At 37.5% G+C, this 72,089-nt stretch overlaps 8 non-coding genes across 8 annotated transcripts; 4 read left to right on the top strand and 4 right to left on the bottom strand.

Moving 5' to 3' along the window:
• The first annotated feature begins 13,986 nt into the window (after positions 1-13,986).
• Positions 13,987-14,058, top strand: trnap-agg (transfer RNA proline (anticodon AGG)). Its single transcript has one exon. It is a non-coding gene; the product is annotated as a tRNA-Pro (tRNA).
• A 19,125-nt stretch (positions 14,059-33,183) lies between these two features.
• On the top strand, positions 33,184-33,255 carry trnap-agg (transfer RNA proline (anticodon AGG)). Its single transcript has one exon. It is a non-coding gene; the product is annotated as a tRNA-Pro (tRNA).
• A 4,521-nt stretch (positions 33,256-37,776) lies between these two features.
• Positions 37,777-37,849, bottom strand: trnav-cac (transfer RNA valine (anticodon CAC)). The gene has a single exon. It is a non-coding gene; the product is annotated as a tRNA-Val (tRNA).
• An 848-nt stretch (positions 37,850-38,697) lies between these two features.
• Positions 38,698-38,770, bottom strand: trnav-aac (transfer RNA valine (anticodon AAC)). Its single transcript has one exon. It is a non-coding gene; the product is annotated as a tRNA-Val (tRNA).
• Positions 38,771-39,024: 254 nt separating this feature from the next.
• Positions 39,025-39,097, bottom strand: trnav-cac (transfer RNA valine (anticodon CAC)). Its single transcript has one exon. It is a non-coding gene; the product is annotated as a tRNA-Val (tRNA).
• A 121-nt stretch (positions 39,098-39,218) lies between these two features.
• On the top strand, positions 39,219-39,290 carry trnag-ucc (transfer RNA glycine (anticodon UCC)). Its single transcript has one exon. It is a non-coding gene; the product is annotated as a tRNA-Gly (tRNA).
• A 667-nt stretch (positions 39,291-39,957) lies between these two features.
• trnav-aac (transfer RNA valine (anticodon AAC)) lies at positions 39,958-40,030 on the bottom strand. Its single transcript has one exon. It is a non-coding gene; the product is annotated as a tRNA-Val (tRNA).
• A 19,210-nt stretch (positions 40,031-59,240) lies between these two features.
• trnap-ugg (transfer RNA proline (anticodon UGG)) lies at positions 59,241-59,312 on the top strand. The gene has a single exon. It is a non-coding gene; the product is annotated as a tRNA-Pro (tRNA).
• Positions 59,313-72,089: the final 12,777 nt, after the last annotated feature.

Raw genomic sequence — 72,089 nt, 5'->3', positions numbered from 1 at the left:
TGACAGAGAGCATCACTACCAGAGATATTATGTGACGATGGCTGAGTGAGTTTTTGCACTGTGGAAAAAAAATATTTATTATTTACAGCTGGCTTTAGGGATGATAGTAGAGAAATAAGCTGACCTTGTGCTGTTTAGAGCAGTTCTGTACCTAAGCAGGTGCTCTGGTATGCTATGGTACGCTATAGAGTGTACAGTTAGGCTGATTTTCCTATATAGACTCTCAAGGTGTCACCCAATCACTCATTTTCTGAAGCTCAGGAGTGAACCAGGGAGAGGTGCAGGAAGATGGAACCAGATTTATCTTGGTGGGAACAGCTTGGGAAATGACAAGGTTATAGCTGCACAGAATCTCAGAGGGGCGAGAAAATTAAGCAGAGTCAAGAACAGAAAAAGCATAAATAGAGGGAGAGAAAGATATTAGATCAATCCCTTTGAGATTAGGATGATATCAAGGTTTTTTGTTTTGATTTTTGTAGTGGAATAGTGAAACTGAAATCAATAAGCTTGTGGTCAGAGATACCTGGTTTAGCCCAGGGGAACAGATCAGGTCAAGTGTGTGATCATGAAAGTGGGTGGGAAAGTTTACATGTTTCATTAGAATAAAGTTTTCCAGGACTGACATAAGTTCCCTGTTCATAGCACAATCCGTGTCTACATGGATACTGAAGTCATCAAGTCATATTACAGGTGAAGATGTTGTACAAGCAAGAGTAAGTAGTTCACTAAGGAGGTCGATAGATTAGCATTTTAAGAAGAGGTGTTGGACCAACCACCTTCAATGTCAGATAATGGAACTGTGAGGCAGCAATACTACCTGATGTCTTGGTCTGACAGTTCAACAATCCCTGAAAAGTAGAAATTAGGTGAATATTTGATATTCATTAATGGTATGATATTTGGTATTTATAATACCATGATATTTATAAATCTGTGTAGAACCAATAACCCATGGATATAAAAATAGATAGCTGTTGGCCCACAGTGATGACAGTTTTGTGTTGCATCACATAGGATCTCATCTGGGTCAGAAAATTTCAGAATTAATTTCATGTAGAGACAGGAGAGCAAACACCTCTCTCCCATCCTCATCACTACATTCAGGGAAATATTGATGGCGTCATGTGTAACTTTACTGCTGTTTAATATGAAATTGCACTCAGTGTCAGAGCAGAAGACTCTATGGAAGATAATGAAAATGACTGGAAACATCAACAGGTTTTATCTAACACTTTTAAGGATCTTTACCAGAAAATATACAGGTATGAAGCCAACAACTTTGTAGTTGATGCCTCCCACCCTTCTACCCTTTACACTTTACCGTATACATTTTAATACACTGAGGATACTATTCCATATTCCTTGATAACATATAAATAAAGAATAAAGTCTTGGTTCAATTCTTACCAATATTCTTTACAATATTCCAACACTCTTTTGTGGGAAACTTTTACATCTATCAATCACATTTAAACATGGTAGATAAATAAACCTTGTTTTGCCTGTCTGGCTGCTAGGGATGTAACTAAACATAAATACATTATTTGGATTAAACAGACACATCATGTGATGACAGAGAGCATCACTACCAGAGATATTATGTGATGATGGATGGGTGAGTTTGTGCACTGTGGCGAAAAGTGTTTAGGGTTTACAGCTGGCATTAGTGATGATGGTGGAGAAATAAGATGATCAGGTGCTGTATGGAGACGTTCTGTATCTAAGCGGGTGCTCTGTGTAAGCTAGAGCGCATACAGCTAAGCTGCTTTTCCTATATAGATGCACAAGGGGTCACCCAATCACTCAGGAGTGACGAGGTGAGGAAGAGGTGCAGGAAGAGGGAATATGTTCTTATATTAACCATTGTAGCAGACACAGAAAGATAATGGAGTTTGTTCGACTAATTAAGGATGACGTTCCCCAATCCTGCTGTTTTGGCCTTGGGTTTTGCCTTATAACTGCTCAGCACTGCCTGGAATTCACAGCTACAGAGCACACTGCCGACAACAGCACCCTTCACCTTCTTCTTACCTCTTTAAAAATAAAAGAGAACTTTTCTCACATCTGTGTTCATACATATATTGAGAAGAAGCCTTTATTTGTCATATATACATTACAGCACAGTGAAATTCTTTCTTCACACATCCAACTGAAATTGGGGTGAGTCATGATACAGCACTCCTGGAGCAGTGAGGGTTAAGAGCCTCGCTCAGGGACCCAACATGTGGCTTGAACCCCATTCTGCTGATAAACAAAGCAACAACACAAAGGAAAGAAACCAAAGTCAGAAGTGGGATCCAAACCTAGGCCTCCAGGGGAGGCTGCAACCTGACCGCAGCATCTTAGATCGCTCAGTCATCCTAACACATTAAACTGGAACAGATTATCAAGCTAAGAAGCTGAACTAAAATCAGTTAAACAATATCTAATCAGATTGACAGGTCCTCTGTTGAAGTGCAGGATTCTGTGTAGGTTTTGTAGAACCACAGAAACTAAACTACACTATTCCAATACTCAACTGTTTTATTTGTTAATACTGATAAATCAAGTGTTGTAGTCATTTAGATAACATTTAGATATTAGATGTTAGGAGAAATTGGACTGCTAATCTTTGTTGGTCAATCAACTGGTCAATAAACAATAATCATCAGCAAGAAATGGAATTTCCACCTGTTTTGTTTTGTAATTTTGGATTGGAATTTGAATTGTAGTGTTTCATAAATATTTCTGTTTTTACCTAGCCTACTAGAGGCAATATATATATATATATATATACATATACACTACTCACAAAAAGTGAAGGATATTCAGTTTCCGGGTGAAATTTCAGGATGCACCTAAAATGCACTATAACCTTTACAGGTGAACTTAATTTGACCTTCTCTACACTTTTGAATGCACATGTCCAACTGTTCAGTGTTTCAGTACTTTTTGCATAACTTGCTGTTCTCTAACAAGGTGCTTAACGGCAAAATTCACAACTGGTGTTTGATCCATGAATCGACCAATAAATTTTCTGGTTCAATTAGAATTGGTATTTAAACAGTCCTCTTCATCATGCTGTTCACATTTTGACATCATGAGACCAAGACCACACCTAACAATTGATCAACAGTACCTCGCCATTGTGAGGCTTCAAACAGGATGTTCTCAGAGGGAAGTGGCCACTGAGCTTAGAGTGTCACAGAGTGTCATCAGCAGGTTGCGACAGAGATACAGAGAGACTGGAAGAGTCACAGAAAGGCATAGAAGTGGACGTCCTTTTGCCACATCCCACATTGATGACCGCTTCATTGTGAACAGGGCCCTGCGGAACCGGATGATGAATGCCACTCAACTCCAGGCATATTTAAGGGAGGTGAGAGGCACCCAAGTGTCACGTCAGACCATTCGAAACCATTTACATCAGCGTGGTCTGAGTGCTAGACGACCTGCAAGGGTACCTGACCATACCACCAGGCACAGGCGTCATTGTCTTGCATGGGCCAGGGAGCATTTACGCTGGACGAGGGACCATTGGGCCTCAGTGCTGTTCTCTGATGAAAGTCGATTCACGTTGAGCAGAAATGATGGCTGCCAATGATGTTGGATACTTCAAGGAGAGCGCTATGCATCAGCCACTGTTGTGGTGGTGTTACAGTCTGGGCAGGTGTGTCTACTCAATACAGAACTGCCCTACATCTTGTGAATGGTACAGTGACAAGCCAATACTACCTGAATAACATCATTAATCCATTCATTGTGCCCCTGCATGAACAACACAGGCCTAATTTCATCTTCATGGACGACAATGCTCCAGCTCATCGAGGTCGCATCATTAGAGAACGGCTGCTGGAGGCTAGGGTTCCTCAAATGGAGTGGCCTGCACTTTCTCCAGACCTGAATCCCATAGAAAACCTATGGGATCAGCTGAATCGCCGTGTAGAGGCTCGTAACCCTGCACCCCAGAACCTCAATGACCTGAGGGCTGCCCTTCAAGAAGAGTGAAATGCCATGCCTCAGCAGACAATAAGTCGACTCGTGAACAGCATGAGACGTTGTTGTCAAGCTGTAATTGATGGTCAAGGGCACATGACAAATTATTGAGACACTGACATTTTTTGTTGTGGTATACCCACCTCGTCTGAACGCTGATGTTGATAAAAACATACAACGAGTGGATCTGATCATCTCCTCTGCTGCTGTATCAGACTCTGCACTATATTACTGTGCTCTGGCGCCCACAGTGACAGGAAATCCAGCTGCACTGTACAAAAACCTTCACACAGTTTTGTTATACTCAAGGTAGTTCTGCTGGTGACAATCCTTTACTCCTAAGTGAAATTTATAATTAAATTAGAAGTGCACTAAAGACAAGGCATGGCTCCACATTTATCACCTTGAACTGTATATATCATCTAACACCAATCACACAGACCAGCAACGAGGTAATGAGAAAAACCTCCAGAACTAAGGAATGAGTTTTCGGCTTCACAGGAAATAAGAATTAGACCTCACATGCTTTGTCGCTTCTGCTGTGATGGAGTATATCTGAAATCTAACACTGCAATGTGTGTGATTTAAAGTTTTGTTGCTTCATTTTATGTGTGTACTTTAATCTGTTTGTGTTAAAGCATTACACAGGAAACCTGCTCTCCACATAGCATTATCTCTACAGATGGTATAACCACTACAGAACAATTCCTGGTATTTTTACACAAGTGACTAGAACTGCCTTATTTATTAGTGCATCATTAGTTTTCTGATCTTTTGCACAGTGTTCAGTGTGAGAAACATCAATTCAATTCAATCTGAACTCTGAACACTGTTCCAAACACAGAGACCACAGATTATCAGATATGCTCTTGTCATGTAATGGAGTGCAAGCAGAGACTCTGGTAAAAAGTGTGGAGTAAAGACAGAATTATCTTTTAAATGTTTTGCATGGTTTAAAGTAATATAAGTTCTCAAAATAGACCTACACAAAGCAGAAAGAAAGAATAATAACATCAAATCACCAAACTGTTAGTGTACAATAAAATAAAACTGAATTCTTAAAAAAGTTTTTCGTGTGCTAATGAGACAGGAGGAGCGCAGAAAGTCACGTGACACTTCCGCATGTCCTAATTAGCATATCACAACAATGATGGATTCTTATAGAAGAAAAAAGTCAGTGAAAAAGAGTCTTTGTTACATGACAGTTGTCTTCAAGCTACTTTGTTTCTGCTCACTCCCAATTTAAACTCACATGACACTGCATAATTGTTCATTTACTGAAAGCTTAATGCAGGCTAATTTATTCCAAATCAGAGTAACTGGTATGCATTGCATGCTCTGGTGTCTGCAAACACGGGTAGCTGCAAACGAGACCATATCACACCAATGTTACGCTCCCTGCACTGGCTGCCAGTCTGATATCGAATTGATTACAAAATTCTGTTATTGGTCTATAAAGCTCTTAACAACTTAGCTCCAAGATATCTCTCCGATTTACTCACCACTTACAATCCTGCTCGGTCACTTAGATCCCAAGATGGTCATCTTTTGTGAATACCATGGTCTCGCCTGTAACGCAGGGGAGACAGAGCCTTCGCAGTAGCTGGTCCTAAGCTGTGGAACAGCCTGCCATCACCCATTAGAACTGCTTCCACGTTAGCTGAATTCAAATCGATGTTAAAAACGCATCTCTTTTCTTCTGCTGTTAATTGTTTGTAAATGTGTATGTGTTTTCCTGCTTTCATCCTTTTTATTTTTATTCCCTTTATTTTTGTACAGCACTTTGGCAAACTAAGGTTGAATTGAAATGTGCTTTAGAAATAAAATTGAATTGAAAATTGAATTAAATTGATGTATACAGATGTCGGCGCTTTGGTATTTAAATGCATGTGTTGTACTTCACAGAATCTCCACCAGGTGGCACATGGTACACCTCTGGCCTGAGCACATTATACAGTATAATCACTCAAAGTTTGCTATGTAGTCTTCATACTCTTGTTAAATACGCTTGTAATTTATCACGTTACATTAAAAAGTGTCCAGTAAATTTGTTAACTGCACATGTAATGTAGTGATTGTGAGAAAACATCCACAATACATTCTGAAAGACATAAACACAGTTTCTAAAGTATATATTTTAATACTTTAATACATATATAATAATATTTACATTTTAAATGAATATGTATAAATTTACCCGTGACTGTGTGAGTGTAAAGCTGCGAAGTATTTTATGTGCTTTGTAAATACTTAATTGCGCTGGTGTTGTCCTGCCATTTGCACATAACTTGTTTTTGTTCAACTTTAAAGATGCCTGTGCAAAGATAAAAATTAAAATGGAAAACCTCTTCAGATTAAAGTCATTATAATGCAAAATTTAACTGGTAGTTATTCCAAAAAAAAAGTCAAACTAAATATAATTGTGACAAAGTAGTAATATTTCACGAACAACGTTAACACTATGAGAATAACGTAAAAATCACGAGATTCGTAGCAATAAGGGATTAAATTCGCGATATTTTGAGAATAATGTCATTATTTACATTAACATGTTTAGAGTGATGAATAATATATTAGGCCTATTTGTGTGTAGTGAAATTAAGGTATTAATAAAACGACTTATGCATATGCATAAAAGTGCATAAAAATGAAACTTGACTCATTGCATGCACATCCATCTGTTTTAATAATAAGGTAGGTATAACTTATCTGCTTTGAACATTACTCCAAACACGTTGATGTATATGGCCTTATAAATAAAACATTACAACTTAATCCCTACAGTATATTGCATGAGTTTAATACTGTTGCATGAAGTCAAACACATTAAATGACGTGCTTGGAAACGGAATTTCTCTCAGAAGCAGATTAAAACAAGCAACAAAGAAAGTAAACGTGTGGAATTCATATTTAACATTTTCAGCTGTGAGTTTTCAATGTCACAACTTCATGGTTAAAAAGTTTAAAAAGTTAGTATGAAAGGTTAAAGTATTGTAAGTTATTGTGTCTTTTGAGACACAGCCCTGACCTCTAACTCCAAAAGATATGTTTAAGAGGTGAAGTCAGATGCACTGATTCTCACTCTAGTTACAGGTAATTCATTTTAATCAGTTTACCAAAAGTTTTAATTCTTACAATCATATTTAATGAGTTAATTAGTTGCATTAATTAATAACCATGTTTTTTTATTATTCATCCAGTCATTTCTTTATTTCTTAAGTCAATATTAATAAAACGTATAAACCAGTATAAATGAAGATTCTAAAACCACATCAAAGATCCTTCCTTTACCAACCTGTTATCAGAAAACCACAGACACAAACAATGTTTGTGGTAATTCTGTGGTATAAATCAATAAATAAAAAAGTAGTAAAGTATATATATATATATATAGTTACTTAAATGGTTTGAGGAAATCGATGGTCTTAAATGGTTTGAGTTGACAGAACACAAACTGATAAAGTTAGTCTTGATTAATTTGAGTTCAGTCAACTCAAACCATTTAAGGCAATCGGTTTCCTCAAACCATTTGTGTAGCTAAAAAGTTATTTGGACTTAATTACATCTGTTACCTGAACACAAACAGATTTAAAGACTAAGCAAAATCTAACTTTCCTTGGTTGCAGGAACCAAAAAAAAAAAAGTCAGCTTCTTGGGGTAGCTGATATGAAGGGCATAAAGCAGCCCAAAAAGCAGCATCAGAGCACTGACCCAGGATTTTGAAGACATCACCATGTCATCTTCAAGGACAATCAAGACATACAAACAAAAAAACAAAGAGGCAAAACAAAATTAATACCAGTGGTTCCCATTAGAATGAACTAAACCTTATAATTACAACATAACAAGCCTCTGCAAATAGTGCAGATCATGTTCATGACTTTGGAGTATGAGCTTTACATATGACAATGATATAAACATACAGAAAACAATGCACATCAAATTTAGATATTATATTTAGATAATGTGTTTAATGTGTGTGTTGAACCATGTTAATATTTTAGTAAAGTCTAAATCAAAGTAATTTTTGAAGCTTGAAAATACAGATTGCCTTTAATTGGACAGACAAAAGGAGAGAAAAAGATTTAAACGTACCTTTAACAAAAATCTAATGGAATTACACGAGGGTGAGTAAATGAATTATATAATCATCATTTGAGTAAACCTTTCCTTTAAGATTACTGAAATGATCAACTGTACAGCTACTCTAGCTGTATTTTTTTCGATGTCGACAAAAAGATGAAAATGTTTCAGAAAGTAGTCCTGATGAGCCTTACCGTGTGTGTCTTGAAAACATCTGACGAGTCTTCCTTCAAGTAAAGCGGCAGTCCAGCCAGGACAAGAGTTCCAATGACACTGATGTCATCCTGATCCTTAAAGACAAAACAAAAAATGACCATACTTTTAATTCCCAACTAAGCAACATTTTGAATTTATTAACATGATTAATGATGAGACAACATTCTAACACTGCAAACCTAGCTACAACATGTAACAGCACTAGTTATTACCTGGCACTTTCTTACTAATCCACATAACAGGCAAATTCCTTTAGGCAGTTTAATAACAGCACAAGCACATTTTAAGGATTAGTTCATCCACACACAAAAATTGTCATCATTCACTTACTTGCATGTTATTCTACACTACTTTGTGTAATTTATTTATTTTGTTTGTATAGACTACTGTTTTAGAATGCCTTCATGTTTTTGTCTTTTCTGGCAACTGAAAACATTCATCATTATTATATTTAACTGATTTTAATTATTGATAATGTTTTTAACCTGTACAGCCCTTGAGTATGTTCAATGGGAATTCCACTTACTTGTTCATGATAGTCTTTTAATATTTTAGCCATCTGGTTGCCAATGGTACCATCCTTCGATGCCTTAGCTCTGAAAAGTGTCAGGAGTTGTGGAGTGTGCTTGTCCAGGGAAATGTAAAAGGTTTGCTGCGAATTACAGGACTTGGTTACAGATGTATGTTATCTAGCTAGCGAACCTCGCTAATCATTTCATTTACACAATATCATATAGAGTGTAAAGCTTGCTGAACTCGGGTGAAGGTTTTAATAATTATTCCGTATAATATTTAGATAGATTTCGGATGATGGACTGGGACAGGAGGTTTTTGAGACTTTAATCAGTCACCGTGTACGGTGAATTTACACAAGCTAATGCTAATGCTAGATACTGCTAACTAATGCTAATATTTGTCTGTTTATTCTCAGCTTAACTAGTTTACAAACTCACAGGTTTATTAACGTTTCGGCGTTAAAAAGGAAATTTTTGTATTTTTATGTCTCCCTTTTTTTTAAATATCCTCTATTTCTGGGTGTGGGTGAAAAAAACACTGGTTTATCTACACTGTTAGCAAGCCTGGATAATTAACTTGGTAGCATCATTAAGATAAATATCGTAATGAGTAATGCAAACCTTTTAACCCGTAAACAAACCTTTCCTTTATTTTACTCAAGCTGTTTTTACTGTAAGGAACGTGACAGAATGTTAGATGTGTTATTATGAAACTGCGATGAGAAGAAGCACTTATGATGGGGCGGCGGGAGGAAATGTACAGTACATCATCTTTTTTGGAGAACAGGACATGTTTAGGCTTACATCCTGCTTCGTGTTAAGGTGTAAATTAAGTAGACATCTAGAACACCATAAGTGAATTACAGAGATGTTTTTGTTTTTTACGTTTTAACAGGATGCAGTTGGCGTACAGCTGGCCTCCGTGGCTCCGATTCGGTTCCTGAGGACTCCTTCTCATCGGGACTCCATCAAAGCAGAGCTCTCCGGGTCCTATGTAAGCTTATGAATGCCTGTGTAACATGACAGCTGTTTAAATCTGAAAGACTTTGATAATAGAGAACTCCATTAGGACTCCATTATGTAAAGTTAATTTCTTTTTGTAACTTTTCTGCTCTCTGCAGGCCTACCACTACAACCTCGTGGACGTGTTTTACGAGCTGCTTCTCTGCGGATACTTCACGAAGGGCTTAACGCCTCAGCCAGTAAGCGTCTTATCGGGAGATTTAAAAGCGATGCTTGAATGTAGTTTGAGAACAGGATCTATTTTATTTCATTTTGTTTTCCCATATTTTAAACCCTGGCATTAACGGAGCTTGTCGTCTCCCTTTCCTAAAGCTTCAGGGAGGACTCTCGGAGCGCCTGCTTGCGCTCATCAAGTGGGATGTAGACGTTCGGGAGCCTGGAGCAAAGATCTACTTCACAGTGCTTATTGTAAGTGTTCAAATATCTTCTGATGCCACGTTACACAAATGGTCAGCATTGTATCTCTAAGACAGTGACATTACACTGGATTTGTGTTTGTGTCATTTGTTGATAGGATCAGCTTACAGGCCTTTTTGTGGTACTGTTCTCTCAGCCCCTGGAGCTCTACACCGACCCGCCAGCTTTAGCCAGCACGGTTAGGCATCTCCTCGGGCAGCATGTCGAGAAGAAGATGGTGAAGACTTTGGAGAGGCTCTTGGCAATGTCCTTCCCTTACTTCTACACCTTCCCAGTACCCACCAACACAACACACACACACAAACACACAATTTATTGCACAAGTTCCCATTCCATACTTTGTTACAGTTCATATTTTGTCCCTACATTGCTCAAGCGCTCCACAGATGAGTATAAATTGATTTTGTAACATTTCAATTGTCACATTTTAAAATATCTCTCTTCTTTTTCCCCTTGACAGGTCTGCACAACGATCCCAGGACTTTAGGACCAGAATTGCACATTCTGCTTTATTGGTACAAACAATATCCTATAATTATATATCCTGTAATTTTTTTCCATTCATACATTTATTTATTCTTTCATGTGTTTATTATTCCTGGGTGTATAAATGTATGTTACTTTACCAAATGTGAACTAAGATCCAGAACAAAATGTGAGCACTCCAGACCATAATTCCATTGTATAGTTACAAGAAGTTAAAATGGATGAATAAGGAAAGTGTTAGTCAAATTTGCTTTCCTTTTATTGATCATAATGAAATTCATCAAGATTGAGTGAAAATGAAATGAAAATGGAAATTGTGTATTAACATTTGTATTTTCAGTTAAATGGATGTACAATGTCTGCCAAATTTTAAATGGATCAGCAAAAATCCATTCACAGTTGCATTTCCCAGGTCTTAAGTGTTACGACCCTGACCTGTGGAAACAGCACTTACTCTTCCCTGCACCACCTTCCATTCACAAACCTGTGCTCCACCTCAGTCCTGCCTCCACATATGGCTTTCATGGAAGAGGTGAGAGGAAGAAGCCCTTTCTCTCCAAAAAAACATGGCAGCATCTTAACAAATTCGGGAACAATATTTTTTTGGACTGATGGTTAATCATTATTCATAGTTTCATGTTTGGTGAAGGTCAAACAGAGTTTATCACAACAAACACCTCATACCAAGTGTCATGTTGGTGGAGGGGTGAGGATTCGGTTGTTTTGCAGCCACAGGCTCTAGAAAACTTTTAATCATTTGGACATTGATGATCTCCACTTTATATTAGAATATTCTTCAGACAAATGTAAGACTGTCCATGAGCTTATGTTGTGCTGAAACTGGGTCATATTAAAGGACAATAATCACAAGCACACCAGCAAATTTGTCTCTTTAAGGATGCTGAATCTGAGGACTTGTTTTTGTCTAGGTTAATGTCAGAAATACAGATAAAAAAGAAAAAGACCGGTTATTCTTGTGTTCTGATATGCTGAAATGCTGTAATGATTCCAAATGAATCTGTGAATTGAAACTGTGAACTATTCCCAGCGTGGTGAGCAATACTTTTGTTTTAAATATATTGATGGTTCTTGATGTAAATAATGTATATGTCTATTTAAATTCAGCTCCTGCAGATGGCAGTACATGACATGAAAATACTCTAGAACTGAACCTGATTGGACCTGGACACAACAGAACCATGTGGAGTGTTAAAGTAGCCATGAACATTAAACCTGAACAAAGCTTCAGCACAGATACATGGTGTGTGGAGTGCAGTCCGACTGAAACACTTGAATTACTGCAGAATCTTGAGCTTAATACAAGATGCTTATGTATTTGTGCACATGCTCTCAAACACCACCTTGTTAGGGGTTTTATATTGTTATAATTTTATGGGGAATTTTTTAAAATCCTATCAATCACTACAGTACCTCTGGTGTTTTGTTTAGACTTTAAGGGTGTACTATAAATCTGCTGAAGAATTTAATTTCACAATAAGAATTGTTTGTAATTGCAACAATATATTTTGTAGATTAGAAAAGGTTTAAGTTCATAGAAATAGGAAATACAGGAACTAAATATATGAATCTTTTGCTCATTAAATTCTTTTAGAACATGTGTGTGTATTTTACATAATGCTGCACATCCTGCACTCTGATTGGTTAAAACAGAGGGAATCTACAGTTGAGGCTTTGTACACAAGAAATGCTTAGATGCTTCACTGAAGACAGAGTAGAAGGAAACTTGACATTTACAATAACATAAAAAGGAAACTTTCAGAAGAACAGAGGAAATTAAAACATGATGGTTTTCTGTATGTTTCTGTTTTTTCCCATGTTCATAGGTAAGCTTATATTTTATATATCCCCATATATCATGTTTAAATGTTTTATAACTAGTAAAGAAATGTTTCCATGTGTGAGTGTTTTAGATTGTAAGCATGTACTGTATGTATACTGTATAATATAAAATGATAATATTCTGAAATAAATGTCCTCTTCAGGTGAGAGCACACAGGACAGCATTACTCCAACATCTTCTGCTGTCTATGGTAAAGAGGAGCAAGCAGTTACACTCTCCTGTGATTATAAATACACTGTTTCTATGAACAATCTACAGTGGTATCGACAATATTCCAATGCAGCACCAGAATTCCTCGTTCTATTGACGGAATCGGGAGGGAATCAGACAGGTGATACTCCTCATCCTCATTTGTCTGCTAAAGTTCATAAGAGTCTGAAGCGTGTGGATTTGGAGATCTCGCCTGCTTCAGTATCAGACTCTGCTCTGTACTACTGCGCCTTACAGCCCACAGTGACAGGAAAGTCAACTTCACTGTCCAAAAACCTACAGAGACCTCAAACATGAAAGTGTTAAAGAATCACAATAAGAAGAAAAGACTGGAAGCTATGCATAACATCAGCATTCTGATTATTGATCCAATAGAAATGTATGTATATAACCATATATGAATACTTTATTTGAATTGAATAGACAAAACATTCTAAGTGAATCCAAATACAGATAGAAAAGTTAGGTGTGTGTTTGAAGAAGCCACATGTTCACTCCCTCTGCAGTATTAAGTGCAGTTCTCATAAACAATAGTGGCAGGTTTGATGGTTTATTTACTTAATGACAGTGTAAAGATCACATGCTGGAATTTGATTATGTTCTAGGAATAAAAATGTGCATATTGTACAACTCTTTTGACAAGCAGCTGATCTGATTTATTTTTATTTTATGTTTGTTTGTTTGTTTATTTTACTGAGCATGCTATTTAATGTGTTCATCATGTGTGTCTTTGCAGGGTGTTTAATATATTTTTGAGAATTACAGGATACCTGAAAGTATGTATAACTAAGAATAAGAATTGTGGAAAATAAAAACACAGTTTCCATCACACAATCAGGAAATAAATAAGCTCTACTGAAATAGTGCCCCATAATCAATTCTTGAGGTAGATGAGCTACAACAGCTAAAGACCACATCGGGTTTCATTCCTGTTCACCAAGAACAGAAATCTAAGACTACAGTAACAACCCTGTAAATGATATATTTGGCCCAATGGCAAGAGCTGCTTACTTGGTTCACACTTAGCATCTGGATTCCAAAAAGGTTTGAATCCCACAGGAGCCTCGCTTTATTGTTAACTTGACTTTGTGTAACCGAGTTCCTTTTACTCGGACCCCAGTCCATATGAGCAAGAAGGTCATACAGTTACAGAGTACAGTGAACCTTCATTGGCGCACATCAAGGTAACAGGGACGACCTGGCTCGTTGGTCTAGAGGTATGATTCTCGCTTAGGGTGCGAGAGGTCCCGGGTTCAAATCCCGGACGAGCCCTGGTTTTTCATGGAATAGAGTGGTTGGGATAAAACTAATGGAAACTTGCCCTGCCGGCTTGGTTCTCGCTTGGAAGCTTGTTTCTCCAGAGGTCCAAGGAGGTTCAAATCCCACTGTAATTACCTCTGAAAATTAAAGCTCCAACCTGGAGCCTATCTCTGGAATACAGGGAGCGGGATGGAGAATGTCACACTTTGTGGAGACATGAACCTCTGAAATATTAATATAATAGGGTACAGAAAGACCTCAGAATATTGTCATTTTACTAACACCATTCATCATGTTCACTGTTATATTCATGTGTCTGTGGCTTTCATTAGGTAAGTTATCATTGATCTTTTCAGAAAGGAGGGTAAAAGGTAAATCCCTATGCCACCACGTCTGTCTGCTAAAGTTGATGATAAAACTAAACAAGTGGATCTGATCATCTCCTCTGCTGCTTTTAATGTTTGATAATATACAATTAGAAGGTAATTTATTCATAATTACACTCTCTGGTATCACCCAGATGAGGATGGGTTCACATTTGAGTCTTCCTCATATCGTCTCACAGAGTTTTTTCTTGCCGCTGTTGCCTCAGAGTTGCTCATTAGGGGTAAAGTTAATTTTCAACTTTGTAATTTCTATTCTGAATTTCTGTATTTCGGTAAAGCTGCATTGAGACAGTGTCTATTGTTAAAAGTGATATGAATGAAAATGAAGTGAACTGAATTTAATTACCTTTTGGGAACAGACACAGCAAATTTACTTATGAGAGATTGGATCCAGTTTCCTATGATTTTTATCATAGGAAATTATCATAATTATTTATAAATGTACAAATAATTAAAAAAACACACAAACAGATAAAGGCTTATAGTATGGTATAGATGATGAATCTTAAAATACAACACAGCCATATTAATGACTCTACACTACAGCAGCATCACTTCCTGGGTGTGTCCTTCTAGAGACGTGTAAAGTTCAGCACATACAGCACTATTATACAGAATCCTCACAGAGCTGTGTTCAGAAATGGATCAACTATACAACTTACTGTACATAGTGAGATACATACCACTGATTCTCACTCTAGTTACAGGTAATTTTCATCAGTTCATCAATTAATTAATGGAATTAACTAATATTCATAGAATTAATTCAATATTAATTAATTCATTAATTAATTTCGATATTTGTATTATATTTTTATTAATCATTTTTCAATACAACAGGCAGTTCTGCTGATAAAATTTGGCCGAAGGACAAAGATATCAACGTTGTGGGGAAGGAAACAGACCCTGTTACTCTGAGATGTTCATATGAATCAAGCAGTGGTAGCATTCTGCTTTACTGGTACAGACAATATCCTAACAGCGCACCACAGTTTTTACTGTATAAAGGTGCAAAGTCAGCAAGTTCAGTTCAGCACAACCCCTCTGGCTCTCGATTCAATACAGAAACATCCCCAGACTCTACTGAACTTACTATCAAACATCTGCAGATCTCAGATTCTGCACTCTATCACTGTGCTCTTACAGTAGTAGCACAGTGATACAGAGTCACTGAGAGACTGTACAAAAACCTATGAAATAATTCATTTGAAGTTCAACGTTTAATATCAAAGATACTTCCTTTAGCAACTTATCAGTTAACCACAGACACAAAAGACATTTGTGGTAACATATGCAGCTGAAGAAAGAGAATAAAATAAAGAGGCACTGTGTCACTTGTTGCTGGTGTGTACTGTTTAAAATTTAATTCATTGTACTTTGCTGCAGTTTTTCCCCATGATTAATTCGAATGAATTTTCATTCATGTATATGTACAAACACAAATTAGGATTTGTCATGTATTCTAAGAGGCACAATATTGTACAACTTGTTTGGGGATTCACAACATTCAGAAGTGTCTAATTTAAGAGGTGTAGTATAATCTAGGGAAGGAGAATAATATTTTCAAAGGTGTCCCAAAGTAACATTGTCAACCTTGCAGAAAATATCCCAATGGCATTTTCCCCATTGTTCTCTTAAAGGTTTTGTGGAGGACAGGGGAGTCAGGGAATCAAACCTGAGGTAAATTTTATGCAGTGTGCTTGATGATTATGATACTTATGTATTTTGATTTAAAAAAAGCCCTTGTCTGGTGCCTCCATTGTCTTGGACTTCCAAATGTCATCAAAATGCAGACAAAAGCCATAAATATCATTAAAATAAGTTCAGGTGCTCTAACTGGCAGACTGTTACAGATTTGCAGTTGCAGGTCACCATGTCAACATGACAGATGAAGAATATCAATATTGTATTTATACTACACACTTATACTGATCAATGTGTACTGTATCAGTGGCCGAGCAGAAGATACTGAATCAGAAGCAGTAGGTACTGATAAAGTCATTGAAAAGTAAGGAACAGGTGTGCAGCGGTGGGGCGGTAGGGTGCATACAACGTTAACAAAAACACATGGGAACATAATTAAACCCTGCCAGACCGCCCTCTGGTGTCCTGACAGGGAACTGTCCAGCAGTCCATGACAGTAAATGCAGTCAGTCTGCCTAAAGATGTCTAAAAACTGGTTATGCTGCGTTTCTCATTCAATAAATGTCACACTTTGTTCAGTTTAATTATGTCTGTGATGGACCTGTATTGCCAGAGAGAAGAGCTTACACACTCTGTACAGATGGCAGTAGATAAAGTTTTAAAATGTTTTACTGACCTAATCAGAAGATGGGAAATTTTGCCAACAGAACAAAATTCCCAGGCTGTAACACAAACATGTTAATATGACTAATTACAATATGTATTTTCATGTGTATCATTACATGAATTCCACAATGGGTTCATTCACTGATCTTCCTAAATAAAGGCTCCAGAATCATGGACACACTAGGCATAAGGAGGGAATACACCAGTGGTGGGTTATCAGTGTCAGCAAGGCCTTCTCTGCTGGCCTAAACAGCAGTGATCTGAATCACTGACTTGCATTTTAATATATTTAATATATTTTTCCATGAATGTGTATTAAATTATTCACAGTTGTCTATTCTCTAAACTTCATAGCTTTTCTCTTGGTTGTGCTGCTTCCAGTAGTGTATATTTATGATAAGAGTATTTATCCAATCATATTTCAGCCAGTGGCTGACATCATGTGTTGCCAGGGTGAAAGAAATCTGCCTTAAGGCCTTAAGAATAAATAGTGCAGGCGCCCATAGCTTAAAATAAATGGCAATGAAATGGTTAAATTAACCAATCAGATTTCGAGTTGGCGTCATTGGGTCCATCTAGCAGGCATACGATTATGTCAGCAATTTCCCGTCCTTTGATTGGATAATCAGAGAATATATACTTTGCTATTTAACGGTTGATTAGTATCTATTGCCGTGGCGTCATAATGATGGTATAGAGGAGGATTAATTCAGGAACGACACCAGTGAAGGCCTAGGTGTGAAATGCACAGCCCACCACTGGAATACACCATATCACAGGTGTGGAAAAAGTACTGAGAATGTACATGTACATGAAGCTTTGCACATTGTCACTATTTGTGTAAGTATTTTTATTTCTACTGAAACCAGTGCTACTTAATGAAAAGAAATTAATTTGTATTTAGTTAATGTTGACTATTTTCACGAAATGAACCAAGTTCCTGCCACTTAATATTGGCTTCCTTTCATTCCTTTCTGTTCTTTGGGCACATCCCCAAGAACACTGCTTGTTGATGTCTCCTTTCCAACAAAATGGAGTTAGTGAAATTATTACAATAGTCGTCAACTGAAAAGTTTATCATGAGCCCATAGAACAGGAAGATGTACATTTGCAGGGTACAATGAAATTGCATCAGTGCACAACTTCCCTGTCCAGGGCAATCTGGCTCATTTGACTAGAGTTATGATTCTCACTTTGGGTGTGAGAGATCCCAGATGAGCCCTTCCTATATTGTTAACATGTTACATGGAATAGACTGAGTGGGACAAAACTAATGGAAACTTGGAGTGCCGGCTGCTTGGTTCTCATTTGGAAGCTTGTTTCTTGAGAGGTCCAAGGAGGTGCAAATCCCATGGTGTATTTCACCAAATAACCTCTGAAAATCAAAGCTCCAACCTTGAGCCTATCCCAGGAATGCTGGGAGTAGGGTGGGTCCTTGGATTGAAGCCTCTTACAGGACACCATGCTAAAACACTCATTCACACCTAGGGGCAATCTAGATAAATCAGCTATTGGCATGTCTTGTGGCCATGGAGAGAGCCTCCAAAACTACACATAGTGAGTAATCTGTGGCTCAGAATCAAAGCAGGGATGCTGAAGCTATGTCAAGGTGCTACTTATCTACTTGACTAACTAGCTGCTGTAGCTCACTAGTGTGTATTATTTTATGCAAATTATAACAAAATATAGATGATTCAGAACTTAGCCAACTGCTTGCTATCGGGTTGTAGACGTAATCTGGTGACTTCACATGACTTCATCTCACAGCTAAACAGCACAGCAGGACCTTCATCAAACTGAACAAAAGAGACATGCTTTTACTTGGACCAAAGTCTGCAGTGAATTGTCGTATTGTATGCCTCTAAAATGTGCACATAATAAAAAATACCAGCATAAACATATGCCAAAAATGATTCACTATAAAAAAAAAAAATTAGAACGTGTCGCAAGTAAGCAAAGGTTCACTAGTGAATTAAAATTAATCTGAATATATGATTGAATGCAGTTACTATACTACAGAAACAATATGGAAACAATTAGTAAAGAGGTTCTCATTCTAGTGAACTGCTTAATATTATCACTAAATCTATCAAAATTTAGCCTTAACAGACTTAAACAAGCAATAAAATATATTATGAACATTCACTGCTTGTTGTTTAAACAATGGATTTAGCACATATAATGCCAGAACTGAAAAATATTATTACTAAGTAAAAGTGGGTGGAGCTAGATGTGGTAAGATACAGTTTAGAAAGTTTCACAGAGATCCTGCCATTTATACCTACTGCAAGAGAGACACAACAGTCATGTTACTCTTCTTTATTTTCATAGTTGTTAAAAACATCGGTAAGTCATTTATATTATACACAAACTTTAGATGAATGCTGGAAATGAGCTGATACCTAAACATGATTAATTAACTTACACAATGAAAGTAGAAATGTTTATGTTGTTGTAATGTTTTACAGCAGGTGCTGTTGACAGCAGCATTACACCAGAACAAACCATCATATCTTCAAGTGAAGGCAGCAACATCACACTGACCTGCACATATGATGATTCAGCTTACTATCTCCACTGGTATCGACAAAAACCTCAATCAGAACCAGAGTTTCTGCTGCTAATTCGTAAATCCTCAGATAGTGTCACTAAAGCTGAACATGACCCACGACTATCCACCAAAGTTCATAAAACGAACAAGAAAGTAGATCTGGAGATCTTTCCTGCTGCAGTATCAGACTCTGCACTGTACTACTGCACCATGGAGCCCACAGTGACACAAAACTCAAACAGACTGTACAAAAAGTCAAGCTGCATGTTTTTCTCAGCAGGGGGAGATGTTTACCTGTTTCATTCAAATACACTTTTCTTTCTTAATTCTCAGACTCTGGTGTTGATTTGCTTTGAATTTCAACAATGATCCTCTTACATATGTTGGTAATGCTTATTGGTTGAACAATCAGAGAAGAAATCCTTTAAAAATAAATGTTCATCTTTAATCAAAAAAATGAATTTGTTATTCCCCTGATGTAATAAAAATGTAACACAAAGTTCAATAACAATATGTATTTAAATAATTTAGGATGCTGATTTTTCATTTAACACTGAACTAAATACTTCACTCTTCATTATTTGGCAGATTATAAAATAGCACTTGAAATCACAAGTTCTAGTTGAAATGGAAATGGTTGCTCCACTCCAGACTCTCACTGTGCTGCCACATGTTCACTCAGTCTCCACAGCACTAAGGGCAGTTCTCATAGCCAGTGGTGGCAGCTTTTAGCCCACTGACTTTAGCTAGCTTAGTAAATGACAGTGTAAAGTTTACATGTTAGAAATACCCCAAAATGCTATACTATTACAGGAATAATGATAATAAATGCTAATTCTTTGATGAACAGTTATTTCTGTGTTTATTGTGCTTGAGATCTGACGTGTTCAACATATGTTTCTGTGCAGGTTTACTTTGGTCTTGAGTCTTGAATAATAAGAATGTCCTCTAGTTTGATTTCCCAGTGTGTTTTTGACATTGATTGAATACTTCAGCACTTAATTGCTGTGGGTTTTGGGAATATGTCTGTTACCCTCTGAGACCCTGCATCTGTGGAACCTGTAAAAGAAAGCAAGATTGTTTAGGAAACTTCTCAGTGAGATTTTTGTTTCAGGCCCCAAGTCACAGATGATCCTAATTATATTTGATAATAAATCTGTACTACTGTTAATAATTAGGGGTGAATCAATACTAATCTGTGAACTGCAAAGTGTTTTTGATGATGCCTAATGTTTTCACAGTGGCTTTATTAAGCAGATGGCTTTATCAATTATATTAAAATCAAATGGGTCATGACAAAGTAAAATAGACAAAGACAGAAAAGTGGCTGGTTTGTTCTTTACCTCAGTGAAATACCCTCCAAACTGTCCTATTTATAATCACAACAAACAAATAAGCACACAAACAATGCCCTAATGTGTGTATATTATTTTTTTCAACCACAATATATAGTAATTTAATGATGATTTAATGTTTATAGAATAGATTGATTGTTTTCATTATTAAAAATGATATGCTGTCAGTATTTGTTTACTGTGTGCTTAGGACAGGTTCCTCATTCAAGGTTGACTAGAACTCATTCATTAGTGCACTGATTTTTTCTACTGTTTTGTCATAGAATCATTTCATAAAAGTATTTTGGTTTCAAATATTATCTTGTGATTAATAATCAAGTATTTAAGTAAATTTAAGGTCATATTGTGTGTTTACTCCCCTGATAGGACATGATGTAGGACTTTCTTTATGACCAATTCAGTAGAGTTGAGTTTTATGACTGCTTTCAACATCCTTGTGGGAAAAAAAAAACAAGGCAATCTGTGGCAATCTCCATTAAAATATTCTTATTTTATTAATGAGAAAGAGAGATAGAGAGAGAGAGAGAGAGAGAGATAGAGAGAGAGAGAGATCCAAACTCATAATGTCAAAATATTGAGTATAGAACAGTTGTCATGAATATACATAAATACAAGTAGGTGGAGCTAGAGGTGGAGATGTACATCAAATAGTAACACTGACATTCATTTCTAAAGCTAGAGGTTTGAACTAAACACTCAGGAAAACAATGTTGTTCCTCTTCGTGGTGTTTTTCACTCTTGCTGATGTTGGTAAGTCATATACACTGCACACAAAATATTATTTTTACTAATTAAGAAGACACAATTTTCAATGTGAAATGTGTCATTTATGATTAAAATATCACAATATTGTTGTTGTTTTTATAGCAGAGGCTGCTGACAATAACATTAAACCAGAACAAACCAATGTATTTTCAATGGAAGGCAGCAACATCTCACTGTCCTGCACATATACTGGATCAGTTGAGAGTCTCCACTGGTATCGACAAAAACCTGGATCAATACCTGAGTTTCTGCTGCTAACTGATAAAAGCGGTAGTTATGTCACTGAGGCTCAACCACCTCATCCACGATTGTCCATAAAACCAGATAAAACGAGTAATAAAGTGTATCTGATCATCTCCTCTGCTGCTGTATCAGACTCTGCTCTATACTACTGTGCTCTGCAGCCCACAGTGACAGGAAATCCAGCTGCACTGTACAAAAACTTTCACACAGTTTTGTTATATTGAAAGAAGTTTTGCCAATGCTTTAGAGAAAGTTACACGCCCTTTTGGGGATTCTCTCTTTCTCTCTACTGATCAGGGTCATTGGTGATATGGAGTCTGTCCCACACATGAGGTAGGAAACACCCTGAATGAGATGTCAGTCCTTTGCAGAGCTCCATACACAAACCCTTTCACATACTTATTTACACATAGTGAATTTATTAGTAATTTTACTACTGTCATGTATTTTGGAGGTGATGCAAAACTGCACACAAACTGACAGTAACCTGAACTCATCATCAAACTGGGGATCCTGAAGCTGTGATGCAGCAACACTACCTGCTGTGTCACTGTGCTATCACACTGTTAAAATCCTTCTGCTTAAAGTGTTTTCTTGTAGTGTGGTGTTGTGTCAATGTTATAATAAAGAACAATTACTTATTTTAAGTATTATGTATTTTGACAGCCCAACTTTAACAAGCCATAAACATATTTCACCAAGCAATGTTTAAATCTTTTATTTCCTTTATAATCCTGCATAGGCTGTTGTCACTGAACCTTTCATACTACAAAATTGTAATTGCATGTGATAAGTTTATTGGTGTAATAGGGGTGTGTTCAGTACATGCTCACTCACAGATAATGTTCACACACTACACTATCTTTTACCTGCTGAAGTGTGTCTCTCCCTTAAATCCCTTTGTGTGTGTGTGTGAAAGAGAGAGAGAGAGAGAGAGACAGAGAGAGAGAAATTTTAAATTGCTAAATTATAAAACTATTTATTAGTGTGTTAAGGTTTTTCTCTTCAGTGAACAAAAGATGGCGCAGTCACTTATCTTATTGTGGGTCTAGAACTAGAGCACCACACAACCTGCTCACATTCTCTGAGATGATGGAAGCTACTTTTCACAGTAAACAATTGTGACATAGAGTTTACTTGTTATTCTACTAAATAGTTTATTTATATTCTTCTTTATAATGGGCAGTTTAGCAGATTAAATTGGGCTGACCGATGAAGATGCCAACATTGTCAGAAAAGGAACAGACTCTGTTATTCTAAAATGTTCATACGAGTCAAGCAGTGATTACACTGAGCTTTACTCTTCTTTTCCTTTTACCAACTTAAGAGCCATGCTTTTCTCACAAGATGGAGATATTTACACTTTTACATTCACATCATCATCATCCTTTCACATTAACCATCATTTAACCATCAAATGTAATATTTTAATGGACACAATATTAGAGGTTAACTAATTTTGTATTGTTTGTAGAATAAAGCCCAAACTGCACTTCACTAACAACTCCTCATACAGCTAGTTTGTTGTGTAACTGGTTATTATTGCATGGAACCAGTGGACACTGTGGATCAGAAACCCAGTAAACGCTCTGTTCTGGACATTCTTGTACCATTAAAGTTAGAATATTAATGTGACATTTGATTTATTTGGTTTATTCTAGATGGAATCTGAAAAATACATGCAAACAACATGACTGTCAAATGGATTAGTTTTAAATGTTATGTTTGCTTACTTTAGAAACTAGTTTGGAGTTAAATGGAACATTGGTTCCAGATGTAGATGCAGACACCACTAATTTAATGTGTAATTAAATAACTTTAATTACTTTATTTACTGTAAGAGGAATAACTAATAAACTAAGGTGCAGAAATAGACAAAAGATCAAAAAGAGAGCAAAAGGTAAATAAAACATCCAAAAATATCCAAAACAAATCACACAGAAAGTTGATCAGCAACAGTGGAATAGTTCTGTGTTGTATTAGTGACTCAGTTCACTGTCACTGATACTGTGAAGTGATGATCTGTGTAAAATTATGCTCCAACAGCATCACTTCCTGGGTGTGTCCTTCTAGAGACGTGTAAAGTTCAGCACATACAGCACTATTATACAGAATCCTCACAGAGCTGTGTTCAGAAATGGATCAACTATACAACTTACTGTACATAGTGAGATACATACCACTGATTCTCACTCTAGTTACAGGTCATTTATTTTTCATCTGTTATAATAATTATTACAATGATATTTAATCTGTTTATAAATTATATTGATTAATTACCATATTTGTATTAATCTAGTCATTTTTTTTTTATTTTTTATCATATGATTTGCAAAAAATACTTCACTGATATATTTCTTTATGTTCTTCTTACACCAGGCAGTTCTGCAGATAAAATTTGGCCAAAGGATGAAGATGCCAACATTGTCAGGAAAGAAACAGAGACTGTTACTCTGAAATGTTCATATGAGTCAAGCAGCAATGACATTTATCTTTACTGGTACAAACAATATCCTAACAGCGCACCACAGTTTTTACTGTATAAAGGCGCAAGGTCAAGATCTGACCAGAGCACTCCTGATGATCGTCGATTAGAGTCGAAAACCAGCAGAGACTCTACTGAACTCACTATCAGAGGTCTAAAGTTCTCAGATTCTGTGCTCTTAGAGTAGCAGCACAGTGATACAGAGTCACTGAAAGGCTTTACAAAAACATAACAATGGAATATCTAAATTTATAAAGCCACAGAAGCCCCTTTACCAACATATCAGTTAACCACAGACAAACAACATTTGTGGTAACACATGCAGCTGGTGGGGAAAAAATGAAAAGAGATTAAAATAACACCTACACAAGAATCATAGTATATTCACAAACATCATGCTATTTTAATGACAATAACAGAATTGTTTTATCAGATGTTACTGGGGCATAGTATGGGCAATTAAAAAATGTACATTTTCCTTTGCTTCAAACTATACTCTTAAATACCTCATGTTAAGTGTGTATTTGTTTGTTTGCTGCATGTTTACTACTATATTATGTCTACTATTAGTCTTATTGTCGTATTCTGTTCATCTTTATTATGGCACTATTATGTCTCATGTCTATTTTGTCTATTTTACATGCTGCTGCTGTAACAAGTTCCCTTTAGGAGATTAATAAAGTGTCATATTATCATGACCTAACACTGTGCCTGACTGTGTGCCCTGACCATGTCACTGTGTCTGGAACCATCACTATACCCTGACCTGACACTGAGCCTGGATCTGTCACTGGATTTTAGACCTCTAGCTTTCTTAGGTTTTGCATGTAGAGAGTCTCAAAAACACACAAAGAATGTACTTAGATTTAATGTTTGATTGATAAATGAAAAGGTGGCTGGTTTAATGTGATGAATACTCACTGGATGTGAACATTTCCCTGCTCAGAGGTACACTCCACTGGACTGGACAAGGCTGGATTTTCAGACACTGAAACATGTAAATGACCCTGTAACTACTGTCAGGCTGTTTATAGTTAAGAAATCATGAACATATTTAATAAATGAAGTGATCAATAATCATAAACAATTGAATTTTCATTAGGTCCATTTCATTAGGTGGTCATGGGTTTGAAAGTTCAGAGGCTGGCTCAATCTGAACTTTCACACCCATGACTACTGGCATTGCTAGCACCTTCATCTACCAGTTTGACTACAGGAACACATTTCCACTGTAATTATCTATGACATTATTACAGTCTATAATGGGGGACTCTTCTAAAGTTAATTAAAATGGAAAGAAGGCTAAACTTAACCTTTATGATTATCTCTAATGTTAGCTCACCATGTTAATTAGATGATGTTTATTCAGTTGCTTCTGCTAACATTATGAATAATAGCATATCATATTTTCTTATGCTATAGCAGTTTTTAAGAGTAATGTCCTGTTAGCTTTTCATGCTAAGTATAACTGAAACCATTGTTTAGCTAATGTTAACTAGTTACCATGAGGAGACAGTTATACTAGCTGAGATGATAATGCTGACTAGACAGAGCAGGTTAATGTTGGTCTACCAAAACGTTAAAACTTAGAAATTTCGTAAATGTAACATTATCTTATATTCTTGTTTTCAAATGTTCTTAAAACTTTGATGCCTTTAAAGCCATTAAAAAATTCTGCTTTTTACAAACAACCAAAAAGTTTCTATGTAAGACTTCCAGTTAGTATTTTCCAGTTATTTTTGCTAGCTAGCTTGTATTCCTCAAGGCATATATTGCAACTGTTATTTAATATCTCATTTGTAACAGTAAATGTTATGTATTCATTTATTTCAGGATTTGTTTGTTCTCTGATATAACTGTGAGAATATAGCTTGCAAGCTAACATTAGCTATGTCTGTTTATAACAGTAGCTCAATAACTCAAATATTAATTTAAAATGATCAGCTAACAAAAACTTGTTACCTGTACAGCCTGAATACAAGTATAGCTTTTCTATTCCAATTTCTGAGTTAATGATCATTTATTAGGACAGTAAGCAGCTGTTGATATTATTTATAAGGTATAGTTGGTGTGATCATGCAATGTGTCTCATAACAAACAAAAACCTAGTAAATCCTAGCAAACCTATTCACAAAAACCTGCATTATGACCAAAGCCTCTGATGCTAATTAATGAAGCTAGTGAACATGTAACACCAGCCATACAACATCATCCATGATTGTTCATTAAGTTTGACAAAAGTGGATCTGTTCATCTCCTCTGCAGCAGTGACAGACTCTAAACTGTACTACTCTGGTGCACACAGTGACAGGAAACCCAACTAGACTGTAGACAATGTACTACACATGATTCATTCATTCTGTGGAAATGCTTTCTTTATATTATGTTGGTAGATGCAGCTCAGGCTCTTTAGGTGAAAGCAAGAAAAAGAGCAGAGAGAGAAGAGGGACAGAGTGATAGCAAAGCTAACAGAGAAAAAGATTCTCCTTTCCATTTTCTTACTCATTAATGTGTTAGTCCTGTGCATTTTGTATAGTACATGACCAACAAAAACTACATACTGTGCTAATGAACTGATGTTAAACAAAATAGCCTCACAGCTCTACATTTATTGAGTGTATACACCGACCAGGCATAACATTATGACCAGTGACATAACACTGATGATCTCCTCATCATGGCACCTGTTAGTGGGTGGGATATATTAGGCAGCAAGTGAACATTTTGTCCTTAAAGTTGATGTGTTAGAACTAGGAAAAATGAACATGTGTAAGGATTTGAGTGAGTTTGAGAAGGGACAGATTTTGATGGCTAGATGACTGGATCAGAGCATCTCCAAAACTGCAGCTCTTGTGGGGTGTTCCCGGTCTGCAGTGGTCAGTATCTATCAAAAGTGGTCCAGGGAAGGAACAGTGGTTGGACCGAAGGCTGGTCCATGTGGTCCAATCTGATAAACAAGCTACAGTTGCTCAAATTGCTGAAGAAGTTAATGTGAGTTCTGATAGAAAGGTGTCAGAATACACAGTGTATGACGGGTCAGGGCCGTTTTAGCAGGAAAAGGGGGACCAACATGATATTAGGCAGGTGGTCATAATGTTATGCCTGATTGGTGGAACATTCTGCTCATTCAGCCACTCAGAATAAACTGTTTAATGAAGTCACACAGGACATCTTTAAGTAGCAAAACATAACTATTAGATAAATACAAAATGGATTTATATGAGTTTCTGGTTGTCAGTGAAATGTGGTTATAGTGAGAATGTTCTTTTAACTGAGAAAATTGTTGGAGAAAGTTTCTGTTCCTTAACAATTTTTTTGTCTAGATGATATTCTGTTTGTGTCTCCAATCCACTTACTGTCGTGTTTTTAGAAGGTGATAGGAAACTGGATAACCTGGAGAAAACACACACAGGACTCAGGAAACTAACTGGTGCTAGTGGCTCCTTTCTTCACAAGAAGGCAAAGTCAGTTAGTTTATCATGGGCTAAGTACAATACTAGTACTAGTTCCTATTCACATACCCCAGAGATGTAGATTTATTTGATTATGAATAACACAATGATATAGGCTATACCCTTTCTTCAATCATACACACATAGTACTTTCAGATATCATGCATTGCATAAAAATAGATTGTATATGATTTGCAATTTTATTGCAGTCTTAAGCAACTACAGAAAGCTTTGTCTTCAGTTTCAGTAAACTCCACTCCTTCCAGTTTTGGCTTCAGTATTTTTTTAAATAAGTGTGACCTAATATATTTTTACTCCAGCAGGGACAAGCACATTACAGCTACAATAAATAAAAGCAACTTTGTACATGTTCTCTTGTTATGGGGGTGTTTGTCATGGGATAATGAAAATACCCAACTCTTTAACTGGTATGAGTTCCTTCATAATATTCTTCAAAGTGGAGATTTCCAACACTGACCCAAAAATGTCTGCTAAAGTTGATGATAAACAAGTGGATCTGATCATCTCCTCTGCTGCTGTATCAGACTCTGCACTATACTACTGTGCTCTGCAGCCCACAGTGACAGGAAATCCAGCTGCACAAAAACATTCACACTGTTTAACTACACTGAAGGCAAATATACTACCAGCTTCTTTAAGCTGATCCCATTAGGGTTGGTTTAGCTGATCCCAGTGGCTGGGTTCGTTCCGTACTAAGGCCGCAGTGAGAGAATGCAAGATCCTAGATGTTGGACTCTCTCTGTGTATCTTACATATCCACATCAATTAACTGATATATGCAATTGATTTGATTTTTATTTTTAATATTTGACTATATACACTTGGAGAAGTTCATTTATTTTTAATCACACTCTCTGGTGTCACCCAGATAAGGATGGGTTTCCTTTTGAGTCTTCCTCATATCGCCTAATGGACTTTTTTCTTGCCCCTGTTGCCTCAGACTTACTCATTAGGGAGTAATTGTAATTTCTATTCTGAATTTCTGTATTTCTGTAAAGGTGCTTTGAGAGAATGTCTATTGTTAAAAGTGCTGTACAAATAAAAATGAAGTGAACTGAAATGAATTGAAGTGAATTTAATTACCTTTTGGGAATAGACAGAAATTTACTCATGAGAAATTTTGTTTCAATCTGGATCCAGTTTCCTATCATGATCACTATGGAAATTGGAGCCATTGAGCCTATTCATGACTTGTGCAGTTCCACAGCAAAATATCATAATTATTTATACATATACAAATAATATAAACACCAAACAAAGAGGTAAAGGCTAATAGTATCATATAGATGATAAATCTTGAAATGCAACACCAGCCATATTAATGACTTTAATGAGTTTTCTGTCACTGAAACTGTGTGAAGTGATGATATGTACAAAGTTACACTACTACAGCATCACTTCCTGGGTGTGTCCTTCTAGAGACGTGTAAAGTTCAGCACATACAGCACTATTATACAGAATCCTCACAGAGCTGTGTTCAGAAATGGATCAACTATACAACTTACTGTACATAGTGAGATACATACCACTGATTCTCACTCTAGTTACAGGTAATTCATTTTTATCATTTTGTATTATTTTAATATTTATGTTTTTAGAGTATATAGTAATTTTCTAATTTTCAGGTCAATATCTGGTTTTTAAAATGCCTTACAGTTTTTTTCTTAATGTTCTTTACAACAGGTAGTTTTGCAGATAAAATTTGGCCAACAAATGAAGATACCATCGTTAGGAATGAAACAGAGACTGTTACTATGAAATGTTCATATGAGTCAAGCAGTGATCGTATTCGGCTTTACTGGTACAAACAATATCCTAACAGCGCACCACAGTTTTTACTGTATAAAGGTGCAAGGTCAGTTAGTTTTACGAGCACTCCTACTGACACTCGATTAGAGACACAAACAAGCAGAGACTCTACTGAACTTACTATCAGAGGACTAAAGCTCTCAGATTCTGCACTCTATCATTGTGCGCTAAGAGTTGGAACACAGTGATACAGAGTCACTGAAAGGCTTTACAAGTATAAAGTATATATATATATAGTTACTTAAATGGTTTGAGGAAATCGATGGCCTTAAATGGTTTGAGTTGACAGAACACAAACTGATAAAGTTAGTCTTGATTAATTTGAGTTCAGTCAACTCAAACCATTTAAGGCAATCGGTTTCCTCAAACCATTTGTGTAGCTAAAATGTTATTTGGACTTAATTACATCTGTTACCTGAACACAAACAGATTTAAAGACTAAGCAAAATCGAACTTTCCTTGGTTCCAGGAACCAAAAAAAAAAAAAGTCAGCTTCTTGGGGTAGCTGATATGAAGGGCATAAAGCAGCCCAAAAAGCAGCATCAGAGCACTGACCCAGGATTTTGAAGACATCACCACGTCATCTTCAAGGACAATCAAGACATACAAACAAAAAAACAAAGAGGCAAAACAAAATTAATACCAGTGGATCCCATTAGAATGAACTAAACCTTATAATTACAACATAACAAGCCTCTGCAAATAGTGCAGATCATGTTCATGACTTTGGAGTATGAGCTTTACATATGACAATGATATAAACATACAGAAAACAATGCACATCAAATTTAGATATTATATTTAGATAATGTGTTTAATGTGTGTGTTGAACCATGTTAATATTTTAGTAAAGTCTAAATCAAAGTAATTTTTGAAGCTTGAAAATACAGATTGCCTTTAATTGGACAGACAAAAGGAGAGAAAAAGATTTAAACGTACCTTTAACAAAAATCTAATGGAATTACACGAGGGTGAGTAAATGAATTATATAATCATCATTTGAGTAAACCTTTCCTTTAAGATTACTGAAATGATCAACTGTACAGCTACTCTAGCTGTATTTTTTTCGATGTCGACAAAAAGATCAAAATGTTTCAGAAAGTAGTCCTGATGAGCCTTACCGTGTGTGTCTTGAAAACATCTGACGAGTCTTCCTTCAAGTAAAGCGGCAGTCCAGCCAGGACAAGAGTTCCAATGACACTGATGTCATCCTGATCCTTAAAGACAAAACAAAAAATGACCATACTTTTAATTCCCAACTAAGCAACATTTTGAATTTATTAACATGATTAATGATGAGACAACATTCTAACACTGCAAACCTAGCTACAACATGTAACAGCACTAGTTATTACCTGGCACTTTCTTACTAATCCACATAACAGGCAAATTCCTTTAGGCAGTTTAATAACAGCACAAGCACATTTTAAGGATTAGTTCATCCACACACAAAAATTGTCATCATTCACTTACTTGCATGTTATTCTACACTACTTTGTGTAATTTATTTAATTTGTTTGTATAGACTACTGTTTTAGAATGCCTTCATGTTTTTGTCTTTTCTGGCAACTGAAAACATTCATCATTATTATATTTAACTGATTTTAATTATTGATAATGTTTTTAACCTGTACAGCCCTTGAGTATGTTCAATGGGAATTCCACTTACTTGTTCATGATAGTCTTTTAATATTTTAGCCATCTGGTTGCCAATGGTACCATCCTTCGATGCCTTAGCTCTGAAAAGTGTCAGGAGTTGTGGAGTGTGCTTGTCCAGGGAAATGTAAAAGGTTTGCTGCGAATTACAGGACTTGGTTACAGATGTATGTTATCTAGCTAGCGAACCTCGCTAATCATTTCATTTACACAATATCATATAGAGTGTAAAGCTTGCTGAACTCGGGTGAAGGTTTTAATAATTATTCCGTATAATATTTAGATAGATTTCGGATGATGGACTGGGACAGGAGGTTTTTGAGACTTTAATCAGTCACCATGTACTGTGAATTTACACAAGCTAATGCTAAAAATTGTCTGTTTATTCTCAGCTTAACTAGTTTACAAACTCACAGGTTCATTAACGTTTCGGCGTTAAAAAGGAAATTTTTGTTTTTTTACTTCTCCCTTTTTTTTAAAAAAAAACAAAACAATCAAAATCCTCTTTTTCTGGGTGTGGGTGAAAAAAACACTGGTTTATCTACACTGTTAGCAAGCCTGGATAATTAACTTGGTAGCATCATTAAGATAAATATCGTAATGAGTAATGCAAACCTTTTAACCGGTAAACAAACCTTTCCTTTATTTTACTCAAGCTGTTTTTACTGTAAGGAACGTGACAGAATGTTAGATGTGTTATTATGAAACTGCGATGAGAAGAAGCACTTATGATGGGGCGGCGGGAGGAAATGTACAGTACGTCATCTTTTTTGGAGAACAGGACATGTTTAGGCTTACATCCTGCTTCGTGTTAAGGTGTAAATTAAGTCGCCATCTAGAACACCATAAGTGAATTACAGAGATTTTTTTGTTTTTTACGTTTTTAACAGGATGCAGTTGGCGTACAGCTGGCCTCCGTGGCTCCGATTCGGTTCCTGAGGACTCCTTCTCATCGGGACTCCATCAAAGCAGAGCTCTCCGGGTCCTGTGTAAGCTTATGAATGCCTGTGTAACATGACAGCTGTTTAAATCTGAAAGACTTTGATAATAGAGAACTCCATTAGAACTCCATTATGTAAAGTTAATTTCTTTTTGTAACTTTTCTGCTCTCTGCAGGCCTACCAGTACAACCTCGTGGACGTGTTTTACGAGCTGCTTCTCTGCGGATACTTCACGAAGGGCTTAACGCCTCAGCCAGTAAGCGTCTTATCGGGAGATTTAAAAGCGATGCTTGAATGTAGTTTGAGAACAGGATCTATTTTATTTCATTTTGTTTTCCCATATTTTAAACCCTGGCATTAACGGAGCTTTATTTGAAGTGAATAGACAAAACATTCTAAGTGAATCCAAATACAGATAGAAAAGTTAGGTGTGTGTTTGAAGAAGCCACATGTTCACTCCCTCTGCAGTATTAAGTGCAGTTCTCATAAACAATAGTGGCAGGTTTGATGGTTTATTTACTTAATGACAGTGTAAAGATCACATGCTGGAATTTGATTCTGTTCTAGGAATAAAAATGTGGATATTGTACAACTCTTTTGACAAGCAGCTGATCTGATTTATTTTTATTTTATGTTTGTTTGTTTGTTTATTTTACTGAGCATGCTATTTAATGTGTTCATCATGTGTGTCTTTGCAGGGTCTTTAATATATTTTTGAGAATTACAGGATACCTGAAAGTATGTATAACTAAGAATAAGAATTGTGGAAAATAAAAACACAGTTTCCATCACACAATCAGGAAATAAATAAGCTCTACTGAAATAGTGCCCCATAATCAATTCTTGAGGTAGATGAGCTACAACAGCTAAAGACCACATCGGGTTTCATTCCTGTTCACCAAGAACAGAAATCTAAGACTACAGTAACAACCCTGTAAATGACATAATTTGGCCCAATGGCAAGAGCTGCTTACTTGGTTCACACTTAGCATCTGGATTCCAAAAAGGTTTGAATCCCACAGGAGCCTCGCTTTATTGTTAACTTGACTTTGTGTAACCGAGTTCCTTTTACTCGGACCCCAGTCCATATGAGCAAGAAGGTCATACAGTTACAGAGTACAGTGAACCTTCACTGGCACACATCAAGGTAACAGGGATGACCTGGCTCGTTGATCTAGGGGTATGATTCTCGCTTAGGGTGCGAGAGGTCCCGGGTTCAAATCCCGGACGAGCCCTGGTTTTAAATGGAATAGAGTGGTTGGGATAAAACTAATGGAAACTTGCACTGCTGGCTTGGTTCTCGCTTGGAAGTTTGTTTCTCCAGAGGTCCAAGAAGGTTCAAATCCCACTGTAATTACCTCTGAAAATTAAAGCTCCAACCTGGAGCCTCTCTCTGGAATACAGGGAGCAGGATGGAGAATGTCACACTTTGTGGAGACATGAACCTCTGAAATATTAATATAATAGAGTACAGAAAGACCTCAGAATATTGTCATTTTACTAACACCATTCATCATGTTCACTGTTATATTCATGTGTCTGTGGCTTTCATTAGGTAAGTTAACATTGACCTTTTCAGAAAGGAGGGTAAAAGGTAAATCCCTATGCCACCACGTCTGTCTGCTAAAGTTGATGATAAAACTAAACAAGTGGATCTGATCATCTCCTCTGCTGCTTTTAATGTTTGATAATATACAATTAGAAGGTAATTTATTCATAATCACACTCTCTGGTATCACCCAGATGAGGATGGGTTCACATTTGAGTCTTCCTCATATCGTCTCAGGGAGTTTTTTCTTGCCGCTGTTGCCTCAGAGTTGCTCATTAGGGGTAAAGTTAATTTTCAACTTTGTAATTTCTATTCTGAATTTCTGTATTTCTGTAAAGCTGCATTGAGACAATGTCCATTGTTAAAAGTGATATGAATGAAAATGAAGTGAACTGAATTTAATTACCTTTTGGGAACAGACACAGCAAATTTACTTATGAGAGATTGGATCCAGTTTACTCATGGATCCAGTTTCCTATGATTTTCCACAGCAAATTATCATAATTATTTATAAATGTACAAATAATTAAAAAAACACACAAACAGATAAAGGCTTATAGTATTGTATAGATGATGAATCTTAAAATACAACACAGCCATATTAATGACTCTACACTACAACAGCATCACTTCCTGGGTGTGTCCTTCTAGAGAGGTGTAAAGTTCAGCACATACAGCACTTTTATACAGAATCCTCACAGAGCTGTGTTCAGAAATGGATCAACTATACAACTTACTGTACATAGTGAGATACATACCACTGATTCTCACTCTAGTTACAGGTAATTTTCATCAGTTCATCAATTAATTAATGGAATTAACTAATATTCATCGAATTAATTCATTTATTTTTAATGTCAGTGTTTTTGGTGTTACACAAAAAACATTTTTAGAATTTTTCGATATTTGTATTATATTTTTATTAATCATTTTTCAATACAACAGGCAGTTCTGCTGATAAAATTTGGCCGAAGGACAAAGATGTCAACATTGTGGGGAAGGAAACAGACACTGTTACTCTGAGATGTTCATATGAATCAAGCAGTGATAGAATTCTGCTTTACTGGTACAGACAATATCCTAACAGCGCACCACAGTTTTTACTGTATAAAGGTGCAAAGTCAGCAAGTTCAGCTCAGCGCAACCCCTCTGGCTCTCGATTCAATGCAGAAACATCCCCAGACTCTACTGAACTCACTATCAAACATCTGCAGATCTCAGATTCTGCACTCTATCACTGTGCTCTTAGAGTAGTAGCAAAGTGATACAGAGTCACTGAGAGACTGTACAAAAACCTATGAAATAATTCATTTGAAGTTCAACGTTTAATATCAAAGATACTTCCTTTAGCAACTTATCAGTTAACCACAGACACAAAAGACATTTGTGGAAACATATGCAGCTGAAGAAAGAGAATAAAATAAAGAGACACTGTGTCACTTGTTGCTGGTGTGTACTGTTTAAAATTTAATTCATTGTACTTTGCTGCAGTTTTTCCCCATGATTAATTCGAATGAATTTTCATTCATGTATATGTACAAACACAAATTAGGATTTGTCGTGTATTCTAAGAGGCACAATATTGTACAACTTGTTTGGGGATTCACAACATTCAGAAGTGTCTAATTTAAGAGGTGTAGTATAATCTAGGGAAGGAGAATAATATTTTCAAAGGTGTCCCAAAGTAACATTGTCAACCTTGCAGAAAATATCCCAATGGCATTTTCCCCAGTGTTCTCTTAAAGGTTTTGTGGAGGACAGGGGAGTCAGGGAATCAAACCTGAGGTAAATTTTATGCAGTGTGCTTGATGATGATGATCCTTATGTATTTTGATTTAAAAAAAGCCCTTGTCTGGTGCCTCCATTGTCTTGGACTTCCAAATGTCATCAAAATGCAGACAAAAGCCATAAATATCATTAAAATAAGTTCAGGTGCTCTAACTGGCAGACTGTTACAGATTTGCAGTTGCAGGTCACCATGTCAACATGACAGATGAAGAATATCAATATTGTATTTATACTACACACTTATACTGATCAATGCGTACTGTATCAGTGGCCGAGCAGAAGATACTGAATCAGAAGCAGTAGGTACTGATAAAGTCATTGAAAAGTAAGGAACAGGTGTGCAGCGGTGGGGCGGTAGGGTGCATACAACGTTAACAAAAACACATGGGAACATAATTAAACCCTGCCAGACCGCCCTCTGGTGTCCTGACAGGGAACTGTCCAGCAGTCCATGACAGTAAATGCAGTCAGTCTGCCTAAAGATTTCTAAAACCTGGTTAGTTATGCTGCATTTCTCATTCTATAAATGTCACTTTGTTCAGTTTAATTATGTCTGTGATGGACCTGTACTGCCAGAGAGAAGAGCTTACACACTCTGTACAGATGGCAGTAGATAAAGTTTTAAAATGTTTTACTGACCTAAACAGAAGACGGGAAATTTTGCCAACAGAGCATAATTCCCAGGCTACAACACAAACATGTTAATATGACTAATTATGTATTTACATGTGTATCATTACATAACTGAATTCCACAATGGGTTCATTCATTAATCTTCCTAATCAGAGTCACTGTGGCTCCAGAATCTATCATGGACACACTAGGCATAAGGAGGGAATACACCAGTGGTGGGCCGTCAGTGCCAGCAAGGCCTTCTCTGCTGGCCTAAACAGCAGTGATCTGAATCACTGACTTGCATTTTAATATATTTAGTATATTTTTCCATGAAAGTGTACTAAATTATTCCCAATTGTCTATTCTCTACATTTCATAGCTTTTCTCTTGGTTGCGCTGCTTCCAGTAGTGTATATTTATGATGAGAGTATTTATCCAATCATATTTCAGTCACTGGCTGACATCATGTGTTGCCAGGGTGAAAGAAATCTGCCTTAAGGCCTTCAGAATCAATAGTGCAGGCGCCCATAGCTTAAAATAAATGGCAATGGAATTGTTAAATTAACCAATCAGATTTCGAGTTGGTGTCACTGGGGCCATCTATCAGGCATACAATTACGTCAGCAATTTCCCGTCCTTTAATTGGATAATCAGAGAATATATACTTTGCTATTTAATGGTAGATTAGTATCTATTGCCGTGGCGTCATAATGATGGTATAGAGGTGGATTAATTCAGGAAGGACACCAGTGAAGGCCTAGGTGTGAAATGCACAGCCCACCACTGGAATATACCATATCACAGGTGTGGAAAAAGTACTGAGATTGTACATGTACATGAAGCTTTGCACATTGTCACTATTTGTGTAAGTATTTTCATCTCTACTGAAACCAGTGCTACTTAATGAAAAGAAATTAATTTGTATTTAGTTAATGTTGATTGTTTGCATGAAATGAACCAAGGTCCTGCCACTTAATATTGGCTTCCTTTCATTCCTTTCTGTTCTTTGGGCACATCCCCAAGAACACTGCTTGTTGATGTCTCCTTTCCAACAAAATGGAGTTAGTGAAATTATTACAATAGTCATCAACTGAAAAGTTTAGCATGAGCCCATAGAACAGGAAGATGTACATTTGCAGGGTACAATGAAATTGCATCAGTGCACAAGTTCCCTGTCCAGGGCAATCTGGCTCATTGGTCTAGAGTTATGATTCTCACTTTGGGTGTGAGAGATCCCAGATGAGCCCTTCCTATATTGTTAAAATGTTACATGGAATAGCCTGAGTGGGACAAAACTAATGGAAACTTGGAGTGCCGGCTGCTTGGTTCTCATTTGGAAGCTTGTTTATCGAGAGGTCCCAGGAGGTGCAAATCCCATGGTGTATTTCACCAAATAACCTCTGAAAATCAAAGCTCCAACCGTGAGCCTATCCCAGGAATGCTGGGAGTAGGGTGGGTCCTTGGATTGAAGCCTCTTATAGGACACCATGCATGAACCGGGGGGCCTTTCGCGTGTTAGGCGAACGTGATAACCACTACACTACAGAAACTACAAGGAAGCTATTCGGGCTCTCATCTTCAAAATAAATCAATTAAACCAAAAAAGAAAACAAAAAAAAGACAATATCAAGACTTTTGTTCGCCAGTGCAAATGAGCAGAAAACGTGAAAACAGTCACGCTACAGAAACTATGTGGGAGTGGGGCCGGATCTCAGTTTCAGCTTGTTCCCAAGGCACGGGTGCTACAGAGCGCAAAACTCGAGTCTAATTCGACGCAAAGCACAAGCCCCTGACCGCCAAAAGATGTTTCTGCCCGGTTTCGAACCGGGGACCTTTCGCGTGTGAGGCGAACGTGATAACCACTACACTACAGAAACAGAAGCGAAGGAAAGTGTTTCCTTTCGGGGGGGGGAACCGCAAAGTAAGTAAATAAATAAATATTCGATCAACGCAAAGGCTTAAGCGTTCCTTCAACCGAGTAATGAGTGCGCGGCCTCAGGCGTTGGTGGTATAGTGGTGAGCGTAGCTGCTTTCCAAGCAGTTGACCTGGGTTTGATTCCCGGCCAACACACTACATTTAAGCCGCATGTTGGAGCGTGGCAAATGTACGAGGGCCGCCCTTGAAAAGGCAAACGGAACAGGAAAGTCCGCCAGCTGCCTTTAGCAGGCTTTGGCAAGAGTGTGACGAAGGCTTCTCTGCTTGTGAGAGGGATTTCCACTTGTGTTCTAAGTGGTTGCTTGCTGCCTGAGGCCAAAAAAAAACAGTCCTACTTGTTGCTCGACTCGAACAAGCAAACACTTGTTCATGCACTAAAGCCCATTTGAAGCTAGGCACCACATAGTGGAGAAACTGCTATAGTCACCTTCAGGGTCCTGATTAGGACAAGTGGGCTCTTACTGGAGCAAAGCTCAAGGCTTGTTTCTGCCCGGTCTCGAAAGTCAAAACGGAACGGCAAACTCCACCAGTTGCATTTGACAGGCTTTGGCCAGAGTTCTTTGGGGAGAGCTCTTTCCGATCTCCAATTGCGGTGTAAGTGATGGCTTGCGGCCTGCAGCAAAAGCCCCTAAGCGCTGCTTGATTTGAAGTATACACTTGTTCATTTTCTATGCTCTAAAGCGCATTTCAAACTAGGCATCACATTGTGGAGAAACTGCTCCAGTCACCTTCAGGGTGCCGATTAGGACGAGTGGACGCATACTGAAGCAAAGGTCAAAAGCCTTGGGTTGTTTCTGCCCGGTTTCGAACCGGGGGCCTTTCGCGTGTTAGGCGAACTGGATAACCACTACACTACAGAAACTACAAAGAAGCTATTCGGGCTCTCATATTCAAAATAAATCAATTAAACCAAAAAAGAAAACAAAAAAAAGACAATATCAAGATTTTTGTTCGCCAGTGCAAATGAGCAGAAAACGTGAAAACAGTCACGCTACAGAAACTATGTGGGAGTGGGGCCGGATCTCAGTTTCAGCTTGTTCCCAAGGCACGGGTGCTACAGAGCGCAAAACTCGAGTCTAATTCGACGCAAAGCACAAGCCCCTGACCGCCAAAAGATGTTTCTGCCCGGTTTTGAACCGGGGACCTTTCGCGTGTGAGGCGAACGTGATAACCACTACACTACAGAAACAGAAGCGAAGGAAAGTGTTTCCTTTCGGCGGGGGAACCGCAAAGTAAGTAAATAAATAAATATTCGATCAACGCAAAGGCTTAAGCGTTCCTTCAACCGAGTAATGAGTGCGCGGCCTCAGGCGTTGGTGGTATAGTGGTGAGCATAGCTGCCTTCCAAGCAGTTGACCCGGGTTCGATTCCCGGCCAACGCACTACATTTAAGCCGCATGTTGGAGCGTGGCAAATGTATGAGGGCCGCCCTTGAACAGGCAAACGGAACAGGAAAGTCCGCCAGCTGCGTTTAGCGGGCTTTGGCAAGAGTGTGTCGAAGGCTTCTCTGCTTGTGAGAGGTCTTTCCACAAGTGATTTCCACTTGTGTTCTAAGTGGTTGCTTGCTGCCTGAGGCCAAAAAAAAACAGCCCTACTTGTTGCTCGACTCGAACAAGCAAACACTTGTTCATGCACTAAAGCCCATTTGAAGCTAGGCACCACATAGTGGAGAAACTGCTATAGTCACCTTCAGGGTCCTGATTAGGACAAGTGGGCTCTTACTGGAGCAAAGCTCAAGGCTTGTTTCTGCCCGGTCTCGAAAGTCAAAACGGAACGGCAATGTCCACCAGTTGCATTTGACAGGCTTTGGCCAGAGTTCTTTGGTGAGAGCTCTTTCCGATTTCCAATTGCGGTGTAAGTGATGGCTTGCGGCCTGCAGCAAAAGCCCCTAAGCGCTGCTTGATTTGAAGTAGACACTTGTTCATTTTCTAAGCACTAAAGCGCATTTCAAACTAGGCATCCCATTGTGGAGAAACTGCTCCAGTCACCTTCAGGGTGCCGATTAGGACGAGTGGACGCATACTGAAGCAAAGCTCAAAAGCCTTGGGTTGTTTCTGCCCGGTTTCGAAACGGGGGCCTTTCGCGTGTTAGGCGAACGTGATAACCACTACACTACAGAAAATATAAAGAAGCAGCTCGGGCTCTCATCTTCAAAATAAATCAATTATTACAGCTGGCATTATTGATATTAGAGAAATACGCTGACCAGCTGCTGTTCAGAGCAGTTCTGTATCTAAGCAGGTGCTCAGTGTAATCTATAGAGTGTACAGATTTGCTGGGTTTCCTTTATAATTGCTAAAATGGTCACTCTGACATCTCTTGGTGGGGACATGTTTTTTAAAATGGCAAGGTTATAGCTAGGTAGAACCTAGGGAAAGTTTAGTAGACTCAAGAATATAAAAAGCATAAATAGAGGAAAAGAAAGATATGTTTCTTGATGAACACAAGATGGCGAACTTGGTTATCTTATGGTCTGACAAGTACAAGAGCACCTTCTGTAATATAGGCTCTGCCTGTTCTTCTATCATTCATACTGCACAAATATTTAACCCTTGCCATTGTTAATCTCAGGAGCTAAACTAATTTCAGACATATAAAACAACTGTTCACTTTAGACTAAAGTGTTTTTTTCTGATTCAACATTAAAGTCCATGGAGAAAAAAGGGGGATTTGTTCATCTCCTCTGCAACTGTATCAGACTCTGCACTATGCTACTCTGCTCTAACCCTAACCCACAGTGACAGGAAATCCAGCTGCACTGTACAAAAATTTTGACAGTTCTGTTATATTGAAAGTTTTACTGAATTGAAGATACATGTTTTAAGGTTTTTCTTCTTGATAAATAACCTGAACAGGCTGTGCTGGTTCAGCACCATCAATGTTTTGGATAGCAGAGGAGCACATGGCTGCGGTGTGGAGCGAGTGAAGCATGGCAAAGCTGTTGGAGACCGAAGAAGACATCCCTAAGCCATTGCACTCGTCACTGCTCCACCGTACCTGGACCCCTTTCAGCCCCTTTCAGCCATCAACCAAGGCTGTGTAACCATGTTTTCCCTATTTTGCTCCTTTTTCTATTTTCACTGAATTTTGTACTCAAAGATTCTTTTTTTCCCTATGTGCACCAAATAAATACACTGTGAATTTTAACCTTCGCTGTCTCATGTATGTCTGTTAAGCCCTCACTGCCTGAGTAGTGTGGGAGATAATTTTGTAAATGAGGATATATGTATGCGGTGTGTGTTTGATGTAGTGTGAAATAATCGGGGGACAGCAGGAGTGAGTTCTCAGGTAAGGTTTACTCGTTAGGTCGTTTGAGCTTAAGAACAATATAAGGTTTAACACGGCATGTTGGCCTGTCACGGGCCTTGCACACAGGCTGCAAGGGCTTTGAAGAACAAATAGTTGTATGAATGATGTCAGTCTGGCAGGCCTTCTCTGCGGTACCAGGCTTTCCAAACTTGGACCAATCAATGGCAGAGATGCACCCTAGATTATTATGGTCAATCTTCGCTCCGCTGGTACCTGGAGCGGCAGTGATCTCATCATGAAGTAAACGCAGCGCGTGCTGGATGGCAATGGTGGTACCAGGCGAAATATCTAGAGTACATACGTAGAAGACAGTGGATAAATCAGAAAAGCCGTGAAGTGTAGAGTGTAATAAAAGAAAGGGTGTTGGCCCCTGAAGGACTGAGAACTTACCCATGCTGTCTCCTGAAGAAGAATGAGGTGTTGGCAAGAGTGAGGCCGAAGACAATCCCACTGGTGGGGGCGGAAACGCCCAATTTGTTAATATAATGATGTAGGGAAGTTTTAATTATAATGGTATTTGAAAAGTTGTAAATTCAAAGATAATGGTGTAAAAAAGAGTCTAAAAGGTCTAAAAAAGAAAGATGGGTGGGATTGTCTAGGCAAAGAACCAGTGACGTGTTGCATTGGGAAGATAAGGGAAATGTATATAAAGGCTGTAGTTGGAGTTCCCCGAAGAGAGGTTGTTGGGACGTTCATGCGTGAGCATCTCAATTCTTGTGTCAGCGCTGATTACAAAATAAAATCTCTTATCTGCATTCATCTAGTCTAAGTCTAGTCTAAGTAGCTAAAAAAATTTAACAACCATGAAACCAGGACAACAGAGAAAGTAGTTTCACCAAGAAAAGATAACATGGGACATGCCAAAGAAATGAACAAGTGGGCCAGAAATAAAACCAGACCAAAAAACACATTTCCTCTTGAATCCGTTCATTTATCAGCATCTACATACTATATTCTGATTGTACACATGGATATATCGCCAACATACTGCATAATCTATTGAAAGACATACTGCAAAGAAATATACATTTTTAAGTGCTTATATATTTTTTTCACATTTTGTACTGTTACAACCTGGACCTGAAATGAACTTAACTGGGATTACACAGTATATCATGATTATATATATAATACTGTATATTAAATCATGTTTGTTGACTTATTTTGCCACCTATTGGGATAATAGAGATAAGATAGTGTTTTTCCCCCTGAATGTTTTCATTCAATTACTTTCAGAAATGATCATGATTTATAACAAAATTCATTTTTGTGGGCCATATTAGCCAATATCAAGCTATGAACATGGACTTCGAGCAGTGACAGACTGTAAAATTACATCCAAATTCTAACAGCAACATACTGTTTTTCCAAACAGTACGATACAGTAACATATTTGTAAAATCTTAAGCAGGTTACCATAGAATTTAACAGTAATATACAGTATTTTCTTTTTGTGGTATAGACCAGTCAAACACATGCACTGTAAAAAGTAATTGTTGAATCTACTCAAGAAAAACTTGTAAATTTAACTGACTTTAGAAAATTTGTTGATTTAAATTGATTAGACTGTGTAGTGTGAACTAAACTTAAGAGTACTTAAGAGTATTTATTTATTTATTTATAGGTTCTGGGTCTTTTTCCCCTTTGCGCTATAAAATAACCTGGAAACCAGTAAGATTTAAGCTTATTGCCAATCAGCTGCTGCTACATCACAATCCACCATATTTGTATGAACAGAGCTTGATATATTTACTGGCCTTTGGTTAAGTTTCAGCATAGGACGAAACAATTACTATTACAATTATTATTACTATCACAGTTAGAATTACTCTTCTAATTTCTTAAACACGCTTTTGTCTCATGCATGCGCAATGTGACAGAACACAGGTGTTTGGAGAAGACATTGACGAAGAAGAACTCAAAGAACAGCACGTTTTAGGGATGTAGTAGAATGACTAGGTATGCTCACAATGATCTGTTTATAAACATCAGTGTCTCTTACAACTTAAATACAATTTTATTTGCTAGTTGTGTGGAAAGAGGAAAAGACATAAAAAGGCACACTGAAGTAGTTTTATGTCAAATGCGACCAGTGCTACGTTGCAAAAATCGACTTTTACTGAACACTTGTTTTATTACATTTCTAAGCTATTTTAATCGGTTGTAAGTTCATGGTTTATCATTAATGATATGTAAAAACCTGTGCGGCCTTTATGAACATTCTTTCTAGAACGTTTGATCCGCACGTGTGGTTCACATGGAAATGAACAACATGATGCCTGAATTAAGATAGCTTAATTAACAAGCATGTACCATATTTTGTGTTTTTTATTTAGTGTATGCTTATTTTGGGGACTTAAATTCATGCAGTGGAAGTGTAGGTTTTGCTTGTTTTCGTGTGAAAAGTGGGCTCAGCTGTTGAAACACTACAGAATAAAACATGGAAGCTACACTAGAAGTACTCCAATTCCATGTCTCTACACAGATTGTCTGTGCTCATTCAAATCATTTAATGCAATAAGTGTACACTTAACAAAACATCATTCACATCAGGCACATGGTAGCCTATCCAGTCCATGTGATAACATCCCTTTGATATTTCACTGCCCACTTTGCAGTTTTGAGGCGCCCTGCACAGAGTCTATTTTTTTTCTCATTTGCGGCAGCATCTCAAAAATCATAGAACTGTGCAGTTTCCCTACAACAATTGCAATTTTGAGAGCAATATCTACTCTACATTTAATTCCCATAAATGTAGAGAGCATGGAGCATTTGATCAGAGGCAGTTAAAATCTGACGTTCTCTTGTATGTTGCTACACACAGTGTAGATAATGTGCAACAAGAACAGCCCTTGAGCGCTGATCCTGTAGATGAACTTTTGGAGATAAATGATATAGAGATTGAAAACTTTGATGAATTGCGTCCTCAGTTGGAGCCTCACTCTTTCTCAAATTATAGCCTCACTCTCTCAAAATGCAGGTGATTTTGCATGTTTCTGATTTGGCTGCACAGGAAATAATTCAACATATAAATCAAATTTTACTTCTTTCATCTTGACAATGACCAAAGATGGTGAGCCTCTTTCCACAATAAGCAGAGGAGCATCATATTTTCAGAGTGAATTTCTGATTGCCATGCCAGTTGAATACAAGCTTGATTCAGAGTCAGTCTCTTATGTGCCAGTTCTGCAAATGTTGCAGAAAATGCTAAACTGGGCTGACATTCTATATAGGGTTCTTTGCAATGATCGATTAGTTAATGAATTTAAGACTTACAGAGATGGCACTCAAGATTCAAGATTCAAGAAGCTTTATTGTCATTTCAACCACATATAGCTGACGCAGTACATAGTGAAATGAAATAACGTTTCACCAGGACCTGGTGCTACAGAAACATACAACATAAAGATCAAACACAAAAAAAACACAGAGCTAGGACAGAAGTTTGTCTTAGCCACATAAAGTGCACAGTGTGCAGCTAGGTGCAAACAGATCGAAGACAAGACAGTGCAAAAATAATAAATACAAACATAAGGCAACACAAAAACACAGGACACTTAGTGCCGAAAAGAAAGAAAAGAACATGTGTAATGGAATATAAGTGAAATAAAATAAGATAAAAAGAAATGATGTAAAAAATATTGTGCAAAAAAAATTCAACAGCAGCAGTTGAGGTAGTGCAAATAGAAATAAACATAAGTATAACTATAGCAGCGTATGACAGGTAGTGGTAGTGCCACAAGTAATGAACAATTTAAATTATGTGTGTGTGTATGTGTGTGTGTAAGTGTATCCATCCAGGTGAGAGAGAGAGAGAGAGAGAGTGTGTGTGTGTGTGTGTGTATGTGTGTGAGACAGACAGAGAGTTTTGTACAGTTCAGTCTTGAGTGTGTGTGTGTGTTTATGTGTGTGTGTGAGAGAGAGTTGTTCTACAGTTCAGTCCTGGGTGTTGAGGAGGCTGATGGCTTGAGGAAAGAAACTGTTCAACAGTCTGGTTGTGAGGGCCCGAATGCTCCGGTACCTCTTTCCAGATGGCAGGAGGGTGAATGCTGTTAGCTTTGCAGATGCAGCGTGTGGTGTAAATGTCCGTGATAGAGGGGAGAGAGATTCCGATGATCTTCTCAGCTGTCCTTACTATCCGCTGAAGGGTCTTGCGATCCGAGACGGTGCAGTTCCCAAACCAGGCAGTGATGCAGCTGCTCAGGACGCTCTTGATGGTCCCTCTGTAGAACACAGTCAGGATGAGGGGAGGGAGATGGGCTTTCCTCAGCCTCCTCAGGAAGTAGAGGCACTGCTGGGCTTTCTTGGTGATGGAGCTGGTGTTGAGTGACCAGGTGAAGTTCTCTGCCAGATGAACACCAAGGAATTTGGTGCTCTTGACGATCTCCACCGTGGATCCATCGATGAACAGCGAAGAATGGTCACTCTGTGCTCTCCTGAAGTCAACCACCATCTCTTTAGTCTTGTCAACGTTCAGGGAGAGGTTATTGGCTCTGCACCAGGCTGTTAGATGTTGCACCTCCTCTCTGTAAGCTGACTCACTGCTCTTACTGATGAGACCCACCACAGTTGTGTCATCGGCGAACTTGACAGTGTGGTTGGATCTGTGCATTGCTGCACAGTCGTGAGTCAGCAGAGTGAACAGCAGTGGACTGAGCACACAGACCTGAGGAGCTCCAGTGCTCAGTGTGGTGGTGCTGGAGATGCTGTTCCTGATCCGGACAGACTGAGGTCTCCCAGTCAGGAAATCCAGGATCCAGTTGCAGAGAGAGGTGTTCAGGCCCAGCAGGCTCAGCTTCTCAATCAGCCACTGAGGGATGATTGTGTTGAATGCTGAACTGAAATCTATGAACAGCATTCGAACGTAGGAGTCTTTACAGTCCAGGTGTGTGAGGGCAAGATGGAGGGTTGTGGTGATGGTGTCATCCGTGGAGCGGTTAGGATGATACGCAAACTGCAAGGGGTCCAGTGAGGGTGGTAGCTGTGACTTGATGTGCCTCAGGACGAGCCTCTCGAAGCATTTCATCACAATTGGTGTGAGTGCGACGGGTTGATAGTCATTGAGGCAGGAAACCGTAGACTTCTTAGGCACAGGGACGATGGTCATTGTCTTGAGGCACATTGGGATGATGGAGCTGCTCAGCAAGATGTTGAAGATGTCAGTGAAGACATATGCCAGCTGCTCCTCACACTCCCTCAGCACTCTGCCAGGAATGTTGTCTGGTCCAGCAGACTTCCGTGGGTTAACTCTGCATAGAGTTCTCTTCACATCAGCTGTGGTGAGACAGAGCACCTGGACGTTTGGAGGAGGGATGGTCTTCCTCGCTGTTGTGTTGTTCTGTGCCTCAAACCGAGCGTAGAAGTCGTTCAGCGCATCTGGAAGGGAGTCATCACTGTCACAGGTAGGTGGTGATGTTCTGTAGTTGGTGATCGCCTGGATGCCCTGCCACATGTGCCGGGAGTCTCCGCTGTTCTGGAAGTGGCCATGGATTCTCTCAGTATCAAGAAAATGACTTTTTCAACACTGAGACCTTCAGGATTGTCCTAGGTCTTTATTTTGATGAATTTGAGCTTGCCAATCCCCTTGGCACTTCTCAAAAGAAACATAAAATATTTGCTCTCTATTGGGTTCTAGCCAACCTTTCCTCAAAAGATCTTTCATCACTTCAGTCAATTCAGCTAGCATTTTTATGCAGAGCTAGTGCAATTTAACATCATGGTTACAAAGACATCTTGCACCCACTTGTTAGGGACCTTGAAACTCTTGAAAAGCATGGTGTATATATTGAACAGTTAGGAGACTGTTTGAAAGGAAGTTTGCTTTTTGTTTCATCTGATAATCTGGGTGCACATTTTTTTGCAGGACTACAGGAGAGTTTCAGTGTTGAGCACCCATGTCGGTTCTGCTTTGCAAAGAGGAGTGAAATCCAGGAGAAGGAGGTCTGGTCGGGAACATGGTGTGAAAGGTGGCTGTGTGTTAAGTGAAAGGTTGGAACATTTTCACACAGTTGGTGGTTTTCCACCTGACATAATGCACAACCTTATGGAGGGTGTCATCCCTATTGAAATGTCCTTGTGCATTAATGATTTGGTATCAAGGAAATTAATATCTCTTGAATCCCTGACTCAAGCTATCAAGCAGTTACCTTACAAATTCTCAGACAAAGTTTATCAGCCTCAGATCATCCCAGGCACATTTGCCTCATAAGGTACCACTGGGGGTAATGCCCATGAGAATTGGGCATTTATTAGACTTCTGACCCTCATGGTGGCCCTTGATATCCTGTCCTCACAGCATCATCTGTGAGCAATGATGGAATCAAGTATAATCCAGATATGGTTGTATCTGTTGGTACTTTTCCAGGCCTGTCTGATTTCAGACAGTTTTTTCAAAATTCTTGTCATCAACAGTGCTGTTCTGTTTGTGTGTAAAGATCTGACATGTTGGTACATTCAGCACCTGCGTTCTTTTGAACTTTGCTGTCATGTGCTATCACTGACAATCACCAAACTCTCAGAATTCTTATAAACTTCGGGGAAGGACCTGTGTTACACTCCAACATTATATCATATGCTGAATGAATGATAATTCAGGCTTAAAGAGACTTGAAATTATTGAAAAATTATTTACTCTCATTCTTACTTGGAAGACAAAAAGGCTTATTTTTGAAATGATTTCTGATTGCTGATGTCTGACTACTATGTAAGAAGATAGCAAGCATTGCTTCTCAAACTTCAGGAGGACACAAAAGCATCATATAATTTCATTCAGCTTCAAGTGTTTGAATAGTATCAATGGGTTTATTAAGAAACAAACTGAAATGTAATTCATTTTCTTTAAATGGTCATATCCTGCATGCACTCCTGAGAGAGCAGCAGTTAAATGCTATTCTATGTGAAGGGTTGATCCAGTGAAATGGATTATATATTGAAGTTGATTTCTCAGCAAACCAATTTATTTGCCTTAAATGCTTGGACTGTATGGCAGATGTCACATTAAATTATTAATTATTTTGTGTACTTTTTAAAGTACATTTAAACAAGGATGAGTGAAACTTTTCAAATCATTTTTTTCAAAGGATGGGTTTAGAATTATGCAATTGGACAACTGTTTTTCTGTTGAAGCTATTACTTTAATTTAAGAAAACCAACCCAATTCTTTAACCTTTGTAGAGAGAATAAATATGGAGACAAGTACTGTACTCTGAGTTATAGTTTGTGAAAATGACATCAGAAAAATCATACTTCCTGCGAAACCACAGACAGTTGACTCCCTGATGGAGCAACTTGAAGAAAAGCTTCAGTATGAAGATCCAGAATTCAGCAATTCCCTTGTGAATCTTACCTACATTGCTGACTTGCCAGATAAGCCCACATGGAACTGTGATGACAACAACCCCTAACACAGCTGACACTGAAGTCCTGTCTGTGGCTTCTGATGATCATTCATCTCATAGTCTATGGACTGCATGGCCAGAATATTTTGAGATCCCTACTTTTCCTGTTGACGTTGAATACAGATTACATCAGGGAAATCTACAATACATGCGAGATAAAACATATCTACAAGTGTCAGGAGAGCTCATCTAAGGGGCGGAATAGGTGGTATGATAGCCTCAGATGGAAAATGGGTAACTACCACTCAAAACTGCATCAAGCAGGATGTTTGGAGATATCCATAAATGGTTGGAAAAGAAGGGGACAGCAGCCTCAGAGAAACATCACAAGTCCCAAGAGGTTTGAAATCAACTTTCTACCGAACTTCCCTGATGGTGAAGATGAAGCCAGCATGGAGTCTAAAAGGAAGGAGATGGTGGAAGACATGAAGAAACGTCATGTTAATTCACTGGCACTAGCCCAGAACATGAATTCTACATTTGCCTTGTGTAGAAAGGAACTGATAGAGAAGGAACCTGCAGTGAAGAATACAGTGGAAAGGTGGCCAGCCCTTTTCACACAGAGTCAGGTGAATAAATATTCTTGGTTTTATGGATCATTAAAGAAATAGTTCACCCAAAATTAAAACTGTCATTTACTCAGATAGTTTCAAACCTGTATAAATGTTTTAGTTCTGCTGAACACAAAAGAACGTATTTGTAAGAATTTCAGTAACCAAACAGATCTCATCCCCCATTTACTTCCATAGTATTTATTTTTCCTATTATGGTAGTAAATGGGGGATGAGATCTGTTTGGTTACTGACATTCTCACAAACATCTTCCTTTGCGTTCGGCTGGACAAAGACATTTATACAGGTTTGGAAAAACCAGAGGGCAAGTGAATGATGACAGAATTTTATCCAAACTTAAGAAGATTTTGCACCAGATTAAAAATGATGTAAGCTCCTCACACACATCACAATTTTTTTTTTATATTAAAACAACTGTTGCTTTTGCTGTTGTTCTTTGCTTTGTGTTGTGTTAGTGCCATGAGCGCTATTAAATAATAATTTTCATAACTTTGCAGAAATCCAACATCAACGTGAGACGAACAGCCGTTCTCTATGGATTACCATTCCTTCTTGGAGAGGACCCCACCGATTTTTACAAGACCGGTTTTGTAAGTAGTTTCGACAGGCAAACTGCTCTTTAAACAGTTTTGAGATCTAAACAGTACGGAAACTGAAACACAGAAGGGGTAGAGCAGGGGTAGGTCCTAGAGAGCCGCAATCCTGCAGAGTTCAGCTCCAACCCTAATCAAACACATCTGAACAAGCTAATCAAGGTTTTCAGGATTACTAAGGCTACAGGCAAGCAAATCTTTTTTTCAGGGTTGGAGCTGAAATCTGCAGGACTGCTCTCTAGGACCGAACTTGCCTACACCTGGGGTAGAGAAAAGAAAGTAAAGATAAATTAAGAAAAAAAGACAGTAAGAAGACATTTTATAATACATAAAGAAAAGAAAGAAAACAATAGTAAGAAGGACAATAAACAGGAGGTTGGAAATTTAGACAGGTAGGAAGAATAAAGGACAGATGCAACAGAGATGAAGTCAGTAAAAGAGGTAAGAAAGTACAGTAAAATGAATATAAAATACAGAAAGGAGATTAGATTGAAAGAAAGAAAATTTTTTTAAAAATTCAGTCAATTCTCCTCCATAATTATGTATTTTGATAACTTTTCAAATATCAAATTGTGAGTTTTAGAATAGGTTTTAGTTTATATAGCTGGCCTTCCGTTTGATTTATTGTCTTTTCATGCAGTGGTTTGAATGTCTGTATTCGTTCCTGCATCCACTGCTGTGTCCTGATTGAAAAGGCCTGTACATTTAGACATATTGTAGTGTTATTAATTTTGTTTCACATTTTACTGTGAGTATATGCTCTTAAAAGATGTTTTGTGTCTTACTTTGACCTTATTTTTGCTATATGCCCTGTTTTTAGGACTGTGATGACAATGAAGAAATGTCCGAAATTGCAATTGGAATTTTGACTGGTGATTCCCGAGCACTCTGCAACTGCAACACTACCCTACTCCCTGCATCTTGATGCCAAAACAACAGCTATCATTTTGGAAGGTACCATGGTTGTGGATGATGTGGAAAATCTTCCACAAGCAATGTGTCTGCTCTTTGGACTGATTTATGATCTAAACTTAGAGTATCCTGCAGCTCTGAAGAGCACATTTGATTTCATACAGAGAGTGATTTTGTCTCTTGGCCACAAGTCACTCAAACCTAAAATCCAATCACTAAAAAATCGCCTGATGCAGTAATAGTAAAATCATTGCTATGATGTGATTTTTTCCCCCATGGTAAACCATTCCTGAGTTGAGCTAGAGTAAACAGAGCTGTCTTTAAGAGAACTCTAAAGGAATTTTTTCAGTACTACATTGATAGTTCAGTGATTTCCAATTGTTGAAAAAGAAAAATATCTATAAGGATGTTTTGAACAATGTCAAGTTTACCTAATGTTAAATTGGTCTTAGAATAGTTTTATTAGAAGACAATTTTAAAGAGAACTGAATTAGGAAAGCTGTACTAAACTTACAGACAATGTTCAGTGTTTGCAAGCTCTGCTTTTGACCACTTTGTAAAGAATTTTATTGTCCTTTATTTTATGAGTGCAGTATGTGCTTTTATTGTCTAAAATGTTTTAACTATGTGAGATATTAAACAATATAAAAACAAAAGGGAATGCTGTTATATCAGCACCCTGAGATCTGGTCGGAGGTAATCACAGCCGATATGTGTTTTGAGCAGAGTTGTGGTAAAAAATCTTGGTTTTAAATGTTTGATTTTATAGTGGAAAATTTATGGGAAGTAGCTAAGTAGAGTTTGGTCACATTATACCATTATACTCCCAAAGCAACTGCACTGTAAAAAATACAACGTTGACTCAACTTAAAATTTTAAGGCAACTTGCTGCACAGCATTTTTGAGTTAACTCAACTTTTAACCCAAGTAGTTGACTTAACTCAATTTACTAAGTAAGGTCACAGGTCTCCTAACTAATATTCTTTTGTTAAGTTGATAGAGTTTTGATAGTTTAAAAGGTTTAGTAATTTAATAAATGTGAACTTATGTTTTTTGACATCCCTGATTTAAAAAATGTATTTGGATTTACTGAAGCAGGTACTTTGTTTTTAATTAACATTTAACATAAGGTTATGAAAAAAGCTATAACTGCATGCTTGAAAATTTGAAAATTTCAGCTCAGTGGCTAGCTAAGACCTGAAGCAACAGATTTGATCAGATTCACCAGCTTTAGCATGATTAACTGTATACATTAAAAAATGCTGGGTTATTTTTTCTACCCAAATGCTGGGTTGCCTCTGTTGGGTCATTTTTCTGGGTTATTTACAGAGAATTGGGTACTTTTTGTGTAACCCAGCCGCTGGGTTTGGGTTGGGTTAGCTAGTGACTGCTGACACATCACAGACAAGACCGCCCCTCCCCCAAAGTTCAGCGGTGTATTCAACAGCTGTGTCAACTTCGTGTCTTCTCTTTTGGGCTCCAACACCGCGGTTCATGACCCTCATGACTGACGGTTCATCTCCCTCATGCATTTAAGCGAAAATAACGCTAAATACAAGGTCTGTATACACATTTTCTCCCACTTAAGTCACATATGACAGAAAAAATTATCATTGTGTTTGTAACATTTATTACTGTTACCGTGTTAACGTTACACTCGAACTTTCAGCCTGGTCTGAGCTATATAGCTTGATAGTTTAGCTGACTCTAGCTGACAATAGCTATTAACGTTACCCTCTCCCCATTTACTCCGTCATCAAAATTCTCCCGCATTTCTCCCGAGTTATGACAATATTATTATAACTATTATTATTATTATTATTATAACTAGCTTCCATGATTTTAATGTTGACAAGATGTCTTTGTGTTCTGTGTCATTTTGTCTTTCAGATCAGGCAATAGATGAAGAAAGCTTTCTGCTTTTAGATGAGGGGACCATCAACTGCATAATCCCAAAAATTGGCCCAAGGCTAAAGTTCATGAAATACTTCAGAGAATTTGTAAGTAGTTACGGTCACTGCAGATGGAAAGGGCTTAATTTTCCCCACTTTTTGCACTATTATTTTAGCAGATCATTTTTTAAACGTTCCCAAGGCATATGTTTGCTTTTGGTGTAAAAGGCAAATTCCTGGGGATGTCAGGAGTATCTTTAAACATTTACAAGCAGTACACCATATAAACAGTTCATCAACATATTTCCAATGTAGTGAAAATGGTTGTGGCAGAACTTTTTCTTACATCAGGTCTTACAGAAGACACCTAGTGAGCAGCATGAAAACCAAGTTGAACAGATTCTTGATGAGCCTCTCGAACAGCTGGCCCAGCCTGATGATGAACTTAATGCCGAAGAGGAGTTAGGACAGGAAGTTGAGGATGAATGGGATGAACTACAGCAAGAGGACATTATCGAATGGGTGACCCTTTTTTTTTTTAGCTAATCTGAAGTCTAGATCTGCCCAGACATTTTCTAACTTAAACTTTGTGGTACAACAGACCTCTAGTTTAATCTTCGATATTGTGAGCAGACTACAATTGCAGACTATGTCGTTATTTAGTCAGTTTGGTCTTGATCAAAGCCCAAAAGTAGAAGAGCTCATGCTCTTGCAGCTGAGCCTTTCAGAGAACTGGAAACAGACTATAAACAGATGCAGTATTTTGCTAAATCAGGAAACTTTATTCAGCCAGTTGAGGAGTTTTTGCCTGGGGTTTCCTATGTACAGCAATGGGATTCCACCACTGGCACTGTCCGACAAGTTGCAGTTCCTGATTCCTATCAGCGTATTCCACTACAGTGCCTTCTTGTCAAGCTACTTGAAATTCCTGGTATTTTGAAGGCCATGATAGAATGGCAGCAGAGAGAGGGTGATGCACTTCAGGATGTCTTTGATGGGGAGTTTTGTAAAACGTATCCACTATTCTTGAGGTTTCAGTTCTGCTACTGCTGTATAGTGATGACTGTGAAATTGTCAATCCCCTTGGATCGAAGACTGGGATTCACAAGTTAGGATTTATATATTTCATCATGAAGAGCTTGCCACCAGACCTGCTATCAAGTTTACGGTCACACTTCCTTCTAGCAGTTTTCAAATCAGATAATGCAATTCAACCTATGGTCTTGATGCAGTGCTGTGCCCTATTGTTGAAGAGATCAGGTGTCTTGAGAGGGATGGCATCACTGTTGATACCCCCGAATTTCATGGTGTTGTTAAGTTCACAGTTGTCCAGGTAGTGGGAGACAATCTGGGCTTGAATGCCATTCTTGGCTAAACTGAAAGCTTCCAGGTATGGGGGTGCAAATCACCTAGGATCTTTTCTGGGCCAGAAAATCCCAAAAGCGATTCAATTTCCTGCAGAGACAGAACAACAGACATCTCCCTCAGTCTCTGAGTCCCAGAGTCTCAGAGCACAAGTACCTACAGCAGAACAAAAAAAACACTAGAAACATCAGGGTCTCTCTGACGTTTAAGATAAATATCGTAATGAGTAATGCAAACCTTTTAACCGGTAAACAAACCTTTCCTTTATTTTACTCAAGCTGTTTTTACTGTAAGGAACGTGACAGAATGTTAGATGTGTTATTATGAAACTGTGATGAGAAGAAGCACTTATGATGGGGCGGCAGGAGGAAATGTACAGTACATCATCTTTTTTGGAGAACAGGACATGTTTAGGCTTACATCCTGCTTCGTGTTAAGGTGTAAATTAAGTAGCCATCTAGAACACCAAAAGTGAATTACAGAGATTTTTTTGTTTTTTACGTTTTAACAGGATGCAGTTGGCGTACAGCTGGCCTCCGTGGCTCCGATTCGGTTCCTGAGGACTCCTTCTCATCGGGACTCCATCAAAGCAGAGCTCTCCGGGTCCTGTGTAAGCTTATGAATGCCTGTGTAACATGACAGCTGTTTAAATCTGAAAGACTTTGATAATAGAGAACTCCATTAGGACTCCATTATGTAAAGTTAATTTCTTTTTGTAACTTTTCTGCTCTCTGCAGGCCTACCAGTACAACCTCGTGGACGTGTTTTACGAGCTGCTTCTCTGCGGATACTTCACGAAGGGCTTAACGCCTCAGCCAGTAAGCGTCTTATCGGGAGATTTAAAAGCGATGCTTGAATGTAGTTTGAGAACAGGATCTATTTTATTTCATTTTGTTTTCCCATATTTTAAACCCTGGAATTAACAGAGCTTGTCGTCTCCCTTTCCTAAAGCTTCAGGGAGGACTCTCGGAGCGCCTGCTGGCGCTCATCAAGTGGGATGTAGACGTTCGGGAGCCTGGAGCAAAGATCTACTTCACAGTGCTTATTGTAAGTGTTCAAATGTCTTCTGATGCCACGATACACAAATGGTCAGCATTGTATCTCTAAGACAGTGACATTACACTGGATTTGTGTTTGTGTAATTTGTTGATAGGATCAGCTTACAGACCTTTTTGTGGTACTGTTCTCTCAGCCCCTGGAGCTCTACACCGACCCGCCAGCTTTAGCCAGCACGGTTAGGCATCTCCTCGGGCAGCATGTCGAGAAGAAGATGGTGAAGACTTTGGAGAGGCTCTTGGCAATGTCCTTCCCTTACTTCTACACCTTCCCAGTACCCACCAACACAACACACACACACAAACACACAATTTATTGCACAAGTTCCCATTCCATACTTTGTTACAGTTCATATTTTGTCCCTACATTGCTCAAGCGCTCCACAGATGAGTATAAATTGATTTTGTAACATTTCAATTGTCACATTTTAAAATATCTCTCTTCTTTTTCCCCTTGACAGGTCTACACAACGATCCCAGGACTTTAGGACCAGAATTGCACAGTCAGTTGTAGCCTGTGTAGCATTTTATCATTCTCACTAGAAATAATTGCTTTCTCGTTACATTTCCAGGTTTAGTGTTAATGAATTATCTGTGTTTGTCATTTCAACCAATATTAACCCTCCTCTCATCATCCTCCTATCCTAACTCTAATAAAGTATTTCATTTGCATCTATTACAGCCTCGGTCAGATCATTTCTATACATCAAGATATGTGTATATATATAAAATGTTGATTTTCAACTCAACTCCAATACATGACATTAGGTTTAAACTTTAATTCATGATAAAGGCACATGGTTACTTTTTGTTTATTCAGTACACTGTTACTCTGAAATGTTCTTATAAGTGAAGCAGAGACAACATTCTGCTTTATTGGTACAAACAATATCCTATAATTATATATCCTGTAATTTTTTTCCATTCATACATTTATTTATTCTTTCATGTGTTTATTATACCTGTGTGTATAAATGTATGTTACTTTACCAAATGTGAACTAAGATCCAGAACAAAATGTGAGCACTCCAGACCATAATTCCATTGTATAGTTACAAGAAGTTAAAATGGATGAATAAGGAAAGTGTTAGTCAAATTTGCTTTCCTTTTATTGATCATAATGAAATTCATCAAGATTGAGTGAAAATGAAATGAAAATGGAAATTGTGTATTAACATTTGTATTTTCAGTTAAATGGATGTACAATATCTGCCAAATTTTAAATGGATCAGCAAAAATCCATTCACAGTTGCATTTCCCAGGTCTTAAGTGTTACGACCCTGACCTGTGGAAACAGCACTTACTCTTCACTTAAGCACTTAAGAAGCCCTTTCTCTACAAAAAAACATGGCAGCATCTTAACAAATTTGGGAACAATATTTTTTTGGACTGATGGTTAATCATTATTCATAGTTTCATGTTTGGTGAAGGTCAAACAGAGTTTATCACAACAAACACCTCATACCAAGTGTCATGGTGGTGGAGGGGTGAGGATTCGGTTGTTTTGCAGCCACAGGCTCTAGAAAACTTTCAATCATTTGGACATTGATGATCTCCACTTTATATTAGAATATTCTTGAGACAAATGTAAGACTGTCCATGAGCTTATGTTGGGCTGAAACTGGGTCATATTAAAGGACAATAATCACAAGCACACCAGCAAATTTGTCTCTTTAAGGATGCTGAATCTGAGGACTTGTTTTTGTCTAGGTTAATGTCAGAAATACAGATAAAAAAGAAAAAGACGGGTTATTCTTGTGTTCTGATATGCTGAAATGCTGTAATGATTCCAAATGAATCTGTGAATTGAAACTGTGAACTATTCCCAGCGTGGTGAGCAATACTTTTGTTTTAAATATATTGATGGTTCTTGATGTAAATAATGTATATGTCTATTTAAATTCAGCTCCTGCAGATGGCAGTACATGACATGAAAATACTCTAGAACTGAACCTGATTGGACCTGGACACAACAGAACCATGTGGAGTGTTAAAGTAGCCATGAACATTAAACCTGAACAAAGCTTCAGCACAGATACATGGTGTGTGGAGTGCAGTCCGACTGAAACACTTGAATTACTGCAGAATCTTGAGCTTAATACAAGATGCTTATGTATTTGTGCACATGCTCTCAAACACCACCTTGTTAGGGGTTTTATATTGTTATAATTTGGTGTTTTGTTTAGACTTTAAGGCTGTACTATAAATCTGCTGAAGAATTTAATTTCACAATAAGAATTGTTTGGAATTGCAACAATATATTTTGTAGATTAGAAAAGGTTTAAGTTCATAGAAATAGGAAATACAGGAAGTAAATATATGAATCTTTTGCTCATTAAATTCTTTTAGAACATGTGTGTGTATTTTACATAAAGTGGCAAATCCTGCACTCTGATTGGTTAAAACAGAGGGAATCTACAGTTGAGGCTTTGTACACAAGAAATGCTTAGATGCTTCACTGAAGACAGAGTAGAAGGAAACTTGACATTTACAATAACATAAAAAGGAAACTTTCAGAAGAACAGAGGAAATTAAAACATGATGGTTTTCTGTATGTTTCTGTTTTTTACCATGTTCATAGGTAAGCTTATATTTTATTTATCCCCATATATCTTGTTTAAATGTTTTATAACTAGCAAAGAAATGTTTCCATGTGTGAGTGTTTTAGATTGTAAGCATGTACTGTATGTATACTGTATAATATAAAATGATAATATTCTGAAATAAATGTCCTCTTCAGGTGAGAGCACACAGGACAGCATTACTCCAACATCTTCTGCTGTCTATGGTAAAGAGGAGCAAGCAGTTACACTCTCCTGTGATTATAAATACACTGTTTCTATGAACAATCTACAGTGGTATGGACAATATTCCAATGCAGCACCAGAATTCCTCGTTCTGTTGACGGAATCGGGAGGGAATCAGACAGGTGATACTCCTCATCCTCATTTGTCTGCTAAAGTTCATAAGAGTCTGAAGCGTGTGGATTTGGAGATCTCGCCTGCTTCAGTATCAGACTCTGCACTGTACTACTGCGCCTTGCAGCCCACAGTGACAGGAAAGTCAACTTCACTGTCCAAAAACCTACAGAGACCTCAAACATGAAAGTGTTAAAGAATCACAATAAGAAGAAAAGACTGGAAGCTATGCATAACATCAGCATTCTGATTATTGATCCAATAGAAATGTATGTATATAACCATATATGAATACTTTATTTGAAGTGAATAGAAAAAACATTCTAAGTGAATCCAAATACAGATAGAAAAGTTAGGTGTGTGTTTGAAGAAGCCACATGTTCACTCCCTCTGCAGTATTAAGTGCAGTTCTCATAAACAATAGTGGCAGGTTTGATGGTTTATTTACTTAATGACAGTGTAAAGATCACATGCTGGAATTTGATTCTGTTCTAGGAATAAAAATGTGGATATTGTACAACTCTTTTGACAAGCAGCTGATCTGATTCATTTTTATTTTATGTTTGTTTGTTTGTTTCTCAGCATGAGATTTAATGTGTTCATCATGTGTGTCTTTGCAGGGTGTTTAATATATTTTTGAGAATTACAGGATACCTGAAAGTATGTATAACTAAGAATAAGAATTGTGGAAAATAAAAACACAGTTTCCATCACACAATCAGGAAATAAATAAGCTCTACTGAAATAGTTCTCCATAATTAATTCTTGAGGTAGATGAGCTACAACAGCTAAAGACCACATCAGGTTTCATTCCTGTTCACCAAGAACAGAAATCTAAGACTACAGTAACAACCCTGTAAATGACATAAATCATACTAAAATATTTTTTTAAAATCCATAATCCTTACTGCAAATATCACAGAAACTACTTGAAGCCTCATAATATTCACCAAGCTATACTGGAGCAACAGTACAGTTTCCAGCAAAGAAGCTACAATCCTGTAAACTTGACCTATACTGAAACCTCCACCTGACACTAAAGCAAGCTTGTTCTACAAGAATTGATTTTAATCTTCATGTCCACCGAGATTAATGATATATTTGGCCCAATGGCAAGAGCTGCTTGCTTGGTTCACACTTAGCGTCTGCATTCCAAAAAAGGTTCAAATCCCACAGGAGCCCTTACTTTATTGTTAACTTGACTTTGTGTAACCGAGTTCCTTTTACTCGGACCCCAGTCCATATGAACTGGAAGGTCATACAGTTACAGAGTACAGTGACCCTCCATTGGCACACAACAAGCTAGATTGGGACAACCTGGCTCGTTGGTCTGGGGGTATGATTCTCGCTTTGGGTGCGAGAGGTCCTGGGTTCAAATCCCGGACGAGCCCTGGTCCTACATGGAATAGAGTGGTTGGGACAAAACTAATGGGAACTTGTGCTGCCGGCTTGGTTCTCACTTGGAAGCTTGTTTCTCCAGAGGTCCAAGAAGGTTCAAATCCCACTGTAATTACCTCTGAAAATTAAAGCTCCAACCTGGAGCCTCTCTTTGGAATACGGGGAGCAGGATAGAGAATGTCACACTTTGTGGAGACATGAACCTCTGAAATATTAATATAATAGAGTACAGAAAGACCTCAGAATATTGTCGTTTTACTAACACAATTCATCATGTTCACTGTTATATTCATGTGTCTGTGGCTTTCATTAGGTAAGTTAACATTGATCTTTTCAGAAAGGAGATAATAAATTAATGATTAATTAGCCTGTGTGATGTTAAGAAAAAATAGAATATGAGTTATATAACTCAAAACTAAAAAATTATTATGTTCTCTTCTCTATAACAGGTGACTCCATGGCAGATTTATTAGAACCACTTTTCACTCATAAAGTTGTAGATGAAGGTGATGATGTTACTCTGTCCTGCAGCAACAAAGACAGTGGTTCAGTAAACAACCTACAACGGTACAAACAACATCCAAAATCTAAACCTGAGTTCCTTTTTTTCATCACTCCATGTGGAGGTAAATCCCTATGCCACCACGTCTGTCTGCTAAAGTTGATGATAAAACTAAACAAGTGGATCTGATAATCTCCTCGGCTGCTTTTAATGTTTGATAATATACAATTAGAAGGTAATTTATTCATAATCACACTCTCTGGTATCACCCAGATGAGGATGGGTTCACATTTGAGTCTTCCTCATATCGTCTCACAGAGTTTTTTCTTGCCGCTGTTGCCTCAGAGTTGCTCATTAGGGGTAAAGTTAATTTTCAACTTTGTAATTTCTATTCTGAATTTCTGTATTTCTGTAAAGCTGCTTTGAGACAATGTCCTTTGTTAAAAGTGATGTACAAATAAAAATGAAGTGAACTGAATTGAATTGAACTGAATTTAATTACCTTTTGGTTATAGACACAGCAAATTTACTTATGAGAGATTTTGTTTAAATCTGGATCAGTTTCCTATGATTTTCCACAGCAAATTATCATAATTATTTATAAATGTACAAATAATTTAAAAACCACACAAACAGATAAAGGCTTATAGTATTGTATAGATGATGAATCTTGAAATACGACACCAGCCATAATGACTCTAGATTTCTGTCACTGACACTGTGTGAAGTGATCTGTACAAAATAACACTAAAACTGCATCACTTCCTGGGTGTGTCCTTCTAGAGACGTGTAAAGTTCAGCACATACAGCACTATTATACAGAATCCTCACAGAGCTGTGTTCAGAAATGGATCAACTATACAACTTACTGTACATAGTGAGATACATACCACTGATTCTCACTCTAGTTACAGGTAATTCATTTTCATCAGTTTATCAATAGTTTTAACTATCACAATCATATTTAATCAGTTAATTAATTACATTAATTAATAACCATGGTTTTTTTGGCGACGCTACCCATGCACTTGGAGGGTTGTGGGGCTGTGGTCAAGGGAGGCCTGCCAGGTCGGGAAAGAGAGGCACTCTGGCAGGCGGTCGCAATGGTTGTACCACGCATGCTTCCATTACCAGACGTGATTCAAGATCCAAACCCAGGAAAGGTTTGAAAGGCTTAGGCTCTTGTTGACAAGGTTTGCTGATATGAACTCGCATCCCAGTCTGTTGCAATAAATTCAATTCAATTCAATTTTATTTGTATAGCGCTTTTAACAAAGAGCATTGTCTCAAAGCAGCTTTACATGAGAAACCACATAAGAAAACAACAAACATATGAACAGACAAACAGACAAACAGTCCTAGATGTTATCCCAAGTGAGCAAGCCTGAGGTGACTGAGGCGACTGTGGCAAGGAAAACTCCCTTAGATGGTATGAGGAAGAAACCTTGAGAGGAACCAGACTCAAAAGGGAACCCATCCTCAGTTGGGTGACAATTGTGTGATGTAGATACAGCATGTGTATAGTGTTATGTGAATCAATAAGGAGGTTGTTGTCCATGGCGCTGCTTGAATATCCCAATCCTCACAAGCAGAACCCGGCTGGAGCTGGTCCATCTCCGGATGCCACTGGAGCCGGCACAGTCTCTGTATGCCTCGGGATGGGTAGAAGAAAGGAAACAATGGAACAGCATTAGCGTAGCTGCTGTTCATAATATTAGCAGTACTAGCTGAATGTGCATTTAATCAGATGTACTGGCGTGCAAGGTTATGGGAAGTGTTAGATGTATGCCTGACTAAAGAGATAAGTCTTTAGTCTATATTTAAACTGGGAGACTGTGTCTGAGCCCCGAACACAGTCAGGAAGACTATTCCAGAGTTTTGGAGCTAAATACAAAACGCTCTACCTCCTTTTGTGGATTTTGATATTTTGGGAACTACTAGAAGTCCAGAATTTTGTGATCTTAAAGAGCGTGGTGGATTGTAATGTGTTAGAAGACTGGATAGATAGGTGGGAGCTAAACCATTTAGAGCCTTGTATGTGAGTAGAGCTAGTTTATAGTCAATTCTAAACTTAACAGGTAGCCAGTGCAGGGATGATAATATTGGGGTTATATGATCATATTTTCTTGATCTGTTAAGAACTCTGGCGGCTGCATTCTGGACTAACTGTAGCTTGTTTATTGAAGATGCAGGACAACCACCTAGTAATGCATTACAGTAGTCCAGTCTGGAGGTCATGAATGCATGAACTAGCTTTTCTGCATCAGATACAGATAAAATGTTCCTAAGATTGGCAATATTTCTAAGATGGAAGAAGGCTGTTTTTGTGATATTGTAAATATGGTTTTCAAAGGATAAGTTGCTGTCTAATATTACACCCAGGTCTTTCACTGTTGAGCTAGTAGTAACAGTGCATCCTTCTAGGTGCAAGCTGAATTGTGAGAGCTTCTGTGTACTAGTTTTTGGGCCAATAAGTAATATCTCCGTTTTGTCAGAATTTAATAATAGGAAATTATCGGTCATCCAATCTCTAATATCTTTAACACACTCAGTTAATCTAGACCAATTAGATATTTCATCTGGTTTTGATGAGATATATAAAGGTGCACGATCCGGGCCGCTGTCTTCGGGACTGTGCACTGCATTGATCTGCATGGATCTCCAGTGGCGACCCGTCAACCATACAGCATCTGTGTCCAACCAACATGGAAATACAGCCCACGGTTGCGAAACACCTAGACCCAGGGCTAGCTGTGAGTGTACAGCCTGTATAACAGTGTAAATTTGCTGTCCCCTCAAAATAACTCAACACACAGCCATTAATGTCTAAACCGTTGGCAACAAAAGTGAATACACCCCTAAGTGGAAATGTCCAAATTGGGCCCAAAGTGTCAATATTTTGTGTGGCCACCATTATTTTCCAGCATTGCCTTCACCCTCTTGGGCATGGAGTTCACCAGAGCTACAGGTTGCCATATATTTACAAAAATGTGAGGGGTGTACTCACTTTTGTGAGATACTGTATATTGCCACTTACTGAACAATCATCTAATTTTTAATATTATTAGTGTATATTTTGCAACAAGTTTGAAGTAATATCTAAATAATGCTAGTCTAAGTAGATTGATTGATAATGTTAAATTGCCCCTAGGTGTGAATGGGTGAGCAAATGGCTGTGTGTGTGTGTGTGTGTGTGTGTGTGTGTGTGTGTGAAAGAGAGAGAGAGAGAGAGAGCGAGAGAGAAACAATTATTTTTTTCAATTATATTTCTGCACATATATAAATTTGGTAAGTTAAAAAACAATTTTTTTGGTGTTAAGGTTTTTCTCTTCAGTGAACACAAGATGGCGCAGTCCCTTATCTTAATGTTGGTCAAGAACCAGAGCGCCACACAACCTGCTCACATTCTCTGAGACATAGAGTATACTTGTTCTTCTATCATACATACTGCTGATATAATATCCTAACCCCTGCCCTGGTTACTCTTAGTGCCTAAGCTAATTTCAGAGATATCATTCTGATTAAACAACACAACTGTCCACTTAACACTAAACTGTCATAAGAATAAATAATCATCTAATGTCATTTCTCTGACACCTGCTGTGTCAGAAACATTAAAAACTAGAAACTTATATGTGAATGTGCCTTTATTCTTCTTTCTCTTCTTCTGATGCTATTGTGAGTACAGGAAAGTTTTATTTTTCAGATTTAACTGTTAGAGCTGAGAAATAAGGGATTAATTCAACCTTAATTACCAAGGGAAAATATTAATTCCTTCCTCATTCTTAAATAAATCATATTCTCTTCCACTTAGTGTTTCTAACATTAATCTGCCTGCTGGTGTTTACACAAACTTTCTCTAATTTACAAATATCACTAACATATGTAAAATAACATAAATACATTATTTTCCTGCTTTCAGTATGTGTTTACTTAAATGTGCTCTGGACAGGTTTCCCATATGAGGCTGAATGTAAAGCCAGGATGTTTCAGTAAGAATCAACAATCTGACAACAACATTGGTGACACTGTCATGTGATGCTGTGGGGTGGAGCAATTTTGAAGCTTTATGGTGTTAACATATTAGATTACAGAAAGATCTCCACTATTTTCACTGAGCTAAGACCAGTCATCATGTTCACTGTTATATTCATGTATCTGTGGCTTTCACTAGGTGAGTTAACATTGACTTTTTGTTATTGCAGAAATATTAACTATATTATATTAAATATTAGTCTGTGTGGTGATGCAGTGTGAAAATGCTGAGGAGGTCAGACTTAAGTATTTCCTGTTGATTATTTAAAGTTTATGTTCTCTTCTCTATGACAGGTGACTCCATGGCAAATTCAGTAGAGCCAGATTTCCCTCAGAAAGCTGTAGATGAAGGTGATGATGTTACTCTGTCCTGCAGCTACAAAAAAAGTGGTGCAACAGACTACCTGCACTGGTACAGACAATATCCAAAATCTAAACCTGAGTTCCTTCTTCAAATTGTTCAAAGAGAAACTACAACTTCCAACACTCAACTAAGAATGTCTGCTAAATTTGATGATAAACAAGTGTATCTGAACATCTCCTCTGCTGCTGTATCAGACTCTGCTCTATACTACTGTGCTCTGAGGCCCACAGTGACAGGAAATCCAACTGCACTGTACAAAAACCTTCACACAGTTTTGCTACATGCCCTTTTGGGGAAATCTCTCTTTCTTTCTTAAGATTTATAAAGAGTTTATATTATTATAATATTTGATTATTAGTAGACAGTTCATTCATTCATTCAGTCATTCATTCATTCTTCTTCTATTCTTCTATAACTATTCTATTTTGGCCAGGAAACCAGAAGTTACATTAGACAGAAAGTTAAACAGAAAGGTACTCAGAGGGTCCAATTAGGACCATTTCTGAACTTCAGTGAAGCAGCTGAGGCTCTGTAGACGTTCAGGAGTTGAATAAAGTAATGTTCTGAAAATTATTATTGTCATAATTTGTGAAAAAAACAAACAATCAAACAAAACCATGGCTTCTTTTTCCCAGCAGGCTTTTTTATGTGCAAACTGGGATTTAGTTTTATGATTGATTTAGTTTTATGATTTGATATTTAAAAAATAAATAAATAACTAAGTTCAAACAGAAAAGACCTTGGTGTGTTAAAGTCTCTTTCCTTTCACCACAAGATGGTGGAGGCTGTTATCTTATTGTTGGACAAGTACTAGGATTCTGCTTACATCCCCCAGAGATGCTGACATTATGATTATGAATACTTTACACAATTATAAAGACTACAGCTATTCTTCAGCCTTACATAGATAATACTTTTATATATAAAAAAGTCTAGAACCAATCAGAATGTTTTAATAATCTCTGCTTGTACAATCAAGCTAATTAGTGTCATTTTCAACACATCATCAAGCCTTGAAAGGAGTTTGCTTGAATCCAGAAAGGAAACTGAACTTGTAGTAGGGCTATACATGCAATTTCTGTAAAAATGAAATGTACATGTTCACTTGCAATGGGATGTTTGTCATGAGATAATATAAATACTACACTCTTTATTTGTACACAGTTTCATGCTTAAATGAAAAATAATGATATAAAAATCCAACAATACAGATGATATAAAGAAAAGAGGCTGGTTTGTTCCTCACCACAGTAAAATACTCCTCAACTGTTTGTAATCCTATTTAATAAACAGGTCATTAGGTCTACACACACCTAAATTTCCATTTCCCTTCCTGCATTGTACCAGACTCCACTTCCCACAATGCACACTCACTTCCACATTCATTAGTTCATTTATTTTATTGAAGTATTTTTCATGCTATCAGTTTGTGTTTGTTTACCATGTGCTCAGGAAAATTTATCCATGTGGTGCTGAATGTAAAGCCAGAAAGCTTCAGTAAGAATCAACAATCTGTCAGTAACATTAGTGACACTGTCATGTGATGCTGGGGGGTGGAGCTTCATGAATGTTTATAATGTTAATATATCAGACTGCAGAAATTTTATTTTCATTTATAAGCTCATCCATCATGTTCACTGTTATATTCATGTGTCTGTGGCTTTGACTCGGTGAGTTAACATTGATTTTTGTATATTCAGAAATTGTTTTTAATTAGATTACTTAGTCTTATTAGTTATGTAGTATATCTGCGTAATTTAACACTGCAATGTGTGTACTTTCATTCGTTTGTGTTAAAGCTTGACACAGGAAACCTGCTCTCCACATAGCAATATCTCTACAGATGGTATAACCACTACAGAACAATTCTGGGGTTTTTTAGCAGTGACTATAACTGCCTTATTTATTAGTGCATCATTTGTTTTCTGCTCTTGTGCACAGTATTCACAGTAAAATAAAGTCAATTCAGTTTAAGTTGAACAATGGATACTGCTACAAACAAGGAGACCACTCGCGTGCGGTGCTGCGTGTGCCGCTGTCAAACCTTTATATCCTTTTATTTAGGAATAAATATTTTACAATGATAAAATAGCATGTCTGATGCAATGGTTTGTGAAGTAACAGTGTTTTTGTTCTGTGTTGTACTGGTTACTCAGTTCACTCTCACTGATATTGTTAAGTAATAATCTGTAAAAAGTTATACTACAACTGCATCACTTCCTGGGTGTGTCCTTCTAGAGACGTGTAAAGTTCAGCACATACAGCACTATTATACAGAATCCTCACAGAGCTGTGTTCAGAAATGGATCAACTATACAACTTACTGTACATAGTGAGATACATACCACTGATTCTCACTCTAGTTACAGGTAATTTTCAATCAGTTATTAATTATTACAATGATATTTAATCAGTTAAAGAATTGCATTAATTAATAAGCATGTTTGTATTAATCTAGTAATTTCTTGATTCCTTAAGTCAATATTGGAATTACAAAAAATACTTCACTGACATGTTTCTTTACATTTTTGTCACACCAGGTACCTATGCAGATAAAATTGAGCCAACAGATGCAAACATTGTCAGGAAAGAAGCAGAGACTGTTACTCTGAAATGTTCATATGAGGCAAGCAGTGAATACATTTATCTTTACTGGTACAAACAATATCCTAACAGCGCACCACAGTATTTACTGTATAAAGGCGCAAGGTCAAGATCTGATAGGAAGAGCACTCCTGATGATCGTCGATTAGAGGCAGAAACCAGCAGAGACTCTACTGAACTTACTATCAGAGGTCTAAAGCTCTCAGATTCTGCACTCTATCACTGTGCTCTTGAAGTAGTAGCACTGTAATACAGAGTTACTGAAAGGCTTTACAAAAACTGTAAATGGCATATATGACGTTTATTAAACCACAAGATTAAAGAGACTCACTTTATCAACTTTTTGGTAAACCACAGAAACAAACAACTTTTGTAATAACATTTGCAGCTGGAGAAAATAGCTGAGAAAAAAAGAACAACGAGGGATTAGCACAGCAACTACACAATATTCATGGTAAACTCACAAATATACATGTTTCAGATGCTAGATGTTGCTGGTCTATACATTGTGTAATTAAATTAATAAAATACCCACAACCCAGTGTAGTCCACTGTAATTTGTATTCCTGCTTCATGACTAGTGTTGCTGGGAGAAGCTCCAGATCCACTGCAACCCTGACCAGGATAAAGCAGTTACTGAAGATGAATGAATGAATGTAGGTGTATATAGACAGTTGTGGACATGTGACCAGGATAGAGCAGTTAATAAAAATAAATTCTGAGTTAATGATCATTTATTAGGACAGTATGCAGCTGTTTATATTATTTATAAGGTATAGTTAGTGTGATCATGCAATGTGTCTCATAGCAAACAAAAACCTAGTAAATCCTAGCAAACCTATTAACAAAAACCTGCATTATGACCAAAGCCTCTGATGCTAATTAATGAAGCTAGTGAACATGTAACACCAGCCATACAACATCATCCATGATTGTTCATTAAGTTTGACAAAAGTGGATCTGTTCATCTCCTCTGCAGCAGTGACAGACTCTAAACTGTACTACTCTGGTGCACACAGTGACAGGAAACCCAACTAGACTGTAGACAATGTACTACACATGATTCATTCATTCTGTGGAAATGCTTTCTTTATATTATGTTGGTAGATGCAGCTCAGGCTCTTTTGGTGAAAGCAGGAAAAAGAACAGAGAGAGAAGAGGGACAGAGTGATAGCAAAGCTAACAGAGAAAAAGATTCTCCTTTCCATTTTCTTACTCATTAATGTGTTAGTCCTGTGCATTTTGTATAGTACATGACCAACAAAAACTACATACTGTTCTAACGAACTGATGTTAAACAAAATAGCCTCACAGCTCTACATTTATTGAGTGTATACACCGACCAGGCATAACATTATGACCAGTGACATAACACTGATGATCTCCTCATCATGGCACCTGTTAGTGGGTGGGATATATTAGGCAGCAAGTGAACATTTTGTCCTTAAAGTTGATGTGTTAGAAGCAGGAAAAATGGACATGTGTAAGGATTTGAGTGAGTTTGAGAAGGGCCAGATTTTGATGGTTAGATGACTGGATCAGAGCGTCTCCAAAACTGCAGCTCTTGTGGGGTGTTCCCGGTCTGCAGTGGTCAGTATCTATCAAAAGTGGTCCAGGGAAGGAACAGTAGTTGGACCGAAGGCTGGTCCATGTGGTCCAATCTGATAAACAAGCTACAGTTGCTCAAATTGCTGAAGAAGTTAATGTGAGTTCTGATAGAAAGGTGTCAGAATACACAGTGAATGACGGGTCAGGGCCGTTTTAGCAGGGAAAGGGGGACCAACATGATATTAGGCAGGTGGTCATAATGTTATGCCTGATTGGTGGAACATTCTGCTCATTTAGCCACTCAGAATAAACTGTTTAATGAAGTCACACAGGACATCTTTAAGTAGCAAAACATAACTATTAGATAAATACAAAATGAATTTTTTATGAGTTTCTGGTTGTCAGTGAAATGTGGTTATAGTGAGAATGTTCTTTTAACTGAGAAAAGTTTGTGTCTCCAATCCACTTACTGTCGTGTTTTTAGAAGGTGATAGGAAACTGGATAACCTGGAGAAAACACACACAGGACTCAGGAAACTAACTTGTGCTAGTGGCTCCTTTCTTCACACGAAGGCAAAGTCAGTTAGTTTATCATGGGCTAAGTACAATACTAGTACTAGTTCCTACTCACATACCCCAGAGATGTAGATTTATTTGATTATGAATAACACAATGATATAGGCTATACCCTTTCTTCAATCATACACACATAGTACTTTCAGATATCATGCATTGCATAAAAATAGATTGTATATGATTTGTAATTTTATTGCAGTCTTAAGCAACTAAAGAAAGCTTTCCATTATGTGTGACAGAATGAATAGAAAATGATGATATGGACACCCATAATTTTATATCATACACCTATAATCAATTCCAATCCTTCTTTTCTCTTGAGTGAACAAAGTTATCTTGTCCACCATGTAATCCTTTGGACACAGTGGTTTAAAGAGATATTTTGAGTTTAAAGTGAAATAAAAATATTTGTAAAAATATGCTTCAAGTGTCCTGTATTGATCATTTATTTTTCATATAAAACCTCAGATGGAGTGGTGAGTGAGCCTGTCGGTCACATTAGGTGTTTTCAGGGTAAAATAATGAATAAAGCCTGCTACTGCTTTCAGGTCAGCTGTGTTGAGCAAAGCTATCACTGCACTCAAAATACATGCTGCTCTTTAATCTTATTCTGTTAATGCTTCTACTAGGTATGTTCGTTTTAATAGAATAATTACATTTTTTAATATTTCATTCAGTTTTTACATTTTTCTTTTCTCTTTTTTCCACAGGGAGCACATCAATGTAAATGACTGAGCACCTTATAGCAGAAGAGCATGTCTTGGAAGATAATTATGTCATTCTGTCCTGCAATTTCACTGCTACTGCAGGTGATTATATACCAGAGTTTCGTGTCTCCATCTATGTATTTGATTCTGGAAAGCAGTCAAAGCTGAGAGATTGTGATTTTTTTTTTGACATTGATATTTTTTAAATAAATAACGTACTTGTAAACATATTCTGTATTTTAATTTTGTTATTCAGTGTAAAGAATGTAAACTCACTTTTATGCTGATGTATGCCAGGCAGCTGTGGAATTGTGTAAATAATACCTTACTTTGGATAAAATTAAAGGAAAGTTGAATAAAAGAAAACTGCAGTTTACCAATGCATGAGTTATGGTGTAGTATATGTACTACATGTGTAGCTTCTGAGAAAATCCATCAGATATTACTGTGAATAAACTCTGGAAAACACTCAAACATTATGAAAAAGATTGTGCTTGATAAAGACCCATATTAACAAATCTAGCAGTAAATGCAGTCAGTCTGCCTAAAGATGTCTAAAACCTGGTTATTTATGCTGCATTTCTCATTCAATGAATGTCACTTTGATCAGTTTAATTATGTCTGTGATGGACCTGTACTGCCAGAGAGAAGAGCTTACACACTCTGTACAGATGGCAGTAGATAAAGTTTTAAAATGTTTTACTGACCTAAACAGAAGATGGGAAATTTAGCCAACAGAACATAATTCCCAGGCTGTAACACAAACATGTTAATATGACTAATTACAATATGTATTTACATGTGTATCATTACATAACTGAATTCCACAATGGGTTCATTCATTAATCTTCAGTAAAGACTTTATCCTGATCAGGGTCACGGTGGCTCCAGAATCTATCATGGACACACTAGGCACAAGGAGGAAATACACCATATCACAGGAGTGGAAAAAGTACTGAGAGTCAAGCACATGGACACTAACACACATCATGAAGCCTTGTACATTGTGACTCTTTGTGTACGCCTATTTTTTATGCTGGCTACTGGAACCAGTGCTAGTCTATAGCATTAATGATGAAAAGAAACTTTTTTCAGTTATTTGTTAGCTGAATTTGTACATATTGTAAGACTTTTTCAAATTTAGATGGTGTTCATACCTTCTGAGACAAATGGGACTCATTTAGTCAAGTATTTGTTTACTCCAGCATAGTGAAACATTTTATTTAGGGAGTGCTTTATCAAGGGGAGGCTCATAGCATTAATTACATTGTGTAGCATGTAGCACTACAGAATAACTTAAATTAATTTAAATATATGGTTGAATGCAGTTATTAAATACAGACTCAATATGCAATTAATAAAGGGTGTCTTATTCTAGTGAACTGCTTAAAATTATCATTAAATTTAGCAAAAATCAGCCTTAACAGATTTAAACATGACATAAAATATATTATGAACATTAATTGCTTGTTTCAGTCAATTAACTTAAACAATGGATTTATTACATATGATACCAGAACTGACATGACTATGAGTAAAAGTGGGTGGAGCTAGATGTGGTAAGATACAGTTTAGAAAGTTTCACAGAGATCCTGCCATTTATACCTACTGCAAGAGAGACACAACAGTCATGTTACTCTTCTTTATTTTCATAGTTGTTAAAAACATTGGTAAGTCATTTATATTATACACAAACTTTAGATGAATGCTGGAAATGAGCTGATACCTAAACATGATTAATTAACTTACACAATGAAAGTAGAAATGTTTATGTTGTTGTAATGTTTTACAGCAGGTGCTGTTGACAGCAGCATTACACCAGAACAAACCATCATATCTTCAAGTGAAGGCAGCAACATCACACTGACCTGCACATATGATGATTCAGCTTACTATCTCCACTGGTATTGACAAAAACCTCAATCAGAACCAGAGTTTCTGCTGCTGATTCAGAAATCCACAGACATTGTCAATAAAGCTGAACATCATGACCCACGACTATCCATCAAACTTCGTAAAAATAAAAAGAAAGTAGATCTGGAGATCTTTCCTGCTGCAGTATCAGACTCTGCACTGTACTACTGCACCATGGAGCCCACAGTGACACAAAACTCAAACAGACTGTACAAAAAGTCAAGCTGCATGTTTTTTTTCTCAGCAGGGGGAGATTTGTTTACTATGTGCTTAGGACAGGTTCCTCATTCAAGGTTGACTAGAACTCATTCATTATTACAGTGCTTTTTTCTATTGTTTTGCACAGTGTTCAGTTTGGGCAAAATAAATAAATAATTTCATAAAGGTTTTTCGGTTTCAAATATTATCTTGTGATTAATAATCAAGTATTTAAGTAAATTTAAGGTCATTTTGTGTGTTTACTCCCCTGATAGGACAGGATGTAGGACAGGATGTAGGACAGGACTTTTTTAATGGCCAA

This window comes from Hemibagrus wyckioides, unplaced genomic scaffold (genome assembly GCF_019097595.1).
Source record: "Hemibagrus wyckioides isolate EC202008001 unplaced genomic scaffold, SWU_Hwy_1.0 Contig12, whole genome shotgun sequence".
NCBI classification, from domain to species: Eukaryota; Metazoa; Chordata; class Actinopteri; order Siluriformes; family Bagridae; genus Hemibagrus; species Hemibagrus wyckioides.
Note: the sequence above shows the minus strand (reverse complement) of the source record. Positions and strands in the feature narration are given on the sequence as shown.